The 71,492-nt window shown below is 46.4% G+C and overlaps 1 protein-coding gene and 1 long non-coding RNA gene across 2 annotated transcripts; both read right to left on the bottom strand.

Moving 5' to 3' along the window:
- Positions 1-18,656: 18,656 nt before the first annotated feature.
- LOC116860854 lies at positions 18,657-26,247 on the bottom strand. Its single transcript, XR_004381353.1, has 2 exons — positions 26,098-26,247; positions 18,657-18,738 (listed from the first exon to the last, which is right to left on the bottom strand). It is a non-coding gene; the product is annotated as an uncharacterized LOC116860854 (long non-coding RNA).
- A 20,576-nt stretch (positions 26,248-46,823) lies between these two features.
- On the bottom strand, positions 46,824-52,124 carry BAMBI (BMP and activin membrane bound inhibitor). Its single transcript, XM_032847137.1, has 3 exons — positions 51,691-52,124; positions 48,004-48,291; positions 46,824-47,559 (listed from the first exon to the last, which is right to left on the bottom strand). Exons 1-3 carry the CDS (start codon positions 51,764-51,766, stop codon positions 47,141-47,143), a joined length of 783 nt encoding a protein of 260 aa, XP_032703028.1. The 5' UTR covers positions 51,767-52,124; the 3' UTR covers positions 46,824-47,140.
- Positions 52,125-71,492: the final 19,368 nt, after the last annotated feature.

Genomic DNA, 71,492 nt, shown 5'->3' with positions numbered 1-71,492 from the left:
TTACACAGAACTTCCCTCCTGCTGGAATCTGCCCATCTTCGGAGCCTGGAAGTCTCTGGTTCATTTTATTTTGTTCTTTTCTTCCATCCTTCATTTACCTGCTGGTGATTTTCCAGGAAATTACAAATGACGCCAGTGTTTGACAGATGGGGGAGCAGAGCCGGATGCTCTGGCAGGTCCCGACCGGCTGCTACAGTCCAGGTTCAAGTTCATGAACTATCCCTTTCTTACCTTTCCTCTCTGCAGCTGGAGCTCTGCTCTCTTCCCTCCTTCAGAGTCCAACTGCCCTCAGCCATCTCCCTGTAGCAACCCCCACGACTGAGTGCCCCCCTGCCCTACCCTCCATGAAGCGGTGACTCTATCCAAGGGGTGGAGGGAAGGAATGGTCACTGGACTGCTTCATCAAGTACCAGATCTCTCTTCTTGGACCCTGGAAGCTCTGAGGCTACTGTATCCTTTCAAAGCCACCTTTATGGCTCCAAAGGAAGAATTACAAGGTCTCAGAGTTTGGTCACTAAGGTCCCCCACTGCCCACGGCATCTCCCCTAAATCCTCTGGCCTGCCAGCCAGCCACTGCCCCAGCAGCCCTCTCCACCTCCGGCCTGAGGTGCTGCCACTCCCCTGCCCCCTCCACCCTCCCTGAAACCCATCAGAGCAGCTGACATACAATCAGTTGTCAGGCAAAGAAGAGCTAATTAAATAAATCCAACAAGGCCTGTGTCCTAGAGCCAACCGCTAAACCTCCCCCCAACCCCAGAAGGTTCATATTCTTTAAGAGCCCAAAGGAATCATCTAGAACTTAGCAATTTGCCAAGCCGATTTCACATCAGAGTCATTAGGGCAGCTTTTTGAAACCCCTGACATCAGGACTGTCTGGGAGCAACAGAATGAAAATGCAGGTGCCCAGGGGGACAGGGCAGTACAGAAAGAGCAGGCCTGGGTGCTGTGGGAGTTGCGCTGGTGGGGGGCAGGGCGGGCCAATGTATGGCCCAGGCAAGAACACTGACTGGGGCTGCAGGGAGACCTCTGGGACAGGCCCTCCAAGGGCTTCCTGGGGATACAGACACCTTAACCTGCCTAAGGCCCAAGATATTCTTCAACACTTGGGAGCAAGTAAGCAAATGGTCTCAACTCTTATCTTGGCACCTCCGTTCCATGGGCCCAGGGGCAATGTGGGAGGAAGAGGGCTCAAAACAGCATCCTCTCAGATATTGGCAATGATTCTCTCGTCATTGCTTGCCCCTCACAAACTCCTCCACACCCACCACACCTCATGTCACCCAGGAGGATATGGCCCAACAGTCTCAGTTATACAATATGGAAAACCATCCCAGACAACAAGGAAAAGCTAGGTGTGTCCGTCTGCACAGCGCCAGTATTTTCTTAGGCAACACCAGGAAATGTCACCAGGACGGCCTTGCTCAGGTGGGGCTGCTCTCATGAACCGAAGGCTAAAGTCAAAGCAACACTCCGAACTCTTAGAGACAGGGACAGTGCCCACTGAATGAGCCAAAGCCTCTGAAGCAGAAAGGGAGAGAGTATGATATGCTTTGTAGCCAGACAGTTCTGGCACCATGGATGTGGACTTCTAGGGATTTGCTGTAGACTGGGACCAGAGGTCTGAGCCCCAGAGGCTCTCCTGGCCTCTGGATGGGCCCCTGCATCCTATGTGTATAGCTGACAGTGAAACCAGCAGCCCAAGATTGCCATGTTCTTTTCCTTTAGACTGCTCAGCTGATACATGACACTGCCTTTCTTATGGAAAATAAAACTCTGAAAAGCAATTTCTCAGCGATAAATTGTGTGTGTGTGTGTGTCTGTGTGTGTGTGTGTGTGTGTGTGTGTGTGTGTGTGAGTCTATGTGTGTGGTCATCAGGCTTAAACTTACTCAAATTCAAGCCCCTGTACCTGCCACTTACCTGTTCATTCTCTTTTCATTATCCTATCTATTGACTGGTCCTCCTGGGTCACTGCAGCATATGACAGTGATGACTGTTCCCTTCTTGAAATTTGCTTTCTCTCCCGTGGGTTCTATGATGTCACTCTTTCCTGGATCTCCCCAGAGTTCTTTGGTTGCTCTGCCTCCATCCTCTGACTTCCCTCTCCATGTTGGCACTCTCCGTGTTCTGCCTTTTGCTTCATGGACTCTACCTACATGCATGGTTTCCATATCTCCTGCACTGATGACTTACATCTTTACTCTCCTACTCTCCTGGGGACCAGAATGCTATCCCCCCAGAGTCAACTGCCATTCTTCCCATCAATCCTGACCTGCCTGTCTTCTTGCGTCTTCAAGCTCAGCCAAGAGTGTGAGTTCCATCCAGTTACCCAGGAGAACCCAGAGAATCATTATCGTCTCCTCCACATCCCAACACACCTCCATCTAGTCAGGGACCTGGTCCTGTCTGTCTCTATAGCATATCCCACGTCCCTTTCCCTCCCACCCTCCCACCCTCCCCCCACGTTGGCACTACAACAACCTGACTTTGAGTCTCATCATTGTTCTCCTGGACTATTATTTCCAACCAAGTTCTCCCTCCCAATCTCAGGATCTATCATGCTTCTCCACACCCAATCAAAATAATCATTCCAGGGAGCAAATCTTAACATGCTCCTCCTCAGCCTGGGGTCCCACTTGGAAGTTTGGCATTGGGAAGTAGCAGTTGGGCACGTCTCTGTCATCATGGTGTAAACCTTACTGAATTCAAGTGTGATGGGGAGCGGTGGCTCAGTCAGCCCCAGCCCAGCAAAGGAGAAACAACTCTAGATATTTCACACAGAGAGACTTTTATACAGGAGAATTGGTTACACAGGTGCTGGAGGATCTGGGAATCTAGAGGAAAAGGATGCCATCGAGACATCAGCATGAAGGAGGCAGTGTGGCTAGAGTTCAGAATATGGGGCCACCCAGCCAAGCTGGAACCACAGCAGGGACATCTGTCAGGAGCAGGAGACTAGAAGAGATGTGGTTACTGCTGGAGATGTCACCCACAGCAGAGAGAGAACAACAAAAAAAAAAATCTAGCTTCTCCTGACATCTTGCTCTCTGATCTCATACCAGTCCCTCCTCTGGACGAAACCCAGCCCCAAGTCCGCTAAGGGGTCTTAGCTCCCTGTGATGCAGAACAGAGCGACGGAAGGGTAAAATATAAATGTGGCAGCAAACAGGCATGTGACTCCCACAGAGGGGCTGGACATTCATACAGCGGTGGGTTGGCTGGTTTGCCTGCACAGACAGAAAGATCAGTTACAGGATTAATTGCACACAGGAGCTCTGGAAACCTGTGACTAATCTTCAGCAGGGATGGTTTACACACTTACCTTTCCCAAACCTCTTCAAACATGTCAATTCCCATGTTTGTGCCCCGAAATAGGAAACAAATAGTTCTTGGTTCTGATCATTTCTTCCACCTGGACTAACATTCTTCCTCTACTTATTTAAAACCCTCCCATCTTTGAGATCCAAGTTTAATTCCCATCTCTTCCACCAGCACTTCCGGACCACCACCAACAAGGCAGGGTGGACAAGGATTCTCAATTCTAGCTGAACACGGGATGGCTGAAAAGTTGCAGGATGCACGATTAAAGTTGGTTCCCAATAACACAAGAGGGACTTCCTGTGTTTCCTTCCACATGAAAGGACTTCTATTAATGTGACTTTTAACCCCCCTTCACCCTCCAAGAGGTGGAAAGTCTTCTAAGACAATTGGACAGGGCATTCTTGGTTCAACTCTATCCTTTTGTCTCTTGGGAGCAAACTTACCTGCCCTCTATCTGCCTTGCCCTCTATTCCTCTAGACTCTCACCTGGTCCATGCCCACATGAATGGGAGGGTATGTATATTAAATTTTGGAATTAATTTGCAGGCCCATTGGGTTCTCACAATAAGCTATGGCTTCTAGTTTAGCCTTTAACAATAATAAAGAAATACCGCGGCCTTGAGTGATACTCTGGGTCCCCCAGATTTTTTAAAACCTGAGCAGGAGAGAAGATGTATCAGTCCCTCTAAGAAAAGAGGATTTATCAGTCCCTCTAAGAAATTCTTAACAAATGGCTTTTATCTCAGGCTCCCCTTTAGAGAGTCCTTGATATCCATTTCTTTGTTGTTTTGCTTTGTTTTTTAAAGATTTCTTTATTTATTTTAGAAAGAGAGCCCAAGCAAGGGGAGGGACAGAGGGAGAGGGTAAGAGAGAGAAAGAAGCAGACTCCACATTGAGCCAGGAGCCAGACATGGGGCTCCATCTCACGACCCTGAGATCGTGATCTGAGCTGAAATCAAGAGTCAGGCACTCAACCGACTGAGCCACCCAGGTGCCCTCCATTCCCTTCTATTTTAATGAGATACACCCCTAACTCTGACCTGGTCCTTTCTGGACTTTGGATATGACTCAGCATTCCTCTGGCTTGAAATATGAGCACAGCAGACCCTCATCTCCCCCTCTGTTAGAATTGCTTGATGCCTCCAGATCCTGCCTCCTGGCTTTTTACAACCTACCCTTTTGGAACAAGTCATTTTCAGCCCAACATGATGCTGACTCTTTCTTGAGTACTTAGTGAGGCATCTTCACGTGGTTGCTAAGAATCTGGCTCTGGAGCCCGATAGCCTGGATTTGAATGGTCTTTCCACTTAACAGCTGTCTAGCCTGGGGCAGATACTTAAACTCCCTATATTATAGCAATACATAATAATCAATCTTCATAAATATGATGTGAATCATCAAACCAAAATTCAAAGTCTGTTGAATGCTGTTTAAGGAGATAGAAAAATACATAGCACATTCTAGAAATATTTATATCCACAATGGTTTTCAGACTGTTGGTGCTTGAAGGGCTAAGCTTTGATTATCTTGAAAACCAATTCAGAAAGGAGCTATCACTTCCTGACATAGCTATGTAATTGAAGCACAGCAAAACTTATGAGGAGGCAACATTGTACAGTGGAAAAGGTCTATATTCAAAGGCAGACCTGAGTTCGAGAATCTCATCTCTGTCCTCAGCATGTAAACTCAAGTACGGTGTTTGACTTTCCTAAGCACCTGTGTCTGTGTGTGAGAGTGGGCATAAAAATTACTACCTTGCAAAATCTTCATGAACTAATGTAGGTGCAAGAATATATGTGGGTACTGACTCTGGGCAGGGGAGGGTTCTTCCAGTCCCCTGGGATCTGGATATGAATGCTGTTGAGTGGACTCAGATAGAACTCTTCTGCCCATCAACTTATTTGCCCCATAGAAATAGGAAGACACCCCCCACCCCTTGAAAGAAAAAGGATAGCTTCCCTTTGCTATTCAAAATCATTTAAGGGTGCCTGGATGTCTCATATGGTTGGGCATCTGCCTTCAGCTCAGATCATGATCTCAGGGTCCTGGGATCAAACCCTGCCTTGGGCTCCCTACTCAGAGAGGAGTCTGCTTCTCTTCTCTCTCCCTCCGTCCCACCCCCCACTGCAGATTGTGTCCATGCTCTCTCTTTCTCTCTCTCAAATAAATAATCTTTTTAAAAAATCATTAAAATATGTTGGATGGGCTTGAAAACACCAACCAAATCCTGATTACACAGCATACAGAATTATAAGGTCCCTGAGAATTCTTCATGAGGGTTGGAGATGAAAAGCAAATCTTCTTATTAAGGGCTGAGAAACAATGATGAGCATTTTCCCTGGATCTGTGAGGCTCAAATTCTGTCCTAACCCAGGCACCCCACTGACAGGCTTATGCCCAGGAAAGAGCCCATATGAAGGGCTTTAATGAAGCCATATGATACCCACAAAGCACATCCAAAGCAATGCTCAGGGGGAAATGTATAGCCTTAAATACTTATAAGAAAAAGTGAAATAAATAAAGCATCTAACTCAGACAGAATTGGACAAAAGGAATTAGTCAAGATAGAAAAGCAGAAATAAATTTAAAAGAAAAAAGTCATAGAACTAGTAAATACATCAAAGAGCTCATCATCATAAGAAAAAAATACTTTTTTCTATACCTATTGGTTTTGAATGTATTACCCAATCAAAAATTAAATTATCGGGGCACCTAGGTGGCTCAATAGGTTAAGCCACTGCCTTTGGCTCAGGTCATGATCTCAGGGTCCTGGGATCGAGCCCCGCATCGGGCTCTCTGCTCGGCAGGGAGCCTGCTTCCCTCTCTCTCTCTCTGCCTGCATCTCTGCCTACTTGTGATCTCTCTCTGTCAAATAAATAAAATCTTTTAAAAAAATTAAATTATCTATCACTACATGACAGGTAGATAGATAGATACGATAGGGATAGATAGAGAGGGAAGGAAAGGAAAGGAAAGGAAAGGAAAGGAAAGGAAAGGAAAGGGAAGGGAAGGGAAGGGAAGAGAACGGAAGGGAAAAAGAATAGTTGTAGAGCTGGGATGCCAGCCTGTCTTAGTTCCCTTGAAGGAGGTCAATAGTAATAAAAGGAAGGGACAGTCCAGTCCTATTCCCAGATACCATGCTGCTACCTGGGCTCACTGGCAGAAATCCATTTTGTCAGGGGTAAAGGCTCTCTTGGGTAACTGCCCTAGTTGTTACGAGGCCTACAGGGCCTTTGATAAGCTACCCCCCTTCCCACATACACACACCAATGGTATCCCCCACCTGTCTGAACACTGGCCCCTTGCACACTCCCATCTGGTGCCTTTGCCCAAGTGACACCTCCTGCCCAGAGTGATCTTCTGTGCAGTGGTGCACTCCCTCACATCTGTCTGATCAAATGTCCATTTACCTGTGAGACTTTTCCTGTCTACCTATTTGTAACAACAGCTTCACCCCACACACACCCTCAGCCAGTCTCGGCCAGTTTGAGAGCAGTTAGTCTACTCTTCCCCAACTGTTTTCCACCATGGGTCTTAGACATGCCATTTACTGCATTTGCTTACTTGTTTCCCACCTCCTTCTATTCGAATATCGTTTCCAAAGGACATATAGGCCAATGTCTTGTTCATTGTGTCCCCAGCGCCTGGAACAGAGATGCTTAGTAAAAAGAAGGGAAATGAACGAATGAATGAATGAAGACGCCCGTGGGGCTGAAAGCAAGAGCACCACTATGGTAAGTGTCTGGACACTTTGGACATCCAAATCTCTGGGCTTTCTACTACCTCCCTGATTTAACCACAGATTACCCAGAAGAAGCCATGCTCTACTCACTTTGTGGGAGGACCCCAAGGACCCCAGCATCTGGGTGATGTAGAGACTTTCCAGATGCAGGCACACAGTGCCCAAAGCAACAGCGGTGGCAAGGGTACCATGTTGGTGGCCGGCTTCTAGACCCATCCAGCTCCACACCCTTGGCTGTGGAGTCCGCCAGCCTGGCGGGATGTGCTAAGCATTTGCCCTCCTGGCAAGAGGCCAATATGACTGGGTTGGGAGTCCAGGGTGAGTGAGTCTCCCTGGGAATTCTTGAGCATATCGGCTTGAGAGTCCCCGAAGGGCCAGCTCAGTAGACGTTCATAAACATTTGCTGAATCAGTGACGATGGGAACATTGAATCCTCCTAATCTGAGCAGAAAAAAATCCAGAATTGCTTGAAAGAGAAATACTATTTTTACCCCAACCTGTAAGTATTTTTTCTGTATCTTTTTAGTATCTGGCAGGTAAAACTCACTCTGTAAATTTAGCGCCTTCCTTTCGTAGCCCCAAAATGTCTGTCACCGTCCTGGATTATGGGTGCCACAGCCCCACTCCCACCCTCTGGTAGACACAGATGCCTCTTGGGAACTGAGTCTATTAAGGATCTCCAGAGAAGCAGAACCAATAGGATATATAGAGATAGTTAGAAAAGGATTATTATGAGGGACTGACTCATGAGTTTATGGAGGCTGAGAAGTCCCGTCATGTGCCATCTGCAAGCCAGCGCTGTGGTTTCGGTCCAGACCCAAAGAGCACCTTTGTCTGAGGGCAGGAGAAGACAGGATGTACCAGCTCTAGCAGAAAGAGCAAATTCAGCCTTTCTCTGCCTTTTCGTTCTGTTCAGGCCCTGAAAGGATTGGCTGAGGCTCACTCATCAGAGTGAGGGCAATCTTCTTAACTTTGTCTCTTCACTCAAATGCTAATCTCTTCTGTAAACACCCCGACACACACACAAACCCAGAGATGACATTTTACCCACCACGGGGGCATACCAGAGCCCAATCAACCGACATATAAAATTAGCCATCATACCGACCGAATAATGATTGTAATGTATTTTTCCCACGGTAGTAGATCCAAGGGAAAAGCTCTCAGGATCCCTTGCTCAATATAATGGGACAATATAGCAAAAGGACAAATGTCTTTTGGCAAAGTACATTCAGTTATTAACTCTGAACTGTCTTCAGAACCCGATATTAAATATGGCCTTTATGGCCAATGAAAGCACAGTCATTTCTCTCTTGCCTCTCCAACTAGATTCTCAACAACTTGGAAGGAGGCATTGTACCCAAGACTCAGGGCACCTCTGTAGGATTTGACCCTGGGCTCAGGAGACAACAGCAGTTTCAGTCATTCGTCTCCAGCATTTCCTTGGGTCCATTAAAAACTGGATTGATTTGTCTCTGAAATCTGTCCTCAGACTCTTCAATCGCAGGAGCTCCTCCCAACAATGGGTTTTAGGCACATAATGGTAATTTTTATATAAACTTATGGGGGTTTCTGGTGTCAAAAGTCACTCATGTAATGACGCATCCCTCCGGTTCCTTCACGCCAATAATTTGCCAATAATTTGACTGCCTGCTGCAACTCCTCCACTAAGGGACATTTCTAAATATAACAACAGAAACAATAGAAGAAAAGAGATCTTAAGCCAAGTCCTCACCCTTTAAGGGGAGTTCTGCGAAGCAAGAGGACTGGGAGAGGTTTGAATCAGCTTTCCAGTCTGCAAAGTAAAAATCGGTTTAACCGTTTGGTTTCGTTTTCCATCTTCTTCCCCCTGCATAATTGAGCTCTGGCAACAGGAATGAAGCCAGAGTCGTTCCCCGCCCTCCCAGAGGGCTCCCCCTACCCCGACTCTATTCCAGCCCCCCTCACCCCACCCCCCAGGACACAGACATCAGGCAGGAACAGCCCGGCGGGGGAAGCCCTATGCTAATGACTCACACTCCAGCAGAAAATCCATTGTTCTTTTCAAAAGAGAAAGTCGTGCAAACTGGAAGAAAAGTCACCTTCCAGAGGCCTTAGGCAGGCAGCTCTTCAGAAACAATTACCTCACAAACTGTGGGTGCACCCTTTGTTTTTTTCTTTCGACTTTTTGGCAAGCAAGCCTTTAAGAAAAGTGACTTACTGTTGCCTAACAGGATTAAATTCTTAACTGAAGCATTTTCTTCTAATCCATCCACTACTTTCTAATCCCCTGTGAGTCAGAATGTAAAGAAAAGTCTCTATTTCGACTCAAAACCCACATTCTTAGAAGTCTCCGCACCCTTGCACACTTTAGACTTTCCTCGCTGATGGGGGGATCCAGCACAGACGCCCCAGCTGATGGCCTGGGGCGGTATCTGCAAACTCACCTTCTCCCTTACTCCAGGCTCCCTACCTACTACCTGACTTGCCTTGGGCCGTGACTTTTTTCCTTTCCTTTTCTTTTCTTTTCTTTTTTTTTTTTAACGTAAGCACAACCAAGATGCTCCTCCTGGAGGCGGAGGACATTCCTGAGGTCTTTAAAGGCAAATGCTCCCAGAGTGGTGTCCCATGGGAGGCCTCAATGTTTCTCTCATTCTACTGGTTTTCTTTTGAGAGTCTTAACCCGAAACCCATAACCCAACACCAACGCATTCTAACATATTTCCCATTAGTGGAAACATAACAAAAATAATATGGAAGTCAGAATTAAAATACCCAGATTCTGAGCCCAGATCTCCTACCCACTAGGTGAGCTTCTCACTTTTTCCAAACCTCAATGTTCTCATCCCAGAGAGGGAGCTGATCGGAACTCCGCAGGAATCTTACAGCTGGGGAGGGCAAGCATATTGACTTGTATATGAAGGCATCTCATAAACTAGCATGCGCTCTACAAAGACATTCGTATTCGTATTCGAAAGGCATTCGTATTTTCCACTTCAAATTTTGCTCTTAGATCGTGTGATGTCTACAGAATATTCCTCCAAGGTTATCGTCTGCAGAGTCTAGCCACCACATAAATTCCTGTTATCACTGGTCCTCTGGACAATCCCACTGGGCTACCAAAAATAATATTAATGTTACTTAATCCAGGATTATTAGGGGCTTTCTGCTTGGCAGGTGTTACTGCAATGTTGGCATAAGATTAGACTACTAGGCAAGGTAAATGTTTTGCAGAAGTATTTATGTCTCTAGCAGAGCAAGAATTTGCACAATTAATTCACTGGAAAGACTCGCTGGGATATACGATATGACAAGATTCCACTCTGTGAAATGCTGCCATCGCAAAGCAAAGTGGTAAAATGGACCCTTACTCATTGAGAAGCATTTTTGGAGCCCCATTTATGCAACAGGAGGCAAGAGAAATTCGTTCTGAATTTCAGAAGCATTGCTAGAAACTGAGTTCCTGGCTTCTCTGAGCTACATAGACTACTCTTGGATTTCGCGGGACACTCAGTGGCTTTGGTGTGTCCCCAGCTTCAAAACAAGGAACACTGAAAAGAAATTAAAAAAAAAAAAAAAACCTTCTAATAAATTTAATTTAAAAAAAAAAACTTAAAGCACTCAGATCTGTGTGCATTCGTACTGCAGCTTTTTCACTAAGGCACTTAGCATTTCTTGAGAACAAAAACAGACACAATGACAAATTACCTCTGGGGAGGAGGCCAGGCCAATGCCAGGCCTGCCAGGCCACCAGGTGATCTGTCCTGGGAAGTCAGGCCCGGGCTCTCTTCCCCTCCTCCCTCCGGTTGGAGGAGAGAATGTTCTGGCTGACAAGATCCAGAATACCCCAGCTACATTCATCCTCTTCCTCCTCCTCCTCCTCCTCCTCCTCAGTAAGGGAGGCACTTGCAAATGCAAACTCTGTCCGAGAGAAGGGCTTGCGAATTCTGCTAATGACAAGTCTGAGAGCGGGAACCTGGGCACCTCTAGCGGAAGTGCTTGGTCTGCCCATGGCGTGGAGCAATTTTCCTTGCTCGCCTTGATTAAAATACATCTTCACAGAGTTTTCTTCCAATCGTGACCTTTATCAAAGATGAATGAGTCAATTCTTTGTTAATTCAGACACTGTGGAAAGAAGGTATTTTACAAGAAAAGGCAGCTCTTTCTAGAGCATATTGTAGTTCATAAAATGTTGCTCTGTGGAGGCCTGTAGGAAATCTGTTCTGACATCAAGGTTACATAAATTATATTTATCCTCTCAATGCTCTGTCTGTGTTTGGTGCTTCTCAAGACCTGTGTATTCCCTTTCATCACTCTTGCCTCAACTATGGGTAATTCTTACTTTTCTCACCAAAGTCTGTCAAATATGCAAACGTAAGCTTCAGCCGAGTGTCTTTCCAGCCTGATTCATCCCCAAACCCGGCTTTCTGGGGTTTGAATTAATGAGGTATTATGGTGACCGAGCCAATAAGCACCAGGGACTAAATCTATGTGCCCAAGTGTTTGATGTCAGCTGTGCGAGCTCCAATGAATCATTTTCTCGTGTGTCCTAAGGCATGTTCTACTTTGTAGGATACATGAAATTACTAATCCTTACATCTTTTAATGGCATAAAATTTAAAACCCAGAGAATATTAATACCAGATTCTTGTTTATTGTTTCATTATTTCTGAAATCATGCTCTGCAGTGAAGTTTTCCAAATATCTCAATATTACTGTGCTGCCCTGGGGAGGGGGACAAAACTGAACTTGTCCTAAAACTACAATATGTGGCACAAGAAAAATCATTTCCTACACAATTAGCCCCTGTCACAATTGTCCGCTGATGCCAGCTTTTGACTGCCAAGCCTGTATAGCACACTATATCGTCTTCACTGACATTTTCTTTACTGTCAAATTCCTACAACAGTTACAGTCCACAGACGTTTCTCGTGAACTCTTTTTATGATGGATTTACCTGAACCCATTTTTACCACAATATATTTTGTTCTCTTGCAAAGGAAAGACGCCAGATTCCTGAGGAAAGGCCTGTGGCGGCCATATTTAAGTAGATCTTTACATGTGGAGGGGTGAGTAGGAGTGGAGTGGGAAAGAGGTCAGTGTTGTCCCTCTCAAATATGCAAATGAGGATAAAAGCTGTTCCCAGAAAATGGGGGATAGTTTGCCTCCCGATAATTTTTTTTTCCCTAAATTCAAAATCTACCATAAAACAGAAGGCACATGCTTCTCCATATGAGGCCATTCCTGAGGTACATCAGATGATAGAAGCATTTTTCGTCCTTCTCATAGGGCTCTCAAATGTCCACAGTCCAAAACAAAGCTCCCAACTTAATGTCTTAAATCTGTTTTCTTTTTACCATCATTTGAAAGCACTATTGTTGTTAATTTGGCTTGGGGGAAGGACAGGGAGAAGGAGAGAAAGTTACACTCAGTCTTAACATTAAATATGTAAATTAAATTCAACTTCAAAATTATGTTTTTGTCTTTGAAAAACATGGTCTTTGAAAATCCACTAAATTTCTGCCTAGTGACAGGACGTCATGATACGAATCTTAAAAGCTTAACTTTTTTTTATGCTCCTTACTACAGTGCTGCAAAATTCTTTCTTGGCTGGAATCTGCAGCCTGCCCGTTATACCTGCTATTGACAGACTTAATCTGAGGAGAATACCTCCAGTAAAAGAGCTCTACTGATCTCAGGTGTAACCGGTACACGTCCTGGGCGGTGTCAGGGTTGGCAACGCAGGTCAGTGGAAACACCCAAACTGGACCCCACAATGGGTAGTGTCAAACCTCATTTCCACTGGCATAAGCAAAAGTAAGCTGAGCACCCAAACAATCTCGCCCCCCCTCTTGCCCATCCATAAACTGGAACTAATCGCACAAACTCTTTTCAAGAAGATTAAAGAGGAAGGTAGGAGGCTAAAATATTAGCCAAGACTGCCCTTTGCAAAGCATGATACCATATTACTACCAAAAGCATTACTTTCTAGGGGAGAAATGGAAAGATTTAAGTATTGTCTCATCAAAGTTGAGAATATGGATTAAGGATCTATAGAGAATCTATCTAACCTTATGGAGAGTGCATATCAGTCATTGAGATTGTAAATTTGCTATGTCAGAATTGTCCCCTAAACAAACAAACCAACATGTGGAGATGCTTAACGTGGGAGAAAAAGTTAATTCTTCAAACATCAAAGGAAAACCTATAATGGTAGAAATGTGGCTAAGTTCATCAACTTGGAGAATTAATTTAGTGACCAGATTGTATTGACTTCATCTGCTACTCCTTGTCCAGAGTAAGTAAAAACACTAAAGATTTGTGCAAACAAAGAACTCGTCCCCTTTCTTACTCACCAAGAAGGGGGGGGTCTCTTTCAGGATACAAGAACGACTTCAATACTCTGAAAAATCCCCCCCATAGTTTGACAAGAAATTCAAGGTCATTTGGCCCGGGTCAAAAGAAAAGAAAGATATTTTTTAATTAAGAAATCAGTGCAAAAGCGAAATGCCTTTGGTCTGACTTCTGCTCGAGTCGCTAAGAGACGGGAGGAAACCGGTGAGGGCTAAGCTATCTTTAATCACAAATTCTTCAGCGAGCCCCTCCTAGGTGGGATGGGGGCAGACCCCCCGACCCCCAGAGAGGCTCCTGGGCGGAAATGAACGCCGACCCCACGTGGCTGCGGGCGAGAGGCGTGGTCTCCAGCAAAGGGAGGCGGCCACCCGGGCAGTGTGAGGCCACGTGCACCGAGTCGTTTGCACCTGGCGGTAGAGCGCGCTTCGCGGAGCAGGCGCTGGCCGTCGCCCACCTGGGGAGACACGCACTTGGCCGTGACGGTGCCCGAGCTCCGTTTGTCCTGTTCCAGAGGGATTTCGCTGCCGCCGAGCACCCCCTTTCATCTACTGCGGAAGGGGCGCCTCGGCCCTGCTGCGCTAGGGGGCGAGGCGGGGCGCCCCGCAGGGCGGAGCCTCGGAGGACAAAGGGGTCGTGCGGGGCCGCGCTCTTTGAACCGGAGGCCCCGGCGTGTGCCTGCGAGACGCTGAGACATGGCTATTTCGAGACTGTCTGCTCCGAGGCCGGGTTTGCCACATCAGTGACGGCCGGCCTGGGAAGGTTTTTCTAAAATAGCCTCCCACTTGTACTCAAAATGAAGTCGAACCCATTAATTCAAAACACAGCTCGAAGCGCCCTCCCGCCGCCCCTTTCCCGACAGACGCTGCCCCGGCACAGCAAACCCTCGCATTTGGAAGCCCGGATGGCTCCGGAGTGCGGAGCCCGGCTGGGGGGCTTGTCTAAACAGCTCCCAGCAGTGGCTTTCATTACAGGGAGAGCCCCACGCACACAGACAACCCCGCTTCCTCTAAACACAGCAATTTGGGCTCATCTGTTGCTCTCTGCTCCTTTTTTTAATCATTTGGACTGTAAAGTAATTAGAGGGGTAGACATTCCAAAAATAAAAAGATCAACAGCTGAGCTTTATAATTCTAATGTAAGCACATATATCATTTCAGGCTCTCCCAGGAACCCCGGGCAGGTATGATTTCAATAATCAAAGTCTTTTGCCTACATTTTCTAATTACCACTCTTGCCCCTGGATTTTTGTTTTTGAACTTGCAAGCTCGCCAGGGCCACGAAGGGTGGGCTCCATCTCCCTTGCCAGGCTTCTCCTCTCGCTCTCATCCCGGGCCTTCCCCAGCCCCAACCCCCTGAGCACAACCTCCGAGTGTCCTGTCCCTATCAAGGCACTGCACGGCAAAGAAAAATAGTGTTTTGGGGGAAAAGAGTAAGGAGTGGTAATTATATTCCTAATCACATGTAATTTAAGAGAAAATGAGTGGATGTGAGAGGCCACTTAGCTTTTGACTCGGTGTCATTTTGCAGTCTGGGACCACAGGCACCCCACTGTCACCTGGGTGTCTTTCAAAGCCACCCTCAGCTCAGCAGCCAAACGGTTAATTACAAGGGAGGTGCTGCTTCCCGGCAGATGCCGCCTGACTCAGGAAACCGTCATTAGACAGTCATGGCGGCTCTCACCCCAGACCCAGAGCCCTCCTCCACCCAGTGGTTCCCCCAGTTCTCTGCCCGACTTCTCCTGTGCGGAAGGCAGCAGAGCTGGGAGAACGGGCAAGGACGGCAGACACGCCCGCAGCACTCCTTTGTGCTAAGTGCTTGGTCTAAGTCCTTTCCGTTTCATTTGCAGCAGTCAGTGAATGAACAAACGACTAGTTTATTGAGCACCTACTCACATGGGCCACGCGCAGCAGAGCGGCCACCTGTGTTAGTGCACCTGGGGAACAGAGCAGAGCACCTGCCTCGTCTGGGACGGCTGGGGACTGGATGCAGTAGTTCAGGGAAAAAACCCAAATGCTGGGCGCCTGGGTGGCTCAGTGGGTTAAGCCTCTGACTTCAGCTCAGGTCATGATCTCAGGGTTCTGGGATTGAGTCCCACATAGGGCTCTCTGCTCTGCAGGGAGCCTGCTTCCTCCTCTCTCTCTCTCTCTCTCTCTCTCTCTCTTTCTGCTTGCCTCTCTGCCTACTTGTGATCTCTCTCTGTCAAATAAATAAAATCTTTAAAAAAAAAAAAAATGCTGTCGTCGTTGTCGTCCCCAACCCCCTTCCGCGAAAGTGCGTTGATAAATACCAGATATTACATGTACAGTTCAGTGTCTGTACCTTCTGTGTCCCGTGCTTCGCATTTCTTACCTTATTTAATATTTATAACAATATTGGGGCGCCTGGGTGGCTCAGTGGGTTAAAGCCTCTGCCTTCAGCTCAGGTCAGGATCCCAGAGTCCTGGGATCGAGCCCCACATCCGGCTCTCTGCTCAGCGGGGAGTCTGCTTCCTCCTCTCTCTCTGCCTGCTTCTCTGCCTGCTTGTGATCTCTGTCTGCCAAATAAATAAATAAAATCTTTAAAAAAAATATTTATAACAATATTATGAAGAAGACCCTGTTCTTATTCACATTTTGCAGAAAAGCAAACTGAGATTCAGGTTTTAAAAATGAGCCAAGGTCCACTTAGAAGTGGGATTTAAACTCAGGAAATATGACTCAGCAGCCTATTATTAAGTCAAAACATAACTTTCTTTCTCTCCTTCCCGGGCCCCACCTCTTTCTTATCTTCCACGTATAAATATGTATATAACGTTGAACATGTTTAAGTAAGAAACCACAGATAAACAACCCTGTTGCCCTTAGAACCTAAAGATCATTTTTCTCAAACAGATTCCCTTTCTTAAATGGCAGAGCATTTATTTCACATTATAGACTGGTGTGTCTGTGTATATCCATAGGTAGATTTATATGTCTATAAATTATACATAAATTTTTATTACAAGGTTTTTTTTAAGATTTTATTTATTTATTTGACAGACAGAGATCACAATTAGGCAGAGAGGCAGGCAGAAGAGGGGTGGGGGTGGCAGACTCCCCGCTGAGCAGAGAGTTGGATGCCGGGCTCGATCCCAGGATCCTGGGATCATGACATGAGCCGAAGGCAGAGGCTTAACCCACTGAGCCACCCAGGCGCCGCGGTATGTTTTATTTTTATGCGTCATCCTCCACAATCGTTTTTTAAACTCCTTTATAACAACACTGCACCTCTCCTCCTGGACACTCTCCACCCCCCAATAGTTTGCATGTGTATACAGTTGAAATGCAATAGTCAGCCTTAATTAAATTCAAAACAAATCAATCAATAAATATCAAGTAACGTTGGAAGACACCATCCACCATTTTCCCTTTCATCCAAGGAAATGTAACATACCCAGCAAGAAAAGATCAAGACCATTTCCAACGCTTTTGGTAACTGGAACCACTGACGGAGGCTTCCAAATAAATATCCTTATTTTTTGGTTAGGTGATGAGAATTTTTTAGACTGATTTGGAAGGGGAACATGTGATAGCCAGCTGCAAACATTCAAATTCGCATGCACGACCACACTCTGCTACCCATTGACTTCCACGGGGAGATGTGCAGACAGGGATGAGCGAGGAGCGAACCATGTAGTTGGTGTCGCCCTCATAGGTTATGGCAGCTTAAGATAAAGGGAAATTATAAAGGTAAAAGGAAGGACCGATGTATTCAATATGTAAGCACTGATTATCAGTTGAAGGGAGTCATTGGGACTATTATCGAAGGGAAGACAAAGACAGGATTCTAGCCTTTCGAAAGCTCACCATCAGACTGGGCAGAAGGCACACATAGACAATTCCTCGCGTCTGCCTGATACTTTGCACTTTACAAAGCCCTTTCACACATATTATCTAACTTAAGCACAACAGAGTGAAAGCTGTGTTTCTCTGGGTAGCATAAACACGACGGCTCATGGGGCTTTTCCTTCCTTCAGTTCCAAGAAAGCCTTGAAAAAGATTTGACCCTGAGCAGCCTGGATCTGACCGTGACCAGGTGAGGCTTTGTCACTTGGCCATCTTTTGGCACAAAAGGCAAAACAGAAGGCTGTGTGCTGTGACACACAGCAGTCTCTTCTTCCATGGTCTAGAATCTTCCACCCAAAGCATGGGATCCATTCAGGGTCCTCCAAGCATCAATTAAGCAGACTTTTCTTTTTTCTTTTCTTTCTTTCTTTCTTTTTTTTTTTTTTTAAAGATTTTATCTATTTATTTGACAGAAAGAGAGAGAAAGTACAAGCAGAGAGGGAGCAGCAGGCAGACGGAGAAGCAGACTCCCCGCTGAGTGGAGAGCCCGATGTGGGACTTGATCCCAGGACCCTGGGATCATGACCTGAGCCGAAGGCAGACACTTAACAGACTGAGCCACCCAGGCGCCCCTTAACAAAATTTTCTTGAGCGTCCCCTACAACCAGCTATGATGTTGAAGATGGGGACACAAAGTGAGTAAGACACTGTCCCGCTGCTCAGGGAGCTCGGAGTCCAACAGTAGAGACACACGTGTAAACAACACAATCCAGTGTGGTTGGCTGGCAGACACAGAATGGGAGAGGGTGCCACTCTGCACTGAGGAGTCCAGAAGCTTGGCAGATGAGGGGACATTTTAACAGGGTCTTGAGGGCTCTACGGGAGATGGCCCGGTAGAGCAGGAGAAGGGCATTCCAAATGGAGGCAGCAGCATGAACACGCAGAATAGTACTAACAACGCATTCCCATGGTTCACTCAACAACTCAGGAGGTAGGAAGGCCAAATATTATGATCCCCATCTCATAAAAGTTGAAGCGGAAGATCAGGATATTTCACAATCCTAAAAATTAGTAACGTCGGGCTATTTGCCTCCAAGTCCAGTGCTCCTTTACCTAAGATAGACATGAGCCTCTGAAGACACAGAAGAAATGTTGCTCCCAAGAGGAACACCGTCCTGCTTCAAAGTTGGCAGCTGGCGAGGGTAGGAGGGGCAGTGAACGTTCATAATTTAATGGGGCTTCGTCATGTTCTGCCTGCAGGTAGAAGGCTGGAGGGTCTCTGGTTGGATGTGCCACATCCAGGTGTCGTAACGGAAAGGAGGACCACTTCATCAACAGTGCTTTCATTCTCCCCAGAAGGGACCACACTCTGAAATAAAAGCTGGTGTTAACTCCATGACTTTTTTGGTTTGGGCCTCTGGCCAGCCAGTAACAAGTCAATGGTATCCATCGTTTTCATCCCCCTGAGAAGTTGAAGACTCTTCTTCAAATTCATTGTTAAAACAGCTGCATGGCTTCGATGCTTTCAAGATCTGGACATCTAGCTAGACAAAGGACACACTTTTATACCAGTTAATGCAAAAAATGAATCAGCTGTGCTGAAGTATGACTGTTAGAACGTTAACTTGGTTATACACGGATGACATTGGAGTTGTTGGATTTCGATACCAGTAAATCAGAAATGATTTGTTAAAATGATCCTTTGAGGGACACCTGGGTGGTTCAATCATTTCAGTGTCTGCCTTCGCTCAGGTCATGATCCCAGGGTCCTGAGATCGAGTTCCACATCGGGCTCCCTGCTCAGTGGGGAGCCTGCTTCTCCCTCTGCCTGCTGCTCCCCCTGCTTGTGTTTGTTTATTAACAAATAAACTCTTTTAAAAAAAGATCCTTTGAATGGCTAAAATTAACAAGTCATGAAATGACAGGTGTTGGCGAGGATGCAGATAAAGGGGAACCCTCCTACACTGTCGGTGGGAATGCAAGCTGGTGCAGCCACTCTGGAAAACAGCATGGAGGTTCCTCAAAAAGCTGAAAATAGAGCTATGCTATGCCCCAGCAATCGCGCTACTGGGTATTTACCCTAAAGATACAAATGTAGTGATCGAAGGGGCATGTGCACCCCAATGTTTATAGCAGCAATGTCCACAATAGCCAAACTATGAAAAGAGCCCAGATGTCCATCGATAGATGAATGGATAAAGAAGATGTGGTGTATACATACAACAGAATATTACTCAACCTTCAAAAAGAATGAAATCTTGTCATTTCCAACAATGTGGATGGAACTAGAGGGTATTATGCTAAGTGAAATAAGTCAGAGAAAGACAAATAACATAAAATTTCACTCATATGTGAAATTTAAAACAAAACAGGTGAACACAGGGAAAGAGAAGGAAAAATACAGTAAGACAAAAACAGAGAGGGAGGCAAACCATAAGTGACCCTTAACTATAGGAAACAAACTGAGCATTGCTGAAAGGGACATGGGGAGATGGGGTAGCTGGGTGATGGCATGAAGGAGGGCACTTGAAGGAATGAGCACTGGGTGTTATATTCAACTGATGAATCACTAAATTCTACCTCTCAAACGAATAATACAGTATATGTTAATTAAATTGAATTTAAATTAAAAAAAAAAGTTTAGGGGCGCCTGGGTGGCTCAGTGGGTTAAAGCCTCTGCCTTCGGCTCAGGTCATGATCCCAGGGTCCTGGGATTGAGCCCTGCATCAGGCTCTCTGCTCAGCAGGGAGTCTGCTTCTCCCTCTCTCTTTCTCTGCCTGCCTCTCTGCCTATTTGTGATCTCTGTCTATCAAATAAATAATAAATAAAATCTTTTTTTAAAAAAAGTTTAAATGATCCTTTGGCTAATAGTGATTTCCTACTCCATAAAAGCTAAAGCAAAGGCGTTGGTTTCAGTTTGGTACTGTAGGAGGAAACCCCATAGCCTTCCTCCCCAGATCCAAGACTTTTTGCTTAAAATTTTACTTTCTGGGCATCAGAAAACTATAGCAAGGGTCTCTTTCATTTTGGCTTTACCCAACTGCAAAATTTGCTCCAAAGCTAAAAGGACTCCCTAAAATACACCAGTCACCTGCGCAGATACACCACCTCCCACATTGCTGGGAGGAGGCCCACCACTCAGACTTCACGGACAATCCCACCAGACCTCTCCCAAAAGGGGTCTCAGAGTTTGCTCCTAACATTAGAGAATGAGCTGAAATACCACTTTCAAATTTCTTACCAACTCATCCATTTTTGCGATAGGCAATGCCAATCAATTTCTTCAGACTCAGAAAACGAGTACTGCGGTTTGCCTGCTTCTAAGTTGGACTTCCTGCCTTTGAATCAAAAAAGCAGTACTTGTATTCTCCTGGAGAAGGGTAACATCAAGTTCACACAGCAGCTAGAAACGTGATAAATCCACCAGGGCCACAGTGATTCCTGCCTAAACTAACAATTCATTTCATTGCTACAGCTCACTGCTGTTGTCATCACTTCCATGTCTCTAATTACCTGACATCTGTTTTATGTTTGAAGTTTACAACACTTGCCTACTTTGGCTACACTAGTTTACATCTAACACCAAACACATGTTTATGTTTACCACATACCAGTTCTGCATTCTTGGACTTAAAATTATATCAATTTATAATCCCATTAATGGAAAACTTATGAGAAGGACCCGGCTCCTTTAATAAAACTAGAAAGAACAACCATTTGGATGCTGTTAAGTACAAGCCTGTACCGAAGGCTAAATGCTTCAATTAGATGCACCCCGCTCAGATAAGTGGGCTTCGTGAAACACTATCTTGGCTTCCGAGTCCAGACTGTGGGCCGGGAGCAGCCTGATATCTTCCTGGTTCTCCTGCGCCCTGAAGTCCCTGCCATCAATGAAAAGATAAAGAGCGATCAAAGAGAATTTGGGGGTGCTTTGCTCAAAACACAGCAAATTCAAATAGACATCCTTGGAGTTGGCATTTTGAAGGTCAACTTGGTGAACCAAAAAAAAAAAAAAAAAGTTTTCAACTTGGAGAAGGAAAGGGAGCCGGAGAAACAGTGTGTTACCAGCTGGCAAGAGCCTCCCCATATCCAGCTCCCTAAGACAGGACTGGATACGAGTTTGGACATCTATATCTACTGCTGTACGGTTTCCAAAGAAAACTACAGATAAGAACATTATTTGGATCTTGGACCGTTTCGGAAAGGTTTCAGCTCTATTAAAAAAAAAAATACTTTGGGAACCGTAAGAGATTAAATTCGGTTCCCACATGCCTCCCTCCACTTAAAGGAGAAACTGCCTTTTCCCTTCAACCTATTTTGTGAATTTCAATCCTTTCGGGAAGGGCTGGACTCCGAGTGTTGTTCTCTTTTGGAGTCCCACGTCTATTAACAGGAAACTTGATCTTCAAAACCAGTAAATAAACAAGAAGCTTGATGACCTTTTGATGATCTTTCTAAGTAGCATTCCTTTAAAACAAAAAATAGCCTTCTATCTAGAATAAGCTGGTGAGAGATTAGTGGTCTCGCAGTCTGGATGATAAGAGCAGTAGGATCTCGAGGGAAACATACTAGGCAGGCTGAAGATTACTCCGTATTACATGTTTTGCGGACACCTCACCTGGACTGGCATCAGGCTGTAGGGAGCTTTCAGCAGATACGTAAGAATTTTACATAAAGAATCACAGGCATCCAGTGAAAGCAGAGGAGCTTGCCCGTCCATGCTGTTTTAAGAAGGTGATGACCGAAAAGCTACCCTGAATTGGTCTGAACTTCATGGTCAGATGCCTTTCCCTTTCACAGAGGAGCCCACTCAGCCAACACAAAATCCAGGCACCACTTTGACCCTTTGGGGTTATTGCTGGCCGTGGACATCCCCCTGCTTTGCAAGAAGTCCCAACTCCTCCTTCATGCGGGGCACCAGACCTCTCCAGATCATCTTCACCCTCATACCACCCGCTCCCAATCAATCCAGAATAAGGATGTGCTTTGGATGGGAGGGAATGAGGGGGACCGGTGTCTCTCCATTGCATTCCTCAGCCTGAGCCCTGGGATGTCACATCCAGGCTCTTGACTCACACTTGCAAACTAGTATCAATGTCTTGCACCTGGGCTCCTTTCCTTACACCCTGGGGATTTCAGTGCAAACTAAAAGATCCTTTAGGAGCCTAAGGCCCTCTTAAACACCCTGCTTTGACCCAAGGGATGGTGCTATCGGTCCAAGATGGAATCATTTTATCCTGGGCTGTGGACCACTCAGCAGAATGTCTGCTCAGTTCAAGCTCAAGCTTTACAGTACTTTATGAAAGGCGGCCAGAACACTCCACAGCACCTCAAGAGCACCCTCCCCACTGCCCACTCCCAGTGGAAGTGCACACACGTGCACACACAAGCATCGTCCTTTCAGAACCGGATCACGCCCTCGGCTACCTGCAGACACCTGTCAGCAGGAGGGAGGCCTGAGATAATGAATTTAACCACAGTCATGGCCTCATCAGCACATGAGGCTTTCTCTGCTCTTGGCATGACCACTTTTAGAATCACTCCACAAAGCAGGACCTCATGGATTACCCTGATGACCTTTCTCACTGGCAAGAACTATATCCAGTTCCCCTGGGCCACTTCTCTATCCATTTCCAAGAGAGAACCTGATGGAGGAAAGGCAACCCAGCAGGAAGACAGAAGCCGGGGCTGACCCAGCTCAGCCACCAGCTCAACCAGCAGACTTGGGGGAGCGCAATGGCCTTGCCCTTGGGTTCCTAACTGCAAGATAGCCGGATTCCACTAAACCAGCAATTCCTAGACTCTTAGATTTATAGCAGAATATTTAAAGGAAAGCTTTTTTGAGGGGTGCCTGGGCGACTCAGTCAGTTAACGGTCTGCCTTTGGCTCACATCATGATCCCAGAGTCTTGGGATCGAGAGCCACATTGGGCTCCATGCTCAGCAGGGAGCCTGCTTCCCCCTCTCTCTCTGCCTGTCTCTCTGCCTAGTTGTGATCTCTCTCTCTCTCTCTCTCTCTCTGTCAAATAAATAAATAAAATCTTTTTTTTAAAGCTTTTTGGAAAAAAATTTTATCTCCCAAAGATACTTCAACAACAACAACAACAAAAATCACCTACTTACCTAATTACGCCAAAATGGAGAAAGAACAAAATCTTAGAGTAAAGACTAGTATTTTAAATTGAATAAAAGTCATTTCTTGGGAAAACCCCCATTAACCTTAATCTGTCCTCTGTAGTTGGGAGCAGTAGACACTCTAGCAGGAGGCGAAGGCTAAGATGGCTTCCCTCGGAGTATCCTAGGGAAGGATAAATGAAAAAGCAAACCTTTAGGAGAGAATCAGGGTAGTTCCTTTAAATCTGAGGAGGCTGTTTTAGAACTCAAGAAAATTTCAGGCCCCACATGTCAGCAAAGGCTTTGCAATCCAGTAAGACTTTAAGAAAAGGATTTAAAAACCCATCTGTTTGCCTTGGGGGACTCAGAGCGAGAGCAGAGTTTCAAGCTGATAGGTTCATGATATTATGCCATATTCATTAGGCAATAAAGGAGAAAATAAATGACTGTGTTTGAGGGTTGTTCTGGTCTCTCATTTACACAGCTTTTAGGAAACTCACTTTATATACCCCCAACTGGAAGGGCTCCTCCAAAGCCATTTCCCAGATTGAATAATTGTTCATTATGTCTTCAGGGAGGGTTCCATCTGTAGTCATGAATCCCCATGAAAATTTGTGGGAAAATATCCCTGCTCTTTCATTACATCGAAAAATGTGATCACCAGATATTAAGAAACAAAAGAGCATTACATTTTCAAGGTGAACTACAAAACTAAATTGAGAGTTGACTTAATCCCATTTTTATGGGCTGATTAATGTCCCGAGTAACCAGGCTGGGAAGGAAAGTTAATGCTTATTTCCTTTAATGGAATGCCCCATGCTTCTCGGCTTTAATCACAACGGTGCATCGTTGCCACTGCGGATTCATACACAACAAGACTCAAAGCCATTCTCAGAACGTGCTTGTGCCAAATGGACCCCAAACTATTTACTCACCAAAATTCCCACCAGTCATGGCTTCAGTCCATTGGGGGAGGGGGGAATAAAATAAATCGGAAGCTAGAGATTTCCTCACAAGAGGCTAGAGACAAATGTTGGCTAATCGTGTGTATTTGTAATAATGGAAATCTGAATTATGTTGAAAAGACGTGTTAACTTGGCCTCAATAGGTATAAGCACTTACTGAAGAGCGAAAAAATTTTACCAAGTGCAGAGGGAGAGGGAGAAACAGAGGGAGAAGGAGAAGCAGGCTCTCCGCTGAGCAGGGAGCCCGATGTGGGGCTCGATCCCAGGACCCTGAGACCATGACCTGAGCCAAAGGCAGATGCTTAACTGGTTGAGCCAGCCAGGCGCCCCTTGTTAGTTATTTAGTTTGATAAATTATGTCAGACAAATGGTAGAGGAAGGGAAATAAATTATTAAAGGGGAGATTTGGTTTGGGAGAGCAGCATTTATGGAGAATACCCAGACCCACAGGGCATAGAAATGGCTCACCCCTGCTTGTTACAGAATTCAAAATGGCGACAGGTTACGGTGACTTGATTATATTCTGGTTTCCAGTAGCTCCTGGGTTAGACTAAACTGTAAAAAAATACTGCCTTCCAACATACCTTCCCTTGAATTCTGAATCTTTTTCTCCCCATTCCAGTATCTCCAGTATCCACTGAGCCCAGTTCCCTCCTCACCTACTTGCTTCAAGTAAGACTGATAATAAACCAAAGTATTATCTCTTGCCTTGGAATTGTTATTAATAGGGATTCCGTGTCTTATCTAAAGGAATTGTTTCCAAAGATCCGACATTTACCCACAGGTAAGGAGACCTGAACAGGAGGGAATGGTAGAGCTTTCTGGAATTACAAAACACAAAGCCCCTGACTGCGCTTTCCAGGACTGTCCAGTGATTTATTTGCCTCTAACCAGGTGAGACAGTCCTGGCCAGAACAAAGTCAGAGGGCCTGTGCTTCACCTGCCTCCCAGACCCAGCCTGGTCACCACAAGGAACCTCCGGCAAAGACCTAGCTGGGAACCAGGACGGATGCTTTGCCAAAACCTCTAACTGGCCCGGAAGTGAAGGGACCCATTTGAGCTTCAGACTCCCAGCAATCTAGCTGCCAGGTTGGTCAAGATTTGCAGCGAAACCCGACTTGACCACCAGTGCTCTCTGCCATTTCCATCCCAACTGGTTGTATTAAAACTGTGGCAAAAGGGAAGACGTTAAATCAGCATTTTTTTAAATGAGTGCTACCTTTAAAAAGAAGAATAGCTAACAATAGCTAGCATGCATTGAATATTTACTATGTGCCGGGCACTGTTCCAAGCATGGATTAGCTCGTTTAATCCTCACGACAGGACTTTGAGATCAGTGCGATTATTATCCACATTTTATACATAATGAAACTGAGGCTCAGAAAGGTTGGGTGACTTTCCCAAAGGTGCACAGTTAGAAAGTGACCATTTGGATTCAAAGCAAACATAACCGAATGCAAGACCTAGCAATTCTACTAAGTAGCTGTGTGACCTTGGGCCAGTCACTCAACCTCTCTGGGCCATCAGAAAAAGGCATTGACTAGCTTCCTCTGGCTATGCTTGGCTTTACAATCTGATGAGTCGAAGCGCCTGTGGGAAGTCCCTCATGCCACCCCTGAGAACTAAAAATTAATTCATTCTTTTGGTAGGAGGTGTGAATCAGATCCTCTTTTAAAGCCCAGTGGAATCCCAGGCATTACATGAATTCTGTAAATGTTCGGTTGTGACCATTATTTCTACTACTTTAATGGGAAACATCAGCACTAATTTCCCCAAACCACTTCAGGGGTTTGTCTTATCCCTGGATCCTTTTCCACTCACCATGTAGATGACAGCAACGGAAAACATTTTATTATTTTGTGTGCAGGCATCTGGCCTCTCCACTCCCAAACTGCCTCTACTCTGTCCACCCTCGTGATGGATTTTTATCCCCAGGATGACTGCCTTTCAGCCCTAAGCTTGTAAAAAGGAGAAAGATAGCTCCGTTCCCTTCAAGCTCGCGGTCAATTGCCTGGTTTTTCTTTTCTCTTTTTCAGGCAGAATTTCTACCAGAAGAGTTTTACCCTTACAGCTGCGAGAAGGCCTTTGGCTACCTGTGAGGATCCCACAGCCAAATATCTTTTTTTTCAGACTTTGGTACCAGAAGTCTGGAGTAGGTTGGACGTGATTGTATGGCCTGGTTTGGAGGTTGTGGGGTGTTTCTTTGTTTGTTTTGTCTTTCTGCCTGAAGTAGGCATCCAAGTGGGAGGCTCTAGGATGTCTCACAGGAAGTGCATGCAGTGGGGTCTGTCCGAAGTCACTCCCCCAAGTGAGTGGGGGGCACATTTGCACGGCCTGGTCCCCCCAGCTGAGTACCATAGAGGTATGACGACTGTACTATCCACATGTACAGAAAGACACATCCTGGTTCCTTTCTCTGTGGTGAAGCTTTGTCCAAACCTGTTTAAAGGTGAAAATAATGAAAAAGAAGGCATACCAGAATCAGATCGCCACCCAGAATGACATCCTGCTCCCAAATCCGTGACCACAGATGGAGACAAACTACTCACACAGCAGGTCAGCCTCCCAGTGCGCATCCTAAGGAACTTCCGGATTTCCAGAGGAGAGGAAATAATAATTAATGGGATCCCCGAATCTGAAGTATCAAGTATGATACGGCCTTTACCAAACTCCATTTTTCAGGAACAAGTTTGACAGAGTCCATTGGAAGTCTCCACGAGATTGAAGGCCGTAAATCAGAAGAAACAATGGCAAAGTCAATCTCTTGAGTCCTCTTCACGCTCCCGGAATTCTAAAACTGGATACGTAAATGTAGCTTCTCTGGAAGAGAACAAGACCAAAAGTCAGAACTATAAAGTCACTGATGTCTGAAACTACACAAATCCAAACGGCTAAGACTAGATGCTTGGACAAGAAGGCGGGGGAAGAGTTACCACAGATCCTCACAGGACATCAACCAGGAATCTTACAGATGGCCGATTAGCTCAATAAACCAGTTCTAAAAAAAAGAAATTTAAGTATTTTGGGCACTTTTACCCTCCCTTTTAACCATTAATTCTGTGCGAAACTGAACCGAATCTGTCCCATTCTGTCAGCCTTTGATTTGTCCGGTCAGCCAGGTGTCTCCGCTGGCCTCTCCCCATCTCCGCCCCAGGCCTGACCAGAGCGAGGTTCCTCCTGGGAGTCCCCACCAGCGGTGGTTAGAATCTGGAACTTATTTTGCCCATGTGATGGTTAATTGTCTGTGGCAACTTGACTGGCTCTCAGGGAGCCTAGATATTTGGCCAAATAATGTTTCTGGGTATGTCCGCGAGGGCATCTCTGGAGGAGATGAGCATTAGAATCCGTGGAGTGAAGCAGGCTGTCCTCCCCGGTGTGCTTCCTGAGTCGGGCAACATTCGCCCTTGGTGTCTGGCTTATCTCACTTATCATCATGTTTTCAAGGTTCATCTGTGTCACAGCAAGTGTCTGAACTGCATTCCTTTTATGATTTTATTTTTTATTTATTTGACAGACAGAGATCACAAGTAGGCAGAGAGGCAGGCGGAGAGAGCGGGGAAGCAGGCTTCCCATTGAGCAGAGAGCCCGATGCGGGGCTCGATCCCAGGACGCTGGGATCATGACCTGAGCCAAAGGCAGAGGCTTAACCCACTGAGCCACGCAGGCGCCCCTGCATTCCTTTTATAGACGAACAGTAATCTACTGTACGTAGATGCTGGCTCTGTTTATCCACTCACCCGCTGCCGGACACTTGGGTGGTTCCCGCCTGCTGGCTCGTGTGAAGGACGCCGCCGAGCACGCTAGGGCACAGGTGTCTGCTTGAGTCCCTGCTTTCAGTTCTTTATCGCTGGATCATATGGTAATTCTATGTTCCACTGTGGAAAGAACCCCCAAACTGCTTTCCGCGATGGCTACACCATTTTACATCCCCACCAGCAGTGTGCTAGGACACACATTTCCCCACACCTTCACCAACATTTCTTTTCCAGCTTCTTGTTATTGTTGCTATTGTTGTGGTTGTTATTGGTGCTGGTAAGAATAGTCATCCGAGGGGCGCTTGGGTGGCTCAGTGGATTAAAGCCTCTGCCTTCCGCTCGGGTCATGATCTCAGGAACCTGGAATCGAACCCCGCATCAGGCTCTCTGCTCAGCGGGGAGCCTGCTTCCTCCTCTCTCTCTGCCTACTGTGATCTCTCTGTCAAATAAATAAATAAAAATCTTTTAAAAAGAAAAAAAAAAGGATAGTCATCCGAATGGGTGTGAATATCTCATCTTGGTTCTGACTTGGCATTTCCCTCTTGGCTAAAGGGTCACAGAGCAGTTTTCACGTGCTTATTGGCCATTGGACAAACACTTTTGATTTCTCACTGATCTGTGCTATTAGGGCACCAGGATTATGAATTTACTCTGAGAATTTTTTTTAGGTTTACAGTGAGGACTGATTGAAAATACCATTCTCTCTTCACAGTGCATTGCCAGTCTCTCCCTCTTGCCGGCTGGCTCGCTTTTTTTGCCTGACCCCAGTTCTCTCTGGGGTTTGGGGTGTTTGAGACTCACGCGCCCTGCACGGGTTCTGCCCACGGGACAGGACGCTGGAGCGACCAGAACCCCTGTAAGCAGCGCCTCCCGCATGCTCGAGGACAGACCTTCCCTAGCTGTCGGGGGGCTGTCAGAGCCTGGGGGGGTGCACAAGAGGCTGGCTCAGGGGTGCTGAGTCTCTAGTACTTCCGGAGGCTTCTTGCCTATGCCCTCTTCTTTGCCAGCAACCTGATGAATCAGGTTCTCTGGCGCCCAGGACTTACCTCCGCTTCTCTGTAAGGTCTCTCGTATGTTGTTAAATGTTTGGCTTCAGTTTCATCACAAACTTTCTAGATGGCTCACTGAGGCCCCGGGGACCAGTCCTCCCAGTGAGCCGGGGGTGGGGACAGCCCCTCGTTGGCCTTGGCGTGTACCCATGGGCGCTGCTGGTCACGTAGCGTCCTTTGATTTATGACCTTGACATAATAGATAGGCTTGTGGTTTTTAAATTTAAAGATATTAAGACTTTAATTCACTAAAATTTATTCTAAGGGGTTATTTATATTTTTATACTTTTTTAGGTACCCGTATTTTATCAGCTTACAGTTTAATGCCTAAGTTTCCCCTGAAAATCAAACATAAAATTGTGTATTTATGAATGAGGAAAAAAAAAAGAAAAATACCATTCACCTTGGGCCTACATTCTCTAAATAAGAATTAAGCAGCAAAACAAGATACAAAAGGACTAAGAACCTCCGTAATGAGTCTTGTCTTCCCATCATTTAATGGATATATATATTTATCCTACACATATGTGTGCCTTCCTCCCTGGTACTATTGCAGGGCCTGGAGGTACACAGGGTGTTGAAGTCAGGAAAATCCTTTCCTTCTAGAGCTTTTTTGTTCTAGTACACAAGCAACAGAGATAAAGAAAAACATGTCGGTGACCAAGAGTGGGAAATTAATCCAAAAAGTGGTTGGGAATTTCTCCTCCTACTGTATGTGGCCTCCAAGATAGCCCAGGGGTTGCTCCCTTCTGAAATCTATCTCCTTGTGGAGTCCCCTCCCCTTGAGTGTGGACTGGACCTAGTGACTTCCTTCTAACAAATAGAATACAGCAATATGGGGTGCCTGGGTGGCTCAGTGGGTTAAAGCCTCTGCCTTAGGCTCAGGTCATGATCCCAGGGTCCTGGGATCGAGCCCCGCATTGGGCTCTCTGCTCCGTGGGGATCCTGCTTCCCCCTCTCTCTCTGCCTGCCTCTCTGCCTACTTGTGACCTCTGTCTGTGAAATAAATAAATAAATCTTAAAAAAAAAAAGAATACAGCAATATGGTGGGATATTATTTCTGAGATTTCATACAAAAAAGACTGTGGCTTCTGTTACAAGCATCCTTCCTTGTCCTCTTGCTGGCTCTCTCTGAGGGGAGCCGGCTGCCTGTTGTGTGTTCCCTGAGGGAGAGGCCCACATGGCAAGGAGCTGCTGTCTTCAGCCAACAGCCACACCAATGACCTTGGGAGCAGATCTTCCCCAAGTTGAGCCTTGAGTTGACGACAGCCCCGGCCCACTCCTGGACTGCACACCTGTGAGCATCTCTGAACCACAGGCAATTGTCATTATTCCTGACCTATAGAAACTATGAAATAACAAATGTTTATGGTTTTCAGTTGCAAGTTTGGGGGTAACTCGTTACTCAGCAAAAAATACCTAATACATTCCTCGTACTTGAGAGCTATAAGGCTCTGATCTCTCCCTCGGAAACTGGGTAAAAATAAACTATATGCTTACAGCCAGCCAGAAAAGGACTGGAATCTTAGAGAAACAGCCAAGGAACAGTCTAGTCTTCCCATGACTCTAGGACCCGGGGCCCTGCTCTAGGGCCGGGAAGGAACAAAGCAAAGTTGTCTGCTAATCCCCTACTTCTTGAAAGAATCTGGTGATTCTTTCAAGGGGCTGAATTTGATGCTGTCACCAGGAGGCTCTGAATTCTGGTTATTCAAATAGAGCATTTCATCATAGCATAAAACCCCTTGGAGTGATGCTTCAAGGTATGTTAATAGTCGATGAGACCAAGCTTTGTGTGACTTCTCGTTCTATGGGTGTGTGCTCCCATAGTCTCCTTCTTCTCCAGGGCAGGCTGCTTTCCCTCGGCTTCCTGCAGGACAGGACCGGCCCCAGAGAACAAAGCTTCTGTGTCTCCTGCTGCTGCTCCAAAGCGGTGTCCTCCAAGTTAGGGTCGAGGGTGCACAGGATGGCAGGAAAGGACTCAGGAAGGAAACACTGTATTTTCTATTGCATTTTATTTTAGTTTAACAGTAAGAAATTGCTTCACTATTCTATATAATATACAAACTGATGATAGTCATATGTATAATTTGTAAACGAATACAAACACGTTGGAGGACAGTCAAGCTTCGTTGGCTGATTGGATACACTGTCTATTATTGTCTGAGCAGATGCTGTAAACCGGAAGTTCTCAAAGTCTCTCTGGTCTGGGGACACTACAGGTCTCCAAGACTTTTGGGGGTTCTATAAGGTCAAAACTATTCTCCTAATGAAATGTTATTTGTTTTTTTTTTGTTTGTTTGTTTGTTTTGGGTGGGTGGTTTAAGTCTCATTTTCTTACTAACATATAAGGGATTTTTCCAGAGACTTCATGATGGATGATACTGCAACAGATTGAATGCAGAAGCAGGTATGAGGGTGGCTGGGTGGCTCAGTCGGTTAAGTGTCTTCCTTCCCCTGGGGTCATGAACTTGGCGTCTTGGGATCAAGACCTGCATCGGGCTGTCTGCTAAGGAGTCTGCTTTTCCCTCTGCCTCTCCCCAACTTGTGAGTGCCCATGTGTGCTCTCTCTCTCTCAAATAAATAAATAATTTTTAGAAAGTAGATATGAGACTACGGCCATCTTCTGTTAATACATAAGTTAAAGAGATTTTCAAAGATATACACAACCACACTTCTCACTAATTTTTTGCTTTGGAAAATGCAGTTACTTTTCACTTAAAATTTAAAATGGGATTGAGTCCCGGGTTAGGCTCCCTGCTCAGGAGGGAATCTGTTTCTCCCTCTCCCTCTTCCCCTCCCCCAGCTCATGCTCTCTCTCAAATAAATAAATAAAATGTTGTTATTGTTGTAGATTTTATTTATTTATTTATTTGTCAGACAGAGAGAGAGAAAGCACAAGCAGAGGGAGTGGCAGGCAGAGGGAGAAGCAGACTCCCGGCTAAGCAAGGAGCACAGTGCAGGACTTGATCCCAGGACCCCGAGATCATGACCTGAGCCAAAGGCAGACCCTTAACCGACTGAGCCACCCAGGCGTCCCTATATCCTAGCAATGAGCACCTGGAAATTAAATTTTTTAAAGTTCGGAGGAGAGACAACTGTGTTGCAGAATCATTGCTCTGAAGCCCGACATTAACGAGAGGCTGTTGCATCCAACCAGGCTCTTCTGGAGGGGAAAGGTTTGGCTCTCCTCCACTTCATATCAACTCCATCCGCATTTGGAAGAGTAGGATGGCCTTTCCCCCAACGCACTACCTCCTGGTTCTCCAGAGCAGGGCTTCCAGCTAACTGTAATGTCAGACCCTTTCTTCCCAAGCCATCGCAAACGGTATTTTGTAAAATACAGTACAAGTAAGTTACTAGTCGAAATGAAATTAAAAACAAAGACGTACAAAATGAAGCCCGGTCTTTCATTAGATGCTAGAGACATTGCATCATTCCATCGAATTGCTTAAAAGGTTCTCGACACTCACTCTCCATAAACCAGTACGAAGCAGGTTGTGGACCAGCCCCACCCGGGACCACACTTAAAGTCACCCCGTCTGAGTGCCTTGCCGGCAGAGACAGCGAAAAGGGAAGGAGTAGAAACAGCAATGATGAGGAGGCGACAGTGGAGGAGGGGCCGGGGTCTAACTGGGCTGTGAATCAGTCCGGATGCTGGCAAGAGAGCCCTTGCTGGAGACCCTGTGTTTCTTTACATGCTGGTCTGAGCTCTGGAGACGCTGGATGTTAACCACCCCTTGGAGCTCACGTGTGACCCTGGGGCTCGTTTCATTAAATGTTAACCTGTTCCATTTGTTTCTCTTTTCCACACCCACTCTTCTAATATTTCTTTATGTTTTCTTTCTTCCTCTCCTTCTTTTTGTTTATTTTCATCTCTCTCTCCCTCCCTCTCTCTCTCTCAGCATGTATGTAAACATAGAATACAGTAAATCAAGAATAATCGGTCTGCATAGCCCATGAAGACTTCTTTTTTTTTTTTTTAAGATTTTATTTATTTAGTTGAAAGAGAGAGAGGGAGATCACAAGCAAGGCGATGGGGTAGAAGGAGAAGCAGTCTCCCCACTGAGCAAGGAAACAATGCGGGACTCTATCCCAGGACCCCGGGATCATGACCTGAGACAAAGGCAGATCCTTAACCGAATGAGCCACCCACAAGCCCGCACATGAAGACTTCTTGAAAATTATTAAGACTTTTTTCTCGTTCTTTGTCCAGAACAGCTTTTAATGCATTGATATAACCATCCAAGTTTCTCTCTCTGTGTTTCTCTCCCTCCTGCTCCTCTCTTACACATTTCTTTTAAGCGACACTTGGAAAAAGTTAAACATTGACCTTTCGTGTGCTAATCATTCTGGTGACCTTTTGTGAGTTAGACTTGAGTGGAGCGTTCCATGTAACCTGATGTCTTCACTTTCTGATCCCAACATTTTTGTCAGAGTCTGACAACTTCTACGACATTGGTGACTTTAGTTCTGATTTACCAAACGGTCATTGTTCAGTGAGAAGCTGAGTGTCTCTGGACTGGTTGATTATTCTGGAATAGAATGTTACTCTTCCATGAATTCAATCGTGTAGAAAATTCCCATTATGCTGGGTTCATTAACTGTTTTCTGGAAAGGAAATTCTTTTAGGAGAGTGTTATGAATAAAGTGAATGGGGTTGTCAAAGCATAACCATGAAGAAAGTTGAGTCGCTCTTGCTGAAAAAGACACTATGCAAGCATAATTACAGTTTGAGTTTTATTGAAGCTTCAGAAATAAAATTTACATAATGTTTGACATTTTACGACTTTCCAAAATATATCCTGGTCCTATTCACTGAAATTCCACCAGGATTTGTGTTTTCACCTAATCCCTCTGCTTGTGTTCCCTCTCTGGCTGTCTCTCTCTCTCTCTTTCTGTCAAATAAATAAAAATCTTTAAAAATAAATAAACAAAAATAAATATCAAGACTATTAAAAGAGTGAATTGCAACAGCATGAATGGAGCTAGAGTATAATGTTAAGCAAAATATGTCAGAGAAAGACAAATACCACACGATCTTACTAATATGTGGAATTTAATAAAACAAATGAGCAAAGGAATAAAAGAGAGAGAAAGAAACAAACCAAGAAACAGGCTCTCAACTACAGAGAACAATCTGATGGCGACCAGAGTGGAGGTGGGTGGGGGGATGGGTGACATAGGTGATGAAGGGGGGGGCGGCGGGGGGGCACCTGCTGTGATGGGTACCAGGTGTGGTATGGAAGTGTTGAATCACTGTATTGTACACCTCAAACTAATACAACACTGTATGTTAATTACACTGGAATTAGATTATTTTAATTTAAACCATTTTTTTAAAAGTCACCCAAATCAATCAATTTCTGCTTCATTTGGCAAGGAAGGTAAGAAGCAAGTAGAAGGAAGAGAGAGGAGAAGATTGCACATTTACTCCCTTTTTACATCCTTCCCAAGAGCTAGAGAAAGGAAATTTGACAGCTCCTTTTTTAAATTCCCAGAATAAGGGTGTCATTGGAGAGGAGAATGCAGATCTTTTCCCCCATTGCTGCCAGAGCAATATATAAACTGTGCAATTTGGGGTGCCTGGCTGGCTCAGTTGGTAGAGAGTGCAACTCTTGATCTTGGAGTTGTGGGTTCAAACCCCACACTGGCCGTAGAGATTACTTAAAAATAAATGTGGAATCTTCCCTCAAGGAATTAAATCTGCAAAGAACAGAACAAATGTCTTCTCATCCCCCAGGTCCCAGAAACAAGCAAGGCAGAGAATTCTCTCCTGGTTTCCCTGGGAGGGATAAGGTAGGACTTGGCAGAGATAATGTGGTTTGCGTGTAGTTTGTGTGTGGCTTTGCCTTCCTGAAAGGTGGAGACAAAGGGCTCCTACGAAGTTCCCATTCAGAAGTAAGACTGTGTGGGCTTGGTTTTATTTTGTCACAAGTTATCTGTATCTTTTGGAGAAAAGATGGCCCAACAATATGGTCCTGGGCAGAAATCCCTGTTCACAACATTGCCTTGAGCAAGCCACTTCACTACTTTTTCCCAACAATGAGGCAAGCAGAGGAGCCCCGAAATTTGCAATCATTAAGTACCACTTAAATGTCAAACATTTAGGCATAGATCAATAAGAAATACAAATACTCCTTCCTCTGTCTCTAACCAAGATCCAGCCTACTTGTCTTAACATTTCAGCTAATTGTAGAAAACTTTCAAAAAGAAAAGCCAGTTTTATCATTACATAATATTTGTCTTAAGTAGGGGAAAAGTACGAAGATTAGTTTTTGTTTTTGTTTTTTTCTTTTTTCTTTTTAGGTAGGCTCCACACCCAGCTTGAAGCCCAAAGCAGGGTCCTGAACTCTGGACCCCAAGATGAAGACCTAAGCTGAGATAGAGTACGAGTCTGCTTGTCTCTCTGCCACCCTTCTGTGAGATGGCAGCCAGATGCGGGGCTCCATCCCAGGACCTGGAGATCACAACCCCAGCCCAAGTCAGATGCTTAACCAACTGAGCTTCCCATACCCCCAAGATGAAGGTTCATTTTTTTTTTTTAAGATTTTATTTATTTATTTGACAGAGAGATAGCGGGAGAGGAACACAAGCAGGTGGACTGGGAGAGGGAGAAGCAGGCTTCCCACTGAGCAGGGAGCCCAATGCGGGGCTCGATCCCAGAACCCTGGGATCATGACCTGAGTCAAAGGCAGACGCTTAATGACAGAGCCACCCAGGCACCCCAGACTAAGGTTATTTTTAAGCAGACTTTTCTCCAAGGTTTTGGGATTTCTTTGGTGGGGGATGGGGAAAAGTAAACTTTATATTTTATATTGTTCCATTTTATTTGAGATACTGGGGCAATCAACATGATTGTTTCAACTTGTGCACAACAACACTGCTCCCACTTTTGTTAATTATACTGTTTGGACTTTTCTCTCTTCTCTCCCTACCCACCTAGCCACAATTCTAAGCCTGAGGTTGATTGTAAATATAAATTCAATTATAAACAATAATCCAAATGGCTGGTGTCTTTTTACTGGTGGAAGGAAGGACAGATGGTCATAAGAATGTAAGTGTTGTATATACCATTTTTTGTCTTAGAGCAAATTTTATGGTTTGATTATAAACATAGAGAAAGGAGACACAATTCAAAAACCTACGTTTAAAAAGTCATAGAACTGGGGCACCTGGGTAGCTCAGTGGGTTAAGCCTCTGCCTTCAGCTCAGGTCATGATCTCAGGGTCCTGGGATCGAGCCCCGCATCTGGCTCTCTGCTCAGCGGGGAGCCTTCCTCCTCTCTCTGCCTGCCTCTCTGCCTACTTGTGATCTCTGTCTGTCAAATAAATAAATAAAATCTTAAAAAAAAAAAAAGTCACAGAACTAAAAATGTAAAGGAAATAAAAACATGGAAACCCGTGAGAAAAAAAATTATCTTCATTCCAAAATAACATTTTTATAGTAATTCCTATGTTCTAGTGCTTTTCCCAAGGACATCAAAGGGCCTTGCTAGCACTATCGAAGCAGACAGTTGAGGTAGAAGGAAAACAGTGTTCCTGTGACTGTCATTTTAAAAATGAAAAAGATGGAGGGGAGGCTGTGTGGCTCAGGTCATGATCCCAAGGTCCTGGGATCGAGCCCCAAGTCGGGCTCCACACGTAGTCTAGAGCTGGCTTGGGGCTCCTCTCTCTCCTCCCTCTAGACTTTTCTCTCTCCCTCTCTAAAAAGGAAATAAACACATAACATAAAAACGAAAAAGATGAAGCTGGAAGTTGGCCTGATTTATGAACTCCAACTAGCTGTTACAGAACCTTTGACCAAATTGCTCCTTTTTCCAAAACTGAAAACTGACTTCACCATCATCGTGCAGCTGGGGAACAGCAGCCAGAGGAATGATGTCCGGAGAGTAACCAATGCTGCTCGGGTCCCAGCCCCGCATGGGGGGCAAGACTCCTGTGACAGCAGCTGAGCGAGCCTTGTGGTGGTGCCCAGCCCACCGGGTGTGCCCAGAGAGGTGCGCTCACCCCCTCACATGTCCTGTGCCGGCCCTCGGGCCAATTAGCCCCAGGGTGCCAGCCTCACCAGCTGCTTGCCCTGGGCCATCAGTTTGGCTACCGGACCCGGGACATCTCTTCCAGCCATGACCCCCGTTCCCAGTTGGCCTTTGCTGGGCCTTAGCACCATGCTACACTGGAGCGCTGCTCTTGGAGGAGGCTCTGGCGAGTTCCGTCCCTGGCTGCAGGCAGCAGTAAGGCGCATGCGCCCGGCTCCACCTCGCGGCCACCAGGAACGCCACCTTGACCTCTTTGAGAGGATGCCCTCCTTCATCTTTCCAGTCGAATCCACAGACTGGAGTAGACTGGAAATGCCACGGCCTCAGCTTCATCCGAGAACCAAAGTGTGGATGGTCATCAATGGTTCTGCCTGCTGCAAGAATAAGGGAAATTATTTCAGATTTCCGTGAAAACCATCAGGCGAGGGCCTTGGAGGGATGGACAGCGACTTCCAGGGTGAGGATGAGCTCAGAGCCCTGGGGCACCAGGGGCCCCAGAGAAATTGCCAGTATGTTCTCAGTCCAAAGGGAAGCGGCCTCTTCTCTCAACCACCGTCCTGGCCCTGAGCACTACAGTTTGCCTCATCCCCCCTGAGTCCACAGGGTCCAAGCCCACGTTATTACTGGGTAAGAATGCCCGCCAGGAAAGGCGGGGTAAAGCGTGTCTTGGGAACTGGGTGAGGTGAGTTACAATGTGATTCTTGAGTCTATAGTCAAGGCTGTCTCTACACAACCAGGTAGGCGGGATTACCCAGGTCTGGTCCAGGACGCCATGGCCCAAAGTTGACACAGAGAGCTTCCCAGTTAAAGCCTAGGTCAAGAGCCAGTGTCCAGTCAAGTCACTGGAAAACAAACCCACTGGACAGAAAAGCAAAGCGAAATCCGTAATCAAGAGAGAAAGCACAGGAAGCCAGAGCAAAGGGGTTAGAACCAGCTAAGGAGGCAGAACCCAGAGAGGTGGCTGGAGTGTGGAGAGTCAGAGACAGGTAAGAAACCTCAAGTCTACAAGGAGCAGTAACACCCACGACGGAGGGGGTCAGAAGAAACAGGGTAAGGGGAAAGACCCAACATGAGCAGAAGCGTTTAAGAGCCAGTCAGCTGGGAAATGAGCAGCAACCCGCGTCTGTGTCTCCTTCAGCGAGTGTCCCCCTGGAAGTATCAGGTGGCTGCTTAGAGATGCTGTGTGCCGAGGTGGGACACACAGATAAACCCCCGGGCTTGCGGAAGGCCCACTGATCTGTCACTAGCTCGAGTCACACCCACATGAGGCTAATTTACAGGAACACGAAAAGATGGAGAACCAGGCAAGCCTCGACATTCTTAGGAAGGAACCGTAAGTGACCGACCGGTTGGTAGATTCTCAACTGGTACTATTATCAAACTCAACTGTGTTTTTTTGCTCACCACTTTCCTGGAAGCACAAATTATCGTGAGAACCATCTTGGTGGGCATGGTCTAGAACAAAATTCTAATTCTCCGCTTGCCTTGCTGCGAGGGTGACCTTGGCCAGCCCTTCAGCCACCACCCCGCAGCGGCCAGACAGTGGGCGGTTCCACTGGCTCCCACCTCCTAGACTCCACGCAGTGAGCTGTGGCTTGGCCCCTGTCAGTCAAGTCCGCAGGGCAAGCGAACACACTCGACAGGTGTGTATTCATTAACAGGTTGTGCAAAAACAGGTGTTTGTTGTAACAGGGAGCAGATAACATCCCTCCCCGATTTTGGACAGTGTTAGCACAAACTGTTCTGTGTTGTGGTTAAGCGCTATAACTCTTCCTAATAAGTAATGTTTTCCTGCAAGGGATGTGGTAGTTTCAGTATTTTCACATCAAGATTAAGTACTTTCCCGCAGTCTTGAGCAAAATATAACCATGGAAAGGTCAAACTGGGCCAATTAAAGACACTCACGGATAAAAAAGATTAAACATCACTAAATCTTTGAATCCATGCAGTCTGCAAAGTAGGAGTGGTGACCCCCAGGCCACCTGTGTGATGTCTAGAAAGTTAAAGGGCTTTTGAAGGAACAGTACCTTATAGTAATGGCTACCATTTACAACTTTGCAAAGAATTGCACTAAATCTTTATTTGCTTTACCTCATTTAATCCTCCCAACAACCCCAAACGCTGACAATATTATCCCCATTATGTAAGTGAATTAACTGAGAGGTTAATTGTCCCAAGGTCACATCACTAGTAACAAGGCATGTCTGAACTTGAACCCAGGTCCCTCCGAAGCCAAAACCATACGCACACCTTTAGCAGCTATAAAGACTATAAAAATGTTAGGGTAAGCATTTTGAACAAATGCTTTTGACTTAAAAAGGTCATACAAAGACACAACCCAGTAAGAGACTCAGTGGCTAGTCTTTCTTTGGGCCTGGGAGGGAGGTGCTCTTTCCCAGAATAGGCATGAAGATGAAGCCAAAGGAAATGGCCGATGTATTTTTTTCCAGAGGAGGTATTTATGTGATGGATATTCTGAAGACAGGAGTGTTTTTTCCTTTCAGTTGTTTGCTGTCGGGGTGGCTCAGCCCTAGCCAGGGGGCCTAGAGAAAACTCCAGAACTTGGTAAGCCAGCGGCTTCCCAGCAGGTCACCTCCGTCTGGGTCAGTCTGAGGACCAACAGCGCACTTCCGGTCCTGAAGCCCAGCTGGGGTTAATGACCACGCCGGGACCCTGCTGGACCCAATTCAATGTGGACGGCCTTGAGAAAGAGCTCCTTCAATCTCCAGCTCCAGAAGCAAAGGTTGGGCTTCCCACGTTGGGATAAACAAATTCAGCATTTCAAAGCAACCTGTTAGCCACTCACCGTAATTTGCATACAAATGCCAACAAACAACCTCCCATTGTTCAAGCAGCCCCAGAGGGCTGTAGGGTTTTACTGCCCACCTAGAGAGTGTGTGTCACAATCCTCGGCCTCCCAAGATTTCCCTCGGAGCCTGCTTCACAATCAAGTATCCGGCTGGGAAATGACCCTCGACACAGCATTTAGCAATCCAGGACGGACAGACAATCTCCTCTTTGGACAGCCTCCTCCGTGCTCTGTCAGCCTGTGAAATTGGCAGCCAGAAGCCAGGAACCCCAGGGGAAACCGAGCTCCCAATCCAGCCCCATCGGTGCTGCCTCAGGTTTTGCCCAGAGGATACGCTTCCTCTTTCCAGTCCAGAAGTTTTTGCCTTTGAAGGTGGACAACTGTGCTGCTTTTAAAGAAAAAGAAACTCTTTTTCCCCACTTCATATTTTTTTTTAAAGATTTTACTTATATATTCAACAGAGAGAGAGGGAACACAAGCAGGAAGAGTGTGAGAGGGAGAAGCAGGATGCCCGCTAAGCAAGGAGCTGGATTCGGGATTCGATCCGAAGCCTGGGATCATGAGCTGAGCCAAAGGCAGACACTTAACCACTGAGCCACCCAGGTGCCCCCCTTGCCCCCGCACTTAATATTTTTAACACACATTACTGGGTGCCGGTAAACGGTTTGACCCAGGGCTCATGGAAAATAAAAATATGCGTGTGCATAAAATATGTTTAAATAAATGAAAGGATTATGAGACCCTAGAAACAATACAAGGGTTATAAGGGTTGGGAAGTCATGAATGATCACACTCCCCCCAGGCACACATAAGTACACACATTTTCTAAATATACATCTCCTTCTTTAAAGTTACTATTCAATAAGTAATTTTCTTGAGAGAGCGCTAAAATAAAAGAAACACATATAAAGTCTCAATTATAAAACTAAATATGGGTGCATAAGAGCCAGTTGGATTTTGAAGTAAAAGGTAATCCTTTAATGAAGATACTAGGTGTTTGTGGAGGGGGTGGGTAGTATAAAACTCACCTTTGCTGTGTCCCTGAAAGAAGGATGCAGCAAGTTGTTTGTTGCTTTTATTATAGCCTCTGGTTACAGGTTCAGTTCCAGGAGAACAAAGTTACCCCAGTGTGGCTAGGACCAGCCAACTCAAGACGAAAGAGCCTGCTGATTTTAAGCCCTTCACCTTTTGGACCAACAAAACTCTCCGTGGTTTATTTTTAAATTCCTTAGGGAAACACTGATAAAAACTGGATATTTCACAGTGCTAAAAGGAAAGTCCACCTCTTCGTTTAATGGGGAATGATGATAATGCTTCTTGGTGAGAACTGGTGTCCTGTCGTTCGCTTGGAGATCACACCAGATTTTAAAGGTGGGGATACGTTTGACCTTAGCAACGCTCCATTAATTTTCAGATCCGTTTGAATTGTTTCTCCTCCACTCCCTTCACTGGCAACTTGTTTTCGTTGGGGTTCCCATACACAATTATAAATCTTCAAAACAATAGTTTAGAGTGGAGAAAAGTGAAGAGGAAGACATTTGGGTATTTACGGACAACCTGAATTCAGATGCCTAATGCAAGAGGGCTTGGTCTCCCTTCCTGGTCTGCTCTCCTTGGATCACAGCAAGGTACAAAGGCTGTAGGGGTCCATCCTCCCTCCTCTCCACCGGGATTTCACAGTTGAATCCCTAAATCCAGGTGAGAAATACCCCATTTAGCAAGGCAACTGTGAATGAAAGTCTTGGGTATCAAAATCACATCCTCTAAATTTAGTTTAAAAAAAAAAAAAAAAGCCTCAGCGTGGACTTCCAACGCTTGAAAAAGTAAGAAACTGCTTTCAGAAGTGTGGTGTTTTTCCAATGTCCTCATCAGTTCCCTAGGGAAATTCCAAGGGGAAGAGACCAGGGATAAAGAGCTTTCTGTACTTCTCTTGGTTTTAACTGCTAAAACAATTTTTGTTCCATTAGGTTTGTAATGTGAGATCTCTCAGAGTGAATTTACACAACAGCCCGACTTTATTAATTCATCACAACTAACTCAGTCTTCACGTGTCGAAAAACAAATTGCTGACTTCCTATGAATTCCAACATCTACTTACACTCTGCCTTGAAAGTTGTTCGCTGTGAAATTGTTCCAGGATTTCCAAGACTGTCCGGCCAGCATGGCACAGAGGAGCACACGCCACACTATGTACGTATATGCACACACACAGAAACAGTCACCAGCTCACCTCTTCAGGATTCCGCTCGGGTCACTCCAACAACAATCCAGTCTGCAAGGCCTAGGCTGCCAAATACAGTTTGAAGGAGCCTCTAGGAGGCCAGCTGGCGACAGGCTGCTAGATAGGTGACTCCCTAAGGTCTTGAGGAATGACGGAGGCCTTGAGACATTGCCTACCTGCTTATCCAAAGTATCTCCCCAGGTTGCCTCTCTCGATGCCTTTCCTGAAATCCCTTTTCATATTCACAGAATGGGGAAAGTTTGTATAAACATGGCTCATCGGCCTCGGCCTATAATACATTGAAACTCTCCAAAACAGATCCCCGGGAAAATCACCACCTTCCTGCAAGAAGTCTATCCCTCTCCGGCTGCACGAGCCCCAGCCCCTCCCCAGGCCAATCTCCAAATTCCCAGAAGGGCAGACAAGTGAATTACGCCATCACGCGCAGGACGGTAGGACCGTGCACCGACCAGCCAGGACGTGTTCAGAGCCTGAACCTATTCCAAATGAAGAGTTGTCAAATTTTCAAGAAGGGTTTAATTTTGTTATTTCATCGGGTCTCAAATTCTCAGATCAGTGACCTGCCTTTTTAAATCAGCACAGTGAGAGCAACAGGGACGGAATTAAGAGAGGGACGAAGCGTGGGTCAGTCTCTCAAGCAGTTCCTTTTCCATCACAACTGGGACCTTCAGAGTCCCCAACTAAATCAGCTTCCTCTTGAGGAATTAAGCGGATTTGTCACTAACTAGACGATCGTCCCCTGCCCCGTGTGAGAACGTCCACACTGCCCTAAAAACCCATTGCAGAACTACTTGTCTTTTGGTGGGAGCACCTATGGGGCAAACTGTAAGTGCTGGTGGCCATTGTCTAGAAAGCATCCATCACGCACAAACCGGTCAAGTGATTCTGAAACAGTATCCGTCAGCGAACTGGACTCCCTTGATTTTCTCACTGGATTAACCATCATTCTGTCAAATACCAAAAAAAAAAGGTCCATAAAATTGAAGTGTTTCCATCAGCAGCCACGAGATTATTCCAAAAGGAAACAATGACAAGCCAATGTCATTAGTAGATGAGAGGCTAAAAGCAATACATTAAAAACCTGTATTAAGAAGGTTACATGCAGTCCGCAGGTCGCTGAAAGGGCTGAAAATCTCTGGTATGAGAGAGCGAAGTATAAAAAAGTCAAGGAAATGTCCACTGTAAAAGTAACAGGCCCAAGCTCTTAAATTCTTTTTGAAAAAAAGTATTTTAAAGATTTCATTTATTTATTTGAGAGAAAAAGAGAGAGAAAGCATGAGCAGGGGGAGGGGCAGAAGAAACAACGACTCCTGCTGAGCAGGGAACCTGATGTGGGGCTCGATCCCAGGACTCTAGGATCATGACCTGAGCCAAAGGCAGGCGCTTAACGACTGAGCCACCCAGGCGCCCCTCAAATTTTGGGGAATATTTTGCTGGGCCCCTCTAGTTCATTGAAGACGCTTGTGTGTGTTGATAGAAATAGCTAGCATACATACCTCCAAGCAATAATCTTGTAATGCATTATCATTGTCCCCATTTTATAGGTAACAAAACTGAGTATTCAAAGGGCTTAAGGAATTTGCCCAAGTTCACAGAGCTAGCACGACAAAGGCAGCATTGGAACACAGCATTGGCTGTGCGACTCCCAAGTGCACTTGACCGCTACCCTTACTATGAGTTCGGCCTCATCCCGCCGTTTAACTTTTGGTGGAGGTTTGACATTATTTGGGCTGAGACAGAGAAGAGGACCAATTAGAAGTTATAAGGAAAAAAAGCTGTCCTGGCCCCAAAAAGGCTAGTTCCAGACTCATGATACTGGATGCCCCTGCCTTCAAGCTTTTAGCCTATAATCAACCCATATTGAAACCAGATTTACGAGCTCTTCAGAGGAAAGCTTTGTGATTTTCTAAAGCAGACATGTTTGGTATTTTAGAAGGTCAAACCCCCTATGGTGCAGTGTTTTTAATAAAATCAGTTCAGCAGAAATTAGAGACACACCAGTCAATTCCTAGGAAGCCTCTGAGCCATTCAAAATAAGGGTGTGTGTGTTGGGGGGGGGTGGAAATAACATAAAAGACATAACCACATACAGATCAATTTTTTCAAAAGGAAGAGAATGGGAAGAGGGTAGACATAGAAACATCATGGCAAATTTGGTCCCATTTGTCTCTGGTTGGGGCAAATTTCCACTTAGAAAAAGAATCTTACTTGGGGGGGGGGGTTAGTTCTATGTCAATATTAAACAAGGGCTGTTCCTGGTTAGCTCAGCCTTGTCCTGTCACCTCAAAGTAACAGTAAACATCTCCAGGAGGGAAAAACAAACACAGCAGTCATCACCTTACTTACATCACCGACTCAGGTAGGTAGTTATTTCATGAAGGGCCCTTTATCTCTGCTCTTGGCAGCCTCTACGCTCTCACAGGAAAGCAACAGGAGAACCTATATTTAGTTCTTGGTAAAAATCAAAGTTGAGAGACCCGCAGTATTTTCGTCGAAAGGCCGAGTTATGCCCAGAACTGCCTTTTAAGACTGGTGGCGAGGGCAGTGCGCAAACACTCCATGAGTAAGTATCTCATTTATGAACACAACACGCGAGGGGCAAAGGGTTCGTCTTAGGAAGACACGGGAATAGCAATAGCCAGTCAATTATGCGGCAAGCACGTGAGCACCTGGACCCCCAGTCTAGCGGTGGGTGGCAGGTGCACATGATTGCCCCCCACCCCGGAACAGGATGGGTGTAAACGGCCTCGTGAATTTATAGTAGAAACAAGACGCAGGGCAGCAAACACTGAACACAGAAGTGGGGGCATTTTGCATTCATCTTCCAGTAAATGTCTGTGATTTCAGTGACTGGAGGATGGGGGTTTACTGGTTTCCAAGTGATTCAAAATACGGGACTTCAAGTCCTTCATTGCCTTTACTTAACGAGTTGCTGAGTTCTTAGTTAACTGGTATTTAGAAGAAATGGGGTGAGTAAGACTAACAGACACCGGCTGCTCGAGGCGTCTCTGAGCATGCTTGACCGCTGTACGTGAAAGCAGAAGGGGGAAGGGGCAAGAAGGCTTTTCATCTTCAAGATATCAAACTGCTGTAATTTGATCTGGAGCTCACAGTGGAGGTAAGGGTCGAAACTCCATCAAGGGGCAATCTCAGTGAATTTTCTTCTCTAGAGGGGTTTGGATGGTTAGGCCACAATTCTCTGGCTCCCTTGAAAAGCAACACACCAAAAACTTAATACCCTTTATAAACTGGAAGTCACACGTGCAAGAACTGTCATTCTCAAAAAGCACAATACGAATGCCGTCATTTATTAAAATGTGTATTTATTCCATAGCCTACTTTGTATGGGGCTGTGGCCTCTTAATTATTGGATAATCTAGGTACTCGTTTTTTTTAGACTAATCATTTCGACTCCGATTCTTCCATGAACTTGGTGACTGCATCTGTCTTAAAGGACCCAAATTATGCTTATCGTAAAATAACCCCCAATATGCACACACACAATCTTTTAACACTCAGTAAAAGAAAACCCCATCCTCACATATGCAGACTAGAGGTTCATTTTTAAGCAGAAGTTTCAAATATACAAAAGAATCAGGAAAAAAAAAAAAAGAATCCTAGGTGGCAAATTCTTCTCACGTTTAGGATAACACAGACCTATCTGGGGGGGCAAGTACACAAACATGGCATGGGTTTGAATTCAGGCTGAGCAGTCTTGCCAGACAGAAGGTCCTACAGGAGTGAAAACACTGTTACTCAGTGTGTCAGTGGCTGAAGTCAATGTGGGGGGTATAGGACCCTAGTGTTCTTTAAATCTCAGTTGATACAAATAACCCTCAGTATTGAAACCCTTTCTAAACACTGAAAAAAAATATATTAGTATAACACTGCATTGAAGGAAGGTTTGAAAACTAGGAGCATGACACAATCAAGTTTGGCTAATTTGGGATCCAAAATACTTAATTTGGTCTGAGACAAAAGCCAACTGATATGGTAAATCAATCCAAACGTAGTAAAAGTAGACAGTGACTGACTAACTACGAGAAGTTTTGTTTAGCGGGCTTGGTTTTTCTTATTTGGTTGGAGGTAGACACATTTTTAAAAAGTATTTCAGAGCAACTGAAATTGATGAATATGACCTTTTCTCAGCTCCAGACACTGATCCACCATATCCCACCTGGTCTAAAGAAGTTTTGGATTTCTCATAGGTGAAAGCTAAAAACCAGGGTTATCCTAACAACTAACAAAAACACGTGGGTAAGACACTGAATGATGGGCAGGACACATTTGGAAATTCTCCACACTGTAAGAAAACTACAAATATGCAGGTAAGGACAAACAAGATCTTGGTCTTGTTTAAATACAAAAAAAAAAAAAAAAAAAAAAAAAGAAAACAAAAAAAAATAAATTGATTTCATAAAAAAAAAAAAAAAAAAAAAAAAAAGGAAAAACAAAACAAACAAAAATCAAGCCAAATCCTATAGTTGAGACCCTACTATGAGTGACAACAGATCTTCATTTGTATAATTAACATGAAGTTTCTTACACTTCCCACTTAGTTTTTAATTTATGACAAGACACCGCTAAGTTTCAGACAAAATATATATATATATGTGTATATATATATATTTTTAAATCTTTACAATAAATCAAGATGTTGGAGCTTACACAGAGCACATTTTAGTTTATTTAGGTACTCAATTCCAGCTCGCTCAGATGCAAAACCCTGGTAACAGTGTGTACGAAGTCTTCTCTTTGCTTTTTATAATTTTAAAGCAAATAATATATTTGACTGTATTTAAGAGTCTGTGCAAATAATCCTTCAGAAGAAATATCCAAGATTCTGTTTGCAGAGGTCATTCCGTCTCTCAAAGGTGATTCGGTGAGTTCCTTTTTCTGCAGATAAAGTGCTCCTGTCCAGCAGAACCCCAAGCCTTCTAACGTCCAAGAACTTCGTTTTGGGGTCAGACCCCGTCATACGAACTCCAGCTTCCCGTGCCCGCTGTACATGCCCCAGTGGACGAGCGAGAGGATCTTGTCGTTGCTGAGGTCCGCTTGTCTCATCTTGTCACAGGTCAGACAGCAGTTCTCGTGGCCGCTCACGGGCACCATGCACTCCAAGTCTAACTTGGCCACCTGCCCCTTTTTGGAATGGTGTCCGTGGAAGCTGTAGTGCAAACGGGACAGCATCTGCTGCCGCTGATCCTGCAGTCTCTTGTTCTCACTCCGGAGCATCCTCAAAGCCAGCATGATCAGCAACACCAGAATGAGGCCGCCGGCGATGGGCACGGCGATCACGGCTGCCCGGAACCACAGCTCTTTGGAGGAAGTCAGCTCCTGCACTTTGGTGATCAGGTTCCTGCCGCCGTCGTGCTGATAGCGGTTTCCTTGTCCTAGAGCAACACAAACGCGTGAGCAGATTGCGGTTACGCCCTCCCACCGGGACTTACGATCATCTATCCATCTGCAACGAGACACCCTGTGAGAAAGCAGCTTACAGTGAAATCAACACTATTTACAAATGACACTCTGCCCAGCGGTGCAAAGATCGGCTTCCGAGAACAGTCTGTGTAGGGACTGTCATTCCTGAACAGGAAGGGTCTTCTGGGTCTTCCAAAAGTGGAAAAGCCAGGCAAAACCTATCATGCAGACAGACATCTCAAGCTCAGGCAGACACAAAAGCTACTCAACAGAGATGCATCTTCGCATCCACAGCCAGGCCTCTCCCCTTGGTGTCTCTAATTACATTAACAACAAAATCAATAGCAGACATACAAGTCCTGGCCGCCGCGCGCCAGAGGAGGCCGGTGTGCTGGTCCGAGGGGGCTTCTACCTACCTGAGGCCTCCCCCTTGGGAGGGGCGAGCACATCGTGCAGCCCTCGGTAATTGCACATGTCTTCGTGACAGCATTCCAATGTGGGCACGGCGGTGCCAGAGTGGTTTCGGGCCTGTTTGGCTTGGCAGAGGTCTGCTGTGCTTGCGAGAGAGTCCAGGCAGCCATGGGTGAGCGGGGAGTTTGTGTTCTGAGGATCGAGAAGCCTCGAGAAGCAGGCGTTCAGCTCGGATTTACACATATAGCCGGTCGCCACGCAGTGAGCAGCATCACAGTAGCATCTGATTTCACCTGAAGACAATGAGAAATTGCGTCATGCGCCTTCCTGAGCCCAGATCAAGCCTCCACCTGGGCAACTGCTCAAGTTCAAAGGCATGAACTTCTGGATATTCAGCTGAGCGCCGGCAGTGGCAGCCCGGGGCAGACTTGGGAGAGCCCTGGGTGCAAGAAACGTACTAATCCCAACTGCAGAGAATCAGAGTTCAATTGCGATTTCTGAGGAGTTAGCGGGTTAATTCAAAATATTACTTCTGGATCTGAAGGAAAAGAATCATCACAAGAAATTCTCCTACCGTAAGGTGAATTACACTGTTTATTCATTTTAATCCTACGTGACCATACAACATAAAAATGCCCGGCTTTTTGATTTTGTCAGTATAAATATTTGATCGGAACTACTGAATTGTTTACTACCTTAAAGGGCTGTGCCAAGATTTAAGAGCTTTAGCTAACACCTTATAAAGTTATTAACTAGAAACACAACAATCTAGAAATCGCTCCGGTCAGGAGGTTTTAAAACTATGAAACTGGGCAGGTATTTGCAACCTCTCCAGAAAAGGCAAACTTTGCCTATAAAGATCTTTTCATGCAGAGGAGCTTTTAGTCAGTATATTGTAAAACAGGAACTAGGCAGTTTACAATTAGTGGTTTGCTTGCCAAAGTCAATTTCTTTCAGCCCAAATGGAAAGTCATAAAACTGGGGGCGGGGTGGGGGGGCGGGTGAGGAGGGGAGGCGGGTATAAAAGCTAACTTCTCCTCCCCTTAACTCCCCAGTTTTACATGTAATTCAACATGGGATCTAAAAGGGGAAACACTGAAACTGAAAATCCTCTGCCGGTTGAATGAAAAATCCTTAAGGAAACCTCAAATTTTTCTCCAGGAAGTGATTACAAGTTTCCTTTATAAAACTTATTTGGGGAGTTGCAAGTCGCTGGTAACATTTTGCTGCAATGCATGCTTCTGAGGCTTCTAGCATCCTCCTCTAGTTGAAATGATCTGAGTCTTAGAGAGATCACCAATAGCACATCTGACCCTGTGGGCTCTGGTCACTGTCAGATGCCACAACTAATGCTACTGTAAAAAGAACTGAGGCACACACCTTTTCCCAGCTCCCCGATGAGAAGTTCTAGTAGTTACTGAAACCCCGGCTCTGAAATTAAACACCAGGGACTGTGGTTTTATCGACCTCTTCCTACCCTCTCCTTTCTTCCTCCTCCTCCTCCTCCTCTCTGCGGATGAGAACGCCTGAGTGAAGTGTCTCATTTAATTATCTGTCCAAATTCCAGGCCACTGTATGGTATGCTCGGGTTTTCATCAGACGCTAATGCTTTCGTTCTTTAAAAAAAAAAAAAAAAAAAAAAACCACTTTCCAGCTAATCACAGATCTCTGGCAATTTGAGTTTAACTGTCCAAAGCTGGAGGTCCTGCTCTAGCCTCAGTTGGCGAGCTCCCTGGTCTGTCCCACTCTGGGCCGAAGTCCCTTTTCCAGGAAGACCTTCAAGTTGGAACCTTGCTTTTTAAATTTTTTTTTTTAATTTATTTGACAGACATAACACAAGTAGGCAGAGAGGTAGGCAGAGAGAGGGAGGAGGAGGAGGAGGCAGGCTCCCCGCCGAGCAGAGAGCCTGCCGTGGGACTTGATCCCAGGACCCCGAGATCACGACCCGAGCGGAAGGCAGAGGCCTTAACCACTGAGCCACCCAGGCGCCCCGAACCTTGCTTTTTAGAGGTTCTCTCTCCTCTTTCCAAGCTTACTCGATGCTTTGCACAAAGCTCACCAGTCTTATGTGGTGATGACTACGTATCCCTAGCCTGACAAATTCCACCAACAGATTTAAAGTAGAAATAAAACAGATTCAAAGTCCATTTTGATCCCATGCACCTCAAACCCAATGCAGAAAAAGAACACTGAATGAAAAAAGAAAAAAAGAGTAAAATGTTTATGAGAGCCTTTTTAAAATACTGTATTTTCAATGACCTAAAACAGTCTAATAAAATTTTGACAGGTAACTATGAAAGTTCTAACAACTTTTTTTTTTAATTGGAGCCACATTTCAACAAGTTGAATGGACTTTTGTATTACTGTATTAAAACTATATTTCTGTCGTTTCATAAAGTTTCTTCCTGTGGCATGCAAAAGGCCCAGAAAGGGGACTGGTATTTGGAAACAGTGAACAATGCTCTTCTGTTTCCCCCCCTTTCTTGTTACTGTATGTAGTGATTAAACAAAAATGTCTGCTTTAGTCAAGATGGCTACAGGAGAGACTGCTGGCTTCTTTTAAAGCTTTTGAAGTCCGCAGCAGTCAGAAATCTCTGATCCCCTAATTATATCATTATCAGGCACATAGTTTCGGTATCTGTGACTTCATGTCAGCCTCAGTCACTCCCTGCTCTGCCGGCCTTTGATAGGGCCAGGAGGCTCCCCTCTGTAGGCTACCAGGGCTGTTATTTAGGGTTAATTACACCCTTCCTTTCAAAATAAATAAATACCGTAGCACAGCATCCTTCTGGGCTAGCTTATCCTTTAACCTCATGCCTGCTACATGGCAATTAGAGAAAGGGGGGGGGGAGTGCAAAAGCTAAATAACGCTTCCCATTTAAAAAAAAAGAAAAATTATCTGTTCGGAGAACAGTAAGGAGAGTTCATGGCGGGGGAGGCGGGGGAATCCTTGAAATCTAAGAGTTTGGGTTATTTCAACCTAAAAGGCGAAAGACTGCAGGGAGCAAAAAGAAACCGACCTTTTTCTTTCTTTTTTTTCCCCCGGTAGTAGTGTAAACCCTGAGGGGAGTGGGAAATCGGACCGCTGCCGGAGCCCACCCCTCCCAGCCCGCGAAGCCACCCATCAGACTCCTGCACACGGAGACTCACACTTGGAGCACCTCCTTTCTCACACTCGCGGGCTCACAAAGACACTGAGAGACACACACGGAGGCACACGCGCGGACGAAGTCACACTTGGGGACGGGCGCCGACCGTCCGCACTCCGGCCCCGCGCGGCGGCCCGCAGGGTCGGGGGTTCGGCGCGGCCACCCCCAGCCGCGGGGTGCGGAGGGCGGCTGCGTCCCCGCGCGCACCACGGCCCCGCTTCCCGGCTGCAGACGTTCAGGAAAGTTCGCCGCGGACAGACTTAAAACAACATTTTGACAACCACTTGCCCCGAGGTCTGACTCCACCTCCACGCGCCGGCCCCGGGACACCGGGCGGGGGGGGGCGGCCGCGAAGCCACCGCCGCGACTTCTAAGAACAGGCAACTTGTCGCGACCTGCGGGCTCCAGCGCGGGAGGAAGCCTCGCTCGCCGCTAACAAAGCCTTGGCAGCCGCCTTCAAAGGCCCGCGGCAGCGGCCGCCCCGGGACCCCCGCGCGCCCCTCCCCGGAGAGCCCGCGCCTCGGCCGGCCGGCGGGCACCCACCTTTGGTGAGCAGCACGGCCATGGCGCAGAGTTCGAGCTGCAGCCAGACGAAGATGTAGCTGGAATGGCGATCCATTGACGCCCCCCACGGCCGCGGCGCTCCCGCCGGCTCCCGGAGCCGCGGCGCAACTGCAGCCTACGGCTCCCGGAGCGCGCAGGGCATGGGGGCTCCCCGGGGCGGCGGGAGCCGTCAGCGACCGGGCGAGGAGCCGGGCCGCGGCCGGAGCATGGAGCGCGGCTGGAGGGGCGCCGAGCAGCCCAGAGGACTTTCGCGGCCCGACTCCGCGGCCACCGGGGGCCCCTTCGCTCGGTTCGGCGCCGCAGTCCCGGGTGGGCTATGGGCCTCGCTCCCCCTCGGCCGGCCACTCCGCGAAGGAAGAAGCTCCCAGAGCGCGCGCCCAGACCGCCAGCCGCGAGCTCCAGCTTGCGCCAGCCTCTCCCGGCCCTGATCCTCGCCGTAAATAGCGCCAGGCGCCTGGAGCCGGCCAGACGCCGCCCCGCCCCTGGGCCCGCCCCTGGCCCCGCCCCGGCAGCACCGGCGCCGCCCGATTGGCCGCCAGGCTCCAGTCGATCTCTCCGCAGCCAGGAGGCGGGCCCAGAGGGGGGCCGGGTGGGACCTGCCCGGCGGCTACTAGCGGCGCCGGCGTCTGGGGCTGCGGGCGGGGAGGCTGTTGTCTCCCGCGCTCCCCCTCGCGGAGGCCTGCGCGTCCGTGACCTTCGCGAGGCGCGGGTCGATCCTGGCCACCACGGGTCTCTGGCACTCGCCTCCGGGACCTTCACAACTCAGACTTGGGCCGGCGTCCCCCATCCCCTGGCTACTTTCTTGTTGCCCCCGAAACGCGCGAGGGACCGAGGGGTCGCTAGCGGAAGGCCTCCCGGGCCACGCTGCGCGCTCTAGGAGCCCCAGGGACAAGTGGCGGTCCCCCGGCGTGCGCCATCTGCCACGGCGGCCCTGTCGAGCCCTGGGGGCTCGCGTGTTTCGTCAGGGAGCCCGGAAGGGGGGCGGGGGTCTGCTTTCAGCCTTCTCCCCCCTCTCCCTCTCGGCGCATCCGCCTTGAGCAGCCCGCCCTCTGATCAATAAAGCCCAGACAGACAGACTTGATCAGTGGGGGCCGCTAAGTTCTCCTGGGGAGACAGGGGACGAGGAGCCGGCTAGAGACACTTAACGAAAATTAGCAAATCCAAAAGCACCCGGCGCCAGCGAGACGACACAGGCCGAGACTGACACTCAATTAACCACCCCCCAAACAATCGCAGGCAAACACACCGGCTGACCCTGATCAATATCAGCCCCGCAGTGATCTCCTTTCTGAGATACTAATTCATTTATTAGGACTTGCAGGGCTGCCGGCCCCCAACGTAACCAAAGGCAGCCCTGGAGGTTTTGCTATTGTTGTGTTATGTTTTCTTTTGTTTTTACTTTTTGGAGGCTAAATTCTACTGAAAACTCTTATCTGCGGGAATGCTCTTGTATCGTTTCCTCCCATAACCTGAGATTAACAAAAGTCCACCGTTTGAGAAATTTCCTTTTAGGATCAGCCAACATTTCCCTACCAGATAAAATGTCAAGGGGTGGCGGGAAGAGGAAAAGAAAAGCATTTAATGCTAAGGTGACAGATGTGAAGTCGAATCCCTTTGGACCATGGTACAGCAATGAGCTCTGAGGCTAAGAAAAAAAAATATCCATGTCTGGAGGACCAAAAATCAAGGTGAACCCAGTAAATTAAAGTTGAAAGTCCACAGAGGACACAGGATACAGTTAATGAAATTTCCCTTAAAAAATGTTTATATGCAGAAAGAAGAAAATAATTTCATGAATTGATGCTCTGCCCATTACTTCACTAGATCAAAATTGCATCTACAAGGATGGGAGAGAACACTGAGTGAACCTTTTAAGAGGAAGTTAAACTGGTTAGGGCACCAGGTAAACAACAGGTATCTCTCAAGTTGTGGGCTGACCCTTGGTCCTGAGGAGGACTTTGATTACAACTTCCTGACTTGGGATTCTTTGATAAATTAACAGTTCTAAGGGGCTCACGCAGACAATACTTCTCATGTAATGACACACTCTTTTTTAACTCTAGAGAGTCAATTATTAGCTGAAAGGAAACTTCTAGAGCATATTCATTCAACTATCTCGAAGCGCCCACTATAGGCCAGACTCTGGGGTTGTAAAGCTGTCAGAAGCTAAACAGTAAATCACAAACAATGCAGTGGGACGATGATAGAGATTTATGTGCATAATGTTAGATGCACAAAGAAGAGATAACTAGCCCAGGAAGGTACAGAAGTCTGGATGGTCAGCCGGAAGCAGTGACATCCGGCATGACTCCTAAAGAAAAAAGAGAATCTCGAGAAGACCGTTACAAGCATAGAGGACCACAGGAACTTAGGTGTGACATTTATTGATTGTGTTGGGGGATGTGGGTGGTCAGTAGGGGATGGGGAGATGGGACTGCAAGCGGTTCTTTGTTGCTGGAGCATAAAATGTGAAGCAAGGAGCAGGCAGAGGTGTATCAGAAAATAATGATACTTACTGGTAATGCAGATAAATACGTGTTTAAAAGAAGGCAGTGTGGGGGATGGGTTGATGAAAGTTGTATTGCAGGAAACACTTTACCAGTGCCTTCCCAGCCCACTTCAGAGGAACATCTGCTTTCTCTGGAGGGCGCACTAGAGCCAGACTGGGGGCCTCTGCCCCTCTGGCCATCGGTAGTCACATGACCCTAGCTGGGCCAATGAAGTACTCTCTTCTGGGTGGTTGGCCAGAGATGCTGTCCATTCCTAGAGGTCAATTCACAGGTGACGTTCAAATTCAGAGTCCACCCGTCTGCCAAGAAAGAGAAAAACGACAAACATGTAAGTCCAAATGGATTCCTAGTCACTTGGTGTCACTTTGGTTCCTTATTAAGGTTAACTGAGGCGCCTTAATAAGTTCCCCTTTTTACTTAAGATTCTTTTTTTTTTTCCCTAAATGATATTATTTATTTATTTGACACACAGAGAGAGATCACAAGTAGGCAGAGAGGCAGGCAGAGAGGCAGGCAGAGAGAGAGGGGGAAGCAGGCTCCCTGCTGAGCAGAGAGCCCAACGCTGGGCTCGATCTCAGGACCCTGAGACCATGACCCGAGCCGAAGGCAGAAGCTTTAACCCACTGAGCCACCCAGGTGCCCTTTACTTAAGATTACTTAAGAAAGTCTGTACTTTCACCCAAAGGATCCAAACTATGATACTTGTATTTTATTGAATTCATTTTGTTAATTTTTAATTAATTTTTGTTCCAAACACGATTCAGAATAAGAGTTTATGATCCATCCCTCAGACAATGATTTCAACTCTTTTGTTTATTATTATTAGTTTAATGGGCAGACTTTTTAAATGGCCAGAAATTAGTTTGAAGAGAAACAAGTCTGTACTTTGTCTAATGATTTTGGAGCAGACATGGGCTTTTCAACTAAGTGAATGAGAGTGTTTGAATCCATGTGGAAAGTCAAAATTGGTTTATGGATAATATGTCAATTATGAGGCCATTTTAATAGTTGAGAGAATAGGTAACAATTTTAATTCAATTTAAGACTCAAGGAAATTGCTTCTTTACAGAATTTTACTTGCATTTTGTACCTAACTCAATTATTACTTTCCGACACATAGGTTGGTAAGTAGAAGAGAAAATAGTAAAAGCTAGTATCTTTTGGATATTTAAATTAAGAAAGGGAATCAATGACCAAATTTCTTTTTACTCTTAGGAAAGGAATTCTGAATACAGAAGCTGAAACCAGCTACCCATACCTAAGAACTGAATGCTGATTCTGGGCCTGACTGAAATAATTAAACATCATAATAGTTTAATATTATTACTTTCAAAGAGTGTTGTAGATATGTTTGGTCCTCGGACATATATGGATATGTATTATATACAGTATATATAATGTATATAATCACAACACACCACTGTGACATAATTTTATAGTTACTGTACACCACAGAATAACTAAATTTTATTTTTTTTATAAATAACAAAAAGGGGGGTGGTTTATGTCCAACCCATTTTGTTAACAAAGATGTAAATACCAATCTCCGCTTACTCAAATAATGCTGTTGTTTCCCCAAGTTACATGTGATCCCCATTTTCAGCAATGCCTCTCTCTTCATAATGCAGATGAAAAATAACTCAGGACATTTTGTTCGGAGAGAAACAGTTGTGTTCAGGTTCCTGGCTAGCACGCAAAAAAACGCTTAGAGTCTAGGGATAGAATCTAACATTTCTGCCTGTTATACGAATCGTCTACCAACTAACAATCCACAGAGGTTAGATAACACTCTGAATTCATAGTAGCAGCTTTTAAAAAAAAAAAAAAAAAGTCATTTGTTCTCGGTGGAAGTTAGGAGTTCAGAACTGAAATTTGCTTTCAATGGAATAAAGTCAAAGGTGAGAGATTAGCCCAGCCTAAAGGAATGGCTATCTTGTGAAGTGGGGTTTTGTTTTGTTTTGCAGGGCTGGGAGAGTTTTTTTTCCTTTCCAAAATGAACTGACTGCAAAGTCTGGGAGGTAGTGTGACAGGACCTAGAAAAAGCTCTGAAGGTCACATTCCAAAATGCCCACCCTCCCACAAGCTAGCGAAGAGGCTGTGGGGTCTTACAAATAACCCTGCAAGATTTGTTGGCTTGAGGTTTTCTTAAGAATTTTTAAAACAACTTGGGGCACCTGGGTGGCTCAGATGGTTAAGCACCCAACTCTCGATTTCAGCTCAGATTGGGATCTCAGGGTTGTGGGATCAAGCCCCAGGATGGGCTCCGGGCTCAGTGGGAAGTCTGCTTGGCATCTTCTCCCTCCTCTCCCTCCGCCCCTCCCCCCTCTCAAATAAATAAATAAATCTTTTTTAAAAAAACGAATTTTTAAGGCAACTAAGTTTAGAATACAGGAAGAAATGTTCCTGTTTAAAGAACATTACTTTATGAACTTAACAATGAGTATTATTCATAATCCAAGAGCATCAAATATATTCTGTATGATCTTTTTTTTTTTTAAGATTTTATTTATTATTTATTCGACAGACAGAGATCACAAGTGGGCAGAGAGGCAGGCAGAAAGAGAGGAAGAGAAGCAGGCTCGCTGCAGAGCAGAGAACCTGATGTGGGGCTCCATCCCAGGACCCCGGGATCATGACCTGAGCTGAAGGCAGAAGCTTTAACCCACTGAGCCACCCAGTCGCCCAGATTCCTTTTGTTCTTTTAACTAAAATGGTAAATCAATCCTTTAAAGCAGAGGAATTACTTTAAGCAAATCCCTACTTAAAGGAACATCCTTGACCCACAATGCTGTTCGGAAATGCAAGAACAGTATTTTTGAGTTCTATCTCCTTAGCTGACAATATTTTGCTTGTGTTCTTTTGGATTAAAAAAAATGTTCACATTCAAACCACTGAAATTCAGGAGCTTTGATATTTTCATTAGACAGCCAAACATTCAGATTCTAGCTTGAAATTGACTGAAACCACACATCCTTTTCCACTACCCCAAATCTGCCCGAGTTTTCTGCTGTTCTGCTTCTACCAGCTCTTCTTCCTTTGGTGACCCCACAGTGACTTCTTATCCTAAAGCCATTCTCGTCTAATAGTGGATCTTCCGAACTAAAATCTGACAGAACAGAAGGAAGTCTGTTGCGGTGGAACTTGGAAATTACTTATATTTACCATCACGTTTTTGTCAATGCCACTGTGTTTATTTCACAATAATTTCTGAGGCAGTAATTAGCTATACATTATTTATCTTATCATTTACAAAGTATCAAAATACACATTAAATCTGAAGCATGGGTTGAACCCATGGAATGAAATGCCAGCCAAATGAGCATATCTTCTAATATTGAATGCATTGCAGTGAAATGTATTCTGTGCGGAGAGGTTTTGGAGAGAGCTACAGGGTTGCACAGAATGAGACTACCAGTGAACAGAATTCTTGTTCTTCTCCTTGATATTAAGGGAAGAACTTATAATGGGTTTTACCCTAGTTTCAATAATGTTCCTTTGTCCCATTTGGCCACCTAACAAACAAGATCCTATTCTACTGTGAATTTGTTCAAAAATATAACTCTCCGCTGTCCCATTTGTGGTTTAATGTCATTTACCTATATTTTTAGCCTAGTGTCTCGAAGACGTCATTTAAAATATGCACATTTGGGGCACGTGGCTGGCTCAATGGGTACAGCATTCCACTCTCCATCTCAGAGTTGTGAGTTCAAGCCCCATGCTGGGTGCAGTGATTACTTAAAAAACAAAATCTTTAAAAATAAAATAAAATATACACATTTATGGTACACTGTTCAGTCAGACTTGTTTAATTAAAAGAAAAAGAGACCCACTCAAGACTAGTTAATTTGGGAGGGGTTTCTTGTACAGATACAATAGGCTTATTGTAAGGATACAGCTAATAGAGAATTAATGAGCATCCCTTATCTTGCTGGGAAGCCAGCCTCCTTGGAATGGGAAATGAGAAGATTGGGGTCTCCTTTCTTTAGGATTGTCTCTTCTTCTCACCTTTCTCCCCGAAAGCTGGCATCCTGTCCTTAGCTCTGGTTTTTGCTCTGACAGTACTTCTGCTTGCTTTTATCCAGACATAAGCCCCTTTTACGTAGAGACAATGCTCAAGAGATAAATGATTTTTGCCTTCCGTCCCTATGGCAAATGACATCGGCCCTCTGGCTTCCTGATTCCAGTATAGCAGTCTATAGGTAATACATGGACAAAATTCATCAACTTTCAACCAAAAAGCCAAAATAGTCACTAGCTTCCTTGGAGCCCTTCGACTCCAAATGCACCACACCCTACCCCTTAGCTATTCCCCATAAAATCACAGGAATATAAAAAGTGTTCTTTTTCTTAAAGATTTTATTTATTTATTTGACAAACAGAGGTCATAAGTAGGCAGAGAGGTGGGGCAGTGTGGGGGGAGCAGCCTCCCTGCTGAGCAGAGAGCCCGATATAGGGCTTGATTCCAGGACCCTGAGACCATGACCTGAGCTGAAAGCAGAGGCTTAACCCATTGAGCCACCCAGGCACCCCTAAAAAGAGTTTTCTAAAGAAGCAGAGAAGCAGCATTGTTTATATGGTTACTAGGCTTCCCTTTTCCTTCTGGCTATTCAGAGACATTATAAATAAAGACCAGAAAATACTTCTATTACGCTTTCTCTTCCCTTTGATGCCTTTCACAGTGTCATCCAGCATAAATTTTCTTTTTTTAAGGAATTAACGTCAACAAGGGAATTCTGAATGAACACGCTCATTCAGGAGCGTGAGATGAAAACTGAATTTGTATCCATGCTCCACCACTCATGTGTTGTCCCCAACAAATCCGATGTTCCCTTGGTGCCCCTCCTTCCTCTCCCATAAAATGAGGACGAGCGTGCTGGGCGCCCTGGCTGTCCCAGAGATCACCAAGGGAGTGACATGAGATCAGCATGTTAACAGTGGACCCCTACAGAAATGTTATATGATTTTTCTTAGAAACATTGAGCTTATACAGATCTGTTTTTGAATCATCTGAACAGATTTATGGTAGCTTCAGGAGTCTTCAGCTGGGTTCAGGATTTTCTTCTCCCCAGAGCTGATCGTTTGAAGTAATAATGCCACTAATAAAGGAAATAATGCCACTGCCGACCCAGTCTTGGCAGGATGAGGATATCTCTCTAAACACAGCGTCGATCCTGCCCGCACAGGTTAGCTCTCAGGACGGCTGAATAGTCCCAGAATCAGCAGAGACAAATTGGTTGGCTAACTTGTCATTATGCAAGAAATGGAGCTGCTCACTAAAGGAAGAGCCAGAATCCATGCCCCTAGTCTTCTGGGAAACCCAAGAAGTATCTCCTACCCTGTAAAAGACTCCTTTAAAAGTCTACCCATCTCCAGTTCAATAGCATTTTTCAAAGAAGTGCGATGTTGCTTACTCACTGTCAGAGAGAAGCATTTCCAACAAAATCCTGATTGAACATCGACGTATTTGCCATGAACTGTACTCATGAACCGTACTCTTTTTTATGGGTCATCAGTAAGATGACTGAAGCGGCTCCTTGCGCTCACAACGCTTGCCGTCCTGCCGTCCTTCTTTTAGATGACCGCCTAATTTCAACACAGGTTTGTAGAAAGGGCAGAATTTAAACGAAGATTTGTAGAAAGGGCAGCCAGGTAGAAGATTGGGGAGGTTTGGGGGGGGGGGGTGACATTCCTTTTTTCCTAATCCTTCAAGTCATCCTGTGAAGACCCGCACAGTTTTTCTGGAAACAGGTGAGTTCCGGCCCCTGAATGGGAGCGGAGAAGCACCTGGACGTACTAGTTCAAGGACAAGGTGAGCACAGAGGCAAGACCCTTTAAGTTCCCGTTGAAAATAGAGGAACAGCGACAGCCCCACGTCAGACCAATCAGTGGGATATTAGTATGGGTTCTGCGGTGCAATTGCCCCGCACGGAGAATGTCCGGAAAGAGAAGGTGGAGAGAGGGGAGGGCGAGGCTGGGAGCGGCGGACGAAGGCGGACGGGCCGGCGGAGAGCGAGAGCGCCAGGCGGGGAAACAATGAGGCCGAGCGAGAGATCCCTCGGGGGGAAAGCAAGCGCTGCAGAGGCACCAATTATTATAATTGAAGGTAATGGTGCCGAGGCGCCAAGGAGCTCCGCTCTGTTTTACATCATTCGGCCCCGGCCCAGACGCACCCGCACCTGCGCTCGGCTCCTCCCGCGCCGAGTCCACGCCCTCGGGGGCTCCTGGGCCCCGCCCCGCCCGCGTGGCTCGGCCGCGCCCCCGCAGCGCCGCGCTCAAGCTCAGGTGCGCGCCGCCGGGCCGCGCTCACCTGCCTGCCTCACCGGCCCGGCTCGCCCAGCCCTTCTGGGCCCCGCGCCGCCGCCTCCCTCACTTGGGGCAAGTCGGGCGACACTGACTGATGCCCGAGTGAAACAAGGGGGCAGACCCTTCTGGTGTGGACGGATCCCCTCGCCCCTTCCCCCGGGCTAGAAACAACGCGGTCCTTGTCCTTGTGCCCTTGCATGTCTGTTCAGGCTGTAGTTCTGTCTTACCCGCCTCCCCCCATCACAACCATCACCCCCTTCCTCTTGCCCCCTTAACTCGGGGAACGTAAGTGGGGTCTTAAAATTAAGCCCTGTGGGAAACAAAATAGATAAACATAGGGGAAAGGACCAGTGTTTGGTCTGGGCCAAACATCATTACATTCCTCTAGACCTGTACAGTCACCGATCAGATGTGACCAGTAGAGTGATGTCTAAGGTCATTTCCAGGTTCTGTGAAAGACAGCCTCACAAATGAAATCACCATCGCAAAGAGTGATTGACATTGCTTTCTCGATCAAGTCTAATAAAGTCACTACTTCTCAAGAAATACTTTAAGAAGGCCTTCAAAAAGCAGCCATGTGACCAATCTGTCCTTTAGAAACTTTGTTTCTTAAAAACAGATGTGAATCCTAACACAACTATTTGCTAGGGAGACGTGGTGCTCATACATGTTTGAGCCCAGCTCAAAATGATGACCTGCTCTCCGGGAGGGGGCACTGATGGGACCACTCAGGGCTGGTGAGCTCAATGCAGAGTAGAGCACCTGGGAAGGTCTTTGATGAAACAGAGCGATCAGGGAGTTAATGGCACTTAATACCATGTTTCACAACACAGGTGAAGGAAAGACTTTCAGTGATTTAAAAAAAAAGACTTGCTTGTATAATTGCAGAGGGCACAACAAGGACCAGTGGGTGCCAGCTACGCCAGCTAAAAGTTGTCAGGTCAACTTGAAATAAGGACGAACTTCCTGGCAGTAAGGCCACCTGGAGGCAGAACAGGCGACCTGGGGAGGCTGTGGTTCCCAAGCACTTAGGTGAAAGCCAGTCATGGGTATGTGCGGTAATTGTTGGAGCAGGTGACCCTTTAATGTCCCTTTCAACACTGAGATGCTATAATTACAGCTACAGCTTCTACTTATTATTTCCTTTAGTATTAAAGACGATGGTGCTGTGTCATTTTCCAGAAGTAGGAAGAATGCCAAGCCCTGGAACTGAGCTAAGGAGTGAGGACCTCTGAGTTGACACAGGCTCCACTGAGCTGCTCCAGACCGAGGATGTCCCCCTGATGGGGTACGTGAGGGCTGAGGTTCAGCTGTGGCTCTCAGAACCAGCCCTGTACCCTGGAGCTGGCCTTGACTGCCCGAGAGGGGTGCCTCTTTCTAATTTACAAAATGAGCCTAGGATGGGCTGGGTCACCTAGCAGGACTGGTTCACGGGCAGGAAATTCTAGCTGGGGCTGCAAAGGGCAGATGGCCCACCCGAAGACAGCTAGGAAGTGGGGTCTTAATTCAAGTCTGGGAGCCATACAAGATCAAGGAGAAAAAACTCAAAAGCATTTAAACAGATACAGATTCTCCCAGCCCTGTCCTGCGCGTCACCAAAAGGCATTCTATATCCCTTTCCTGACAAGTGTTGAAGCAATGCCCCGCCCATCTTCTTTCAGTCAACAACTCGGCAGATTTAACTTTCAATACGAATAAAGACAAATTCTGCTTGGCACGCCCTAACGACCTTCCTCCTAAGTTACTTCATCTCATATCATCATTCCTGACACACACACCCCCAAAAAAAAGGTAGAGGAGGGAGAGAGAAAGAAAAAGAGGAAGAGAATCCACAAAGGTCTCCTGTCCTTTTTTTTTTTTTTTAAGGTTTTATTTATCCATTGAAGTAATCTTGACACCCAGCGTGGAGCTCAAACTCCCAACTCCAAGATCAAGAGTGACATGCTCTGCTGACTGAACCAGCCAGGTGCCCCTCCTGCCTTTCTCCATGACGTAACGATAGTTTATTTTCCCAGCTTTTGCTAACACATTATTTTAAGTTCCTTGATAAGTACGCCTGGACCCTAAAACCAGGAATAGAGTTACCCTAACCTCGTGTCTCTGCTGCTCGTCAAAGCCCTATCCTCCCCCCAATCCTCCCCAGATGTCTCTCAAGGTCCCGAAGCTACAGTAGCAGCACTGGGAAGAGGGCCTCTGCTCCAAATCATCAGACCCTCCCTTTAAGCACACGTTTGCATTCTCACACACGTTATCATTAAAGTTACTTAAAATAATGCATTTTTCCCCCTGGAGAAGAATTATGTTAAAAAAACAAAACCCACCCGGCTAACCCTCTTCCCCTAAGCCAACACTAGAACATTCACATCTATCATCACTTTTATTTTTCAGAGAACGTGATTCATTCATCTTTGCAGCCCCGAGCCTCCTCCTCTGTCCGGCGTACACCCTCTGCGGAAGGGAGCTGACCCGTGGCATGTCTCTCTCGCCCTCCTGTGGTGACAGGGAAGCAGCACCCAGCAGGGAAGCCGGCCGCTGGGGTTTGCTATTGGTACAAGTAGTGAGGTCAAAGCAGGGAAAATTTAGAGTCAATATTTTAATGACCAGCTCTCAAAGTCGGGCAGGGACATCAGGAAGAGGGCTGTGAGCCCTGTTTCCAGAATCTTCTTAGGGCTTTGGACAATAAGGAACAAGCTTCTCTCGGTGCGTAAGGCCAGAAGAAGGTTCTGGTAGCAGGTCCAGGTATGCCGTGGAGTACAACAGTGATCTTGGTTCTTGCCTAAGAGTGTCTCTGTCACCCCCCCGCAAGCCAGCACTCTTGCCAAGGAGGAGCTCATATTCTCAAAGACCCCAATTTATTTCTTGGTCTTTAGCATTTTCGAATGGAAATGTGTTAACAGAACCACCACAGAGCATTACCCCTAATCCCTAAAGTCTAAATGCGTGCATTGTTTCTACAAATCCATAGACCGTTTGGGGCTGGCTTCCACTTTAAAAAGCAAACAAACAGAAAACCTCCACACAGATGCGTCCAACAAAGATCCCTTCCTACCCTGACCCACAGAACGCTGATGGGTGACTGACATTTCCCCCAGTACCACGCAGGGCAGTGTTGCATGGATACTGTCTGGAACTCCCCCCGCCCCTCCTCCCACCACGTGATATGAAAAGCTGACTCTCCTCCCGGTCAAGATCAAAGCCAAGAGACTAACAGGATAATTCCGCCTCCAGCTCCGCACTCGCTGCCAGTCTAGACCGATCAAATCCATCAGGCAGTTCTTCTGTGTACTAAGAGCTAGGTGAGGCCACGTCAGCCACTTTTTAAATTAAATCATGCAAATCATCACTTCCGTCTCTGGTTTCACAGCTGAGGAAGCTGAGAGGAGGTGCGGTGGCTCTCCGGGGGTCACACCAGTTTCAGCGAGAGTCTGAGTCAGGGTACTCACCTCCTGGCCCACGGGGAAGGTGGGACGGTGTGGCCATCGCATTCCCTGGTAAATCGTGGTCGGTTTCTCCTTGAACAAAGATGGAAAGAAACGGTTAGTGTTCTGAGCTACGGTTCCCTAGAAACATTTTGGCCACATTATAAGGGAAAACTACCTCTTGACAAATGGAGTAATTGAAGGGAGAAAGAAAAAAGGAGAAGACAGAGAAAGACATTTTACTGCTGAGAACAAGCACTGTTTATGAGTGGGTTGATTCCCCGCCGTTCCCAAACCTCCCGGGGTTTCTATGAGCCCAAAGTAAGGATTGCTGGGAACGAGTTCTGGGGTCATTCTTGGATGGCGGTCATTGTTACAGGAAGCAACTTGCCCAGGCAGCTGTCAGTGAGCGTTTGCCCTGACGGCCGATTTTATCTGCAGGCTCGTTCTGCTCAGACCTTGGCCTTCCCCTGTGGAAACGTGCTCTGGGAACTCCCTGCCCCTGCCCCTCAGTGCTCCTCAAGCACAGAAGCAGAATCAATGAGGGATCTCAGCCTTCACACCCGCCAGACCGCTCACACCAATCAGGGAAGCGGCTTGTGCGGAGGAGACACCTCGCGGCTCCTGAAATCCATACTGTTTTGAGGACAATGGACGGGAGTCCCACCGATCACAGAGAACCTGAGATGACATCATGTTCCAGACCAAAAACAAGGAAGGTAGCCGGGACTTCGCCGGGAGTCCTGCCCTCTGGGCTAGAGGCGTGGGGGTCTAACCATGCTCTGCTTCTCCACCTGACCTTGCTCCTCTGTGCTGTACCCCATCTTCGAGTATGGGTGCGAGAGAGCAGTGGGACTGAGCACCGAATCATCCTGAGACGCCGACTCTTGGCCTGGCTTGCAGTCAGATCTCACTTGACCCCTTGGCGCTCCAGAATCCTCAGCCACGGGATGAACCAACCTGAAAAATGGCTTCTCGTGTCCCTCCCGGCTCTAGAATTCGAAGCCTGCCCCATACTGCTTGCTCATACTGCGGAGGACGAGCAATAGGCTGTTAAAGGTGCCCTGGTCTTGGTTTCTGCAGAGGCTCCAAGCCCTCGTTCAGGGGTTCCCCAACTTGAGCAAGCGTCAGAATCATCTGGAAGGCTTGTTAAAACAGATGAATGGGTTCCTCCCCCGGAGTGCCTGATTCTGGGGTTCAGAGGTGGGGCCCAAGAATTTGCATTTCTACTAGGTGTCGCCAGGTGGCGCTGATGCTGCTGATGGGGGAGCACACTGCAAGAGCCTCTGGCCCTGTGCTATCCAGGAGCATCAAGGATCCAGGCTCTAGAAGACATGCCGAGGTACCGCCCAGAGAGAAAAACCCGCTCTGCCAGCCGAGAGAGAGGCTCCTCAAGACACCTAAATGCAGCCCTGCTGGCAGGTCCCTAAATAACCTGTACCCTGTCTCCTAGGCTTAGTCTCGTGGGGGAAGATAGCATGATAACGGATATTTCGATGCTGCTCTCCAGTTCTCAGACAGCTTTGCTCTTCCTCATTTGTTCCTCCCGACAATCCTCCGATATGGATCAGGAAGATAACACCATCTTCAGTTTCTGAGGCCAAACCTGCCATTCCAAGGGGTCCCATGTTTGATCAGTATCACCCAGCCCAAAAGCTGTGGGGGGTGGGGCACTCAAGACAACTGTTCACCCAAAGCGTTCAAGTCTTTTGTGTCCTTTGGACTTTGCACAGCTAGCCTTGAGTGTCCTCTTCCAGGTAATGGGAGCACTGTCTCTAACCAAATAATTATTTCCTCGAAGTGCTAATTAGGTATCATCTTTTTTTTTTTTTTAATATTTTATTTATTTGACAGAGAGAAATCACAACTAGGCAGAGAGGCAGGCAGAGAGAGAGGAGGAAGCAGGCTCCCCGCGGAGCAGAGAGCCCGATGCAGGGCTCGATTCCAGGACCCCGGGATCATGACCTGAGTCGAAGGCAGAGGCTTTAACCCACTAAGCCACCCAGGCGCCCCTAATTAGGTATCATCTTAACCGAGGCCATATTATTCAGAAAGCTGTTTCCTCGCACAACGGAATAGAACCCGGAGCTCGAAGCCCTTACTCCTGCGCTAGAGTGTGGCTTCCCAACACTTGGGTGAATCAGTAAGTGAATCTGCCTTGCATTTCATCATCTGCATGAGAAGTACCAAACAATTCTTCTGCACAGCCCGATGTCCTAGACAAGGACTCCTGAGATAAGATGCTCAAAAGGCAACTTTTAGTACTTAGCTCTCGGTTTTGATTTTTAAAGTCTCTGATCACTTTCTCGATTCCTTTCTGGCTTCAGTTAATGCAGTTATCAGCAAGTCCTTGGAGCTCGTGGGCAGACCAGGAATAGAAAGCGGGAGCTGCGCTGCGCCTGGGTGGCTCAGTGGGTTGAAGCCTCTGCCTTGGGCTCAGGTCATGATCCCAGGGTCCTGGGATCGAGCCCCGAGTCGCGCTCTCTGCTCAGCGGGGAGCCTGCTTCCCTTCCTCTCTCTCTGCCTACTCTTGATCTCTCCCTGTCAAATAAATAAATAAATAATTTTTTAAAATTAAAAAAAATAAAGCAGGGGCTGCAGATGGACAGAATGAGGCCACTCTCCCCTGTAGGCAGCCCATCATCATCGACAGTGATGAACTTCCCAAACAGAGTGACTGGAGTGGTGCGTCCGGCTCACTCTCCATCGCCCCTTCTGGGAGCCCTGCCAGAGAAGGGTCTTTCCTCCTGAACACTCCAGTGCACCTCTAGGGAATTCAGGCCCGCTTACTGGGATAAAGGAACAAAAACAAAACACAATACAAAACAAAAAAAGAACACACCGATCATACTAAATGTTTCCACCGGAGGACAAATGGACTGTGAACAGTGATTCCGCTGCGCTTGTTTCATTGTGAAACAGTGACTCTTGGAATTGAGAGTTTGCAAGAGAGATTAAAAACCTTGCTCATTTACCCTGAGAGCCTCAGCCCAGAGAGGGTCCTGCACCCCTGTCAGTGATGCTGAGCAGTGGGGCTGGGACACAGGGAACGAGCAGGGGGCAGTCCTCAGCCACTACAGCACTGAGTTGGGCCTTCTCGTCTTACAGCCAAAACCTTAGCCAGAATATACGTGTTGCCCGGTTATATGATCTAAGAAGTGATGCCAAAAATATGGTCCCTGCCCAGATGCCTCGTCCACTCGCCTCTATTTCCTCACATACCAAACAGAGTTCGTGGGGATAGTTTCGACCTCGTAGGAGCATCGTGAGGATTAACTACAGTATCATCTGAGACACTGGTTGGTAAGCTGTGAAGAGTAATGACTAGTATTCTAAGGGACCGATGTCTGAGGACAGACCATGGACAGGAGAATGAGGACAAAGGAAGCACACCTGGGAAGACACTGTATACAGACTTTTCTTCAGAATTATGCCCAAAGGCCGCCATGGCGCCTGAAGTGTCCAGCTGCCCAAACATGGTTCTGTTGCTGGGACTTGGTTTCTTCCAGAGGCAACATTTTAATATTACTTGCTCTTTTTTTTTTTTAAGTCATCTCTATGCCAACATGGGGCTCAAACTCCCGACCCCCAGATCAAGAGTCACACGCTCTATCAATTGAGCAGGTAGGCGCCTCTGGTATTGCTCACTCTTGATTTTTTTTCAGTTTTTATTTTTGAATTTTTTTCTACATTTCCTATTTATCTGTCAGAGAGAGAGAGCGGCAGAGGGAGAGAGAAGCAGACTCCCCGCTGAGCAAGGAGCGGGACGCAGGACTTGATCCCAGGACCCCAGGATCATGACCTGAGCCGGAGGCAGACACTTAACCCACAGAAGCCCCTGGGCGTTCCTAGTATTGCTTCCTCTTTAGATTGAGACCCTCCAGACTCCCTCTCACTGCTCTTGTTCCCTGCGTGGCTGACAAAAAACATACAGAGAAAGCCAACAGGCAGGGCACGAGGGCAGCGGGCTGCAGGCCCCACTCCGTCTGCAGGACCACCCACCCGCACCCGCAATCGGTCAGCACTGGAGAGCTGAGATGGGGAAGGCGGGGCGGGAGAGCCAAAGACTGATTTTCCATAACTCATTTCTTTTTTTTTTTTTAAGATTTTATTTATTTATTTGACAGACAGAGATCACAAGTAGACAGAGAGGCAGGCAGAGAGAGAGAGGGGGAAGCAGGCTCCCCGCTGAGCAGAGAGCCCGATGCGGGGCTTGATCCCAGGACCCTGAGATCATGACCCGAGATGAAGGCAGAGGCTTTAACCCACTGAGCCACCCAAGCGCCCCCCGTAGGTCATTTCTATCCTGTCAAATGATGCCCCCCAAACAAACGGTCCATGTGGCGAAACTACTGACACTTGCTGTCCTGCCTGGAACGGACCTTCGAACATGCGAGAAAATGAAACATGAAGGAGTGAGATTATCCCAAAGTTCATTTTCTTCTAAAGTAATAAAAGTCACAACACGTGTGTTGGAGTCTGATTCCCCCCCCCATCCTGTTCCTCCCCCTGCTATGGGCTCCTTGCTAATAACGTTATGAGCTCAGGCTGGAATGTCAACTTGAACTTTAGCATTTGCGGCACAACCAACTATAACTCGGTTTAAGCACACTTGTTTTATTTGATTGAGTGCCCCAATTTACTGTGCACTTCCTGAGGCCCTTGGGTTAAAACAACATGATCTAATGCAATGAAAACCAGCAAAAAAATATATTCTTTATTTCCAGTAGCACAAGGCCAATTGAAGCTACCCAAGGCATACTTAAACAGTGTTAATCAGCCTAAAGACTCAGTGTTTTTTTTCCTCCCCTTTCTTCGTGGCCACACGTTCAACTCACAAGCTCCCTTCTCCCCCATCTTCTGGTGGCATATAAACATGCCTAATTTTAGGAGAAACCAAGTGACTCTGGAAGCTAAAAGGCAGTGTTAATAGTGAGCTTAAGGAGGTTCCTGAATCATTTTGAGACAGATTACACCAAAGGGGAAAAAGGCCAGTCTTCAGTAATTCATTCTAATTCTCGAACTCCTGCCTGGAGTGTGATGTGTAAGAACGTTATAAAATTCTTGGAGACCTAAAACCAGAAAAGCAGCCGGGGAGAAGGTGGGACTTGATTTGAGGTTTAAAGCAAGGGTGGGACTTGGTTGATACAAAGGAGGGAAGAGGGCACGCCGGCACACGGAGCCACCATGCGGGCACACGCGGGGGAGCACGGCACGTGCGCCCTCCCCAAACGTGAGCAGTTCACGCGCTCTGCGCCGGGAACCAGGCCGGACCTGGGGTGCCTCACGGAGCACACGTATCTCCTGGGATGAGATTCTCGAGAAGGGAGACGGACAGCAGAAACCAGCCAAGTACCAGATAGGGCTGCCGGTTGGTAGTAAGGGCTGTGGACAAGGACAGAGCAGGGAGGGAAGACAGGGAGTCCTGAGTCGTGGAGCTGGGCTTTAAAATCGTGTGATCTAGGACACCTGGGTGGCTCAGTTGGTTGAGTGTCTGCCTTTGGCTCAGCTCATGATCCCAGAGTCCTGAGATCGAGTCCCACATCGGGCTCCTTGCTCAGCGGGGAACATGCTTCTCCCTCTGCCTGCCACTCCCCCTGCTTGTGCACGCTCTCTCTGAAAAACAAATAAAATCTTAATAATAATTAATTAATAAGTAAATAAATAAATGAAATCAAGTGACCAAGAGGGGCAGCTGCGTGGCTTAGCTGGCTAAGCGTCTGACTCTTGATTTTGGCTCAAGTCATGATCTCAGGGTCGTGAGACTGAGCCCTGTGCCAGGCTCTACACTGAATGGGAAGCCCGCTTGAGATTCTCCCTCCCTCTCTACCCCTCTCCACTCACGTTCTCTCATTCTCTCTCTCTCAAAAATAAAAAAAAATAAAGTGACCAAGGGATGGCTCTCTGATAAAGTGATTGTCTTAGTAAGGCCTAGAGGACAGCAAGTCGTACCACTCTATCGAGGAAGAGTTTTCTAGGCAGAAGGTACAGTAAGTGGAAAGGCCCTGAGGTAGAACTACATGCAGACAGTGAAAGGGGAAACATCCTCCTAAGGGGAAGAAAATTCATTCTTGGGGCACCTGGGTGGCTCAGTGGGTTAAGCCTCTGTCATCGGCTCAGGTCATGATCTCAGGGTCCTGGGATTGAGCCCCGCATCGGGCTCTCTGCTCAGCAGGGGGCCTGCTTCCTCCTCTCTCTCTGCCTGCCTCTCTGCCTACTTGTGATCTCTGTCTGTCAAATAAATAAATAAAATCTTTTAAAAAAGAAAAAAAAATAAAATTCATTCTTGGAGGGTAAAGAAAATCTTAATCTTTTAATGTGTAGAGCACAGATTCAGGGGTGCCTGGCTGGCTCTGCTGGTAGAGCATGAGACCCCCCATCTCAGGGTTATAAGTTTGAGTCCCAGGTTGGGTGTAGAGAGGACTCAAAAAAACAAAATCTTTAAAAATAAGCAAATGAATAAATAAATAAATAAACAAGAGCACAGCTGCAGAGACAGTACGTAAACATAACGGATAGTGCAGGCACACCTTGGAGCTATTGTGGGTTTGGTTCAGACCAACCACAATAAAGTCAATATTTATCACAATAATGGGAGTCCAGCGATTTTTTTTTTTTTTTGCTTCTCAGAGCATATAAAAGTGATGTTTACAGTATTCTGTGGTCTATGAAGTATGCGGTAGCATTGCGTCTAAAAAATGATCGACGTAGCTTAATTTAAAAATAACCGATCGCTAAAAAATACTGACCATCATCTGAGCACTCAAGGAGTCGTAATCACTGATCACAGATCATCATAACAAATATAATAATAATGAAACAGTTTATAGTATTGTGAGAATTACCAAAATGTGACACAGAGGCACGAAGCAAGCAAATGCCGTTGGAAAAATGATACCATAGACTGACTCGACATAGGGTGGCCACAGACCTTCAGTTTGTAAAAAACGCAGTATCCGCGAAGCACAATAAAACGAGGTATGCCTGTATATGTCTGGTATTAAAATTTCATGGGGGTGATGGCAGGGTCAATTAGGAAAAATGTCTGAAAAGGCATTTCCCTTTTGCCCCTATTGGGGGCATGTGAAAACAAGTAGAAATACACTGAGTTAGAGGAACAGGAAAGGTGGCTAGAATGGAGGGAACAAGGGAAACAAGGGAGAGGACAGAAAAGTAATAGGGAGCTATTACCTCTAGGTGATTAGAAACCTTTTGGCTTGTACTCTAAGAAAATGAGAGTCATTGCAGGCCTTTCAGAGGAGTGACGTGACTTACCTTGGCTTTAAAAAGAACCCTTCTGGGGCACCTGAGTGTTGATTTCAGCTCAGGTCACGATCTCAGGGTCATGGGATCCAACCCTCATGGGGGCTGAGATTCTCTTTCTCCCTTTCCCTCTACCCCAACTGCCCCCCCCAACCCTGCTCACTCATTCTCTCTTTCTCTAAAAAACAAATAAATAAATCTTTTTAAAAAGAAAAGCATCCTGGCCACGGTGTTGAAAACAGACTGTAGGGAGAGAAGCTGGAGAGGACTGCTATGGCCCAGGTAA

This window comes from Lontra canadensis, unplaced genomic scaffold (genome assembly GCF_010015895.1).
Source record: "Lontra canadensis isolate GAN:19392208 unplaced genomic scaffold, GSC_riverotter_1.0 scaffold185, whole genome shotgun sequence".
Classification (NCBI taxonomy): domain Eukaryota; kingdom Metazoa; phylum Chordata; class Mammalia; order Carnivora; family Mustelidae; genus Lontra; species Lontra canadensis.
This window is presented reverse-complemented; position numbering and strand designations above follow the sequence as displayed.

What these genes read in the sequence shown, in the direction of transcription:
- BAMBI (XM_032847137.1), bottom strand. Translation starts at nt 51,766, where the DNA reads ATGGATCGCCATTCCAGCTACATCTTCGTCTGGCTGCAGCTCGAACTC. An exon ending in GGCCGTGCTGCTCACCAAAG is followed by an intron (nt 48,292 to 51,690) that starts GTGGGTGCCCGC and finishes CATTGTCTTCAG; the next exon opens with GTGAAATCAGATGCTACTGT. An exon ending in TCCCAAGGGGGAGGCCTCAG is followed by an intron (nt 47,560 to 48,003) that starts GTAGGTAGAAGC and finishes GTGTTGCTCTAG; the next exon opens with GACAAGGAAACCGCTATCAG.